The 67,714-nt window shown below is 43.2% G+C and overlaps 6 protein-coding genes across 7 annotated transcripts; 2 read left to right on the top strand and 4 right to left on the bottom strand.

Moving 5' to 3' along the window:
• The first annotated feature begins 7,085 nt into the window (after positions 1–7,085).
• On the top strand, positions 7,086–8,359 carry LOC138948555 (C-C chemokine receptor type 1-like). The gene is made up of 2 exons (XM_070320109.1): positions 7,086–7,867; positions 8,287–8,359. Exons 1-2 carry the CDS (start codon positions 7,086–7,088, stop codon positions 8,357–8,359), a joined length of 855 nt encoding a protein of 284 aa, XP_070176210.1.
• Positions 8,360–10,501: 2,142 nt separating this feature from the next.
• LOC138948556 (1-deoxyxylulose-5-phosphate synthase YajO-like) lies at positions 10,502–20,606 on the bottom strand. 2 transcript variants are annotated; one of them, XM_070320110.1, is made up of 9 exons: positions 20,372–20,606; positions 19,716–19,831; positions 18,860–19,002; positions 17,080–17,233; positions 16,640–16,813; positions 16,246–16,343; positions 14,799–14,974; positions 12,589–12,728; positions 10,502–11,452 (listed from the first exon to the last, which is right to left on the bottom strand). In XM_070320110.1, the coding sequence occupies exons 1-9, from the start codon at positions 20,448–20,450 to the stop codon at positions 11,342–11,344; spliced, it is 1,191 nt and encodes a 396-aa protein (XP_070176211.1). In that variant the 5' UTR covers positions 20,451–20,606; the 3' UTR covers positions 10,502–11,341. The 2 variants fall into 2 exon arrangements, with proteins under 2 accessions (XP_070176211.1, XP_070176212.1); XM_070320111.1 differs by having other exon boundaries at positions 19,716–19,828; positions 20,372–20,605.
• A 2,403-nt stretch (positions 20,607–23,009) lies between these two features.
• Positions 23,010–26,035, bottom strand: LOC138948070 (C1q-related factor-like). The gene is made up of 2 exons (XM_070319597.1): positions 25,579–26,035; positions 23,010–24,020 (listed from the first exon to the last, which is right to left on the bottom strand). Exons 1-2 carry the CDS (start codon positions 25,871–25,873, stop codon positions 23,629–23,631), a joined length of 687 nt encoding a protein of 228 aa, XP_070175698.1. The 5' UTR covers positions 25,874–26,035; the 3' UTR covers positions 23,010–23,628.
• A 4,092-nt stretch (positions 26,036–30,127) lies between these two features.
• Positions 30,128–35,510, bottom strand: LOC138948554 (ganglioside GM2 activator-like). Its single transcript, XM_070320108.1, has 5 exons — positions 35,376–35,510; positions 33,419–33,584; positions 32,872–33,036; positions 31,739–31,909; positions 30,128–31,259 (listed from the first exon to the last, which is right to left on the bottom strand). The coding sequence occupies exons 2-5, from the start codon at positions 33,563–33,565 to the stop codon at positions 31,122–31,124; spliced, it is 621 nt and encodes a 206-aa protein (XP_070176209.1). The 5' UTR covers positions 33,566–33,584; positions 35,376–35,510; the 3' UTR covers positions 30,128–31,121.
• A 2,144-nt stretch (positions 35,511–37,654) lies between these two features.
• LOC138948069 (complement C1q-like protein 3) lies at positions 37,655–40,127 on the bottom strand. The gene is made up of 2 exons (XM_070319596.1): positions 39,620–40,127; positions 37,655–39,111 (listed from the first exon to the last, which is right to left on the bottom strand). Exons 1-2 carry the CDS (start codon positions 39,909–39,911, stop codon positions 38,732–38,734), a joined length of 672 nt encoding a protein of 223 aa, XP_070175697.1. The 5' UTR covers positions 39,912–40,127; the 3' UTR covers positions 37,655–38,731.
• A 3,515-nt stretch (positions 40,128–43,642) lies between these two features.
• Positions 43,643–49,122, top strand: LOC138948068 (C1q-related factor-like). The gene is made up of 2 exons (XM_070319594.1): positions 43,643–44,680; positions 47,885–49,122. The coding sequence occupies exons 1-2, from the start codon at positions 44,386–44,388 to the stop codon at positions 48,274–48,276; spliced, it is 687 nt and encodes a 228-aa protein (XP_070175695.1). The 5' UTR covers positions 43,643–44,385; the 3' UTR covers positions 48,277–49,122.
• Positions 49,123–67,714: the final 18,592 nt, after the last annotated feature.

Here is a 67,714-nt window from a genome sequence, read left to right as displayed (position 1 = left end):
AAATACAGGTTAGTTAAAGTATCAACGACAAGCCCAATGTCTATAATTAACTTTATGAAGAATTAGACATCAACGTGGAAGCAGTAATGTCAAAGTTGAAAAGACGCTTGCTCTTGTCCGAAAAACTAATACTATACCATCTCATAAAGCAATCAGTTGTTGTTGTTGTTGTTGTTGTTGTTGTTGTTGTTGTTGTTGTTGTTGTTGTTGTTGTTGTTGTTGTTGTGAAGCGATATTAATTCAACAACAACATTCCCATAAAACGTATATACTTTTATGTACTTTGAAAATCTTACCATTTAACCTTGTTGTTGTTGTTGTTGTTGTTGTTGTTGTTGTTGTCGTTGTCGTTGTTGTTTTTGTTGTTGTTGTTGTTGCTGTGTTGTTGTTGTTGTCGTTGCTTCTGTGTTGTTGTTGTTGTTGTTGTTGTTGTTGTTTTGTTGTTGTTTTGTTGTTGTTGTTGTTGTTGTTGTTGTTTTGTTGTTGTTTTGTTGTTGTTGTTGTTGTTGTTGTTGTTGTTGTTGTTGTTGTTGTTGTTGTTGTTATTATTGTTTTGTTGTGGTTTTGTTGTTGTTGTTGTTGTTTTGCTGTCGTTGTTTTGTTGTTGTTTTGTTGTTGTTGTTTTGTTGTTGTTGTTGTTGTTGTTGTTGTTGTTTTGTTGTTGTTGTTGTTGTTGTTGTTGTTGTTGTTGTTTTGTTGGATTTTGTTGTTGTTTTGTTGTTGTTGTTGTTGTTGTTGTTGTTGTTGTTGTTGTTGTTGTTGTTGTTGTTGTTGTTGTTGTTGTTGTTGTTGTGAAGCGATATTAATTCAACAACAACATTCCCATAAAACGTATATACTTTTATGTACTTTGAAAATCTTACCATTTAACCTTCATTTTGTATCTGAATGTTGACTAGTTCATCTTCTTCGCTGACTCCATGACACAGGCAAAAGGATGAGATAATGATGGTACCTTTCCGTTTACAAATAACTGTATCGTCAAGATGAAGGTTAACAAACGTTCGAGACTAAAGGTGGCAGCTTTGGAGAGGACCCTGTACAGGACAGGTCGAACAGCTCATGCGCTGAAAACTATCTATTGGCAGATGAAAATGTACTGATGTTGTACATTTCGATTTAGGGGGCCTCAACGGCTCCAGTCATTTTATTAGTATTTTCATTGTCATTCTTTGATTATTGCATTATAAGAACAATCGAGTCTCTTTGTCAAAGTGGAAAGCTAGCAGCAACAAGAGTCGCGCTTTACCCATGTGAGTGCGGGTTTATTGCCTGGTGTAATCAGACGTCTGAACGTCTGTCAGAATGACGCGGATCGTTAACGTGTTTCAGCGATGGAATGGGGGGGGGGGGGGGTCAAGTAATTGCAGTGTGTAGTTTAACAGCTATGCGTTGCAAATCAGCATCATGCTTATTCGTGGGTTTAGATTGTCTAGTGTGTGCTTTGCCTTTAAAGAAACAAAACAAACTATCCGAAGCCAAGTTCCTCCTTATTTTTGTTTCGCGTGTGTTTTGTTTGGCTACCTTGAAGACGGGTAGATCGAGGTTCCAGTTAAAGATACGTTTTATACTTTGCTAAAAGTTCCATATATTACATATTGCATAGCTGTTAAACTACACACTGCAATTACTTGACCCCCCCCCGTTCTGTTCGGACACTCACTACCACTGCCCTTACAAAATAGCTGGACCACTGACACTGACCAATAAAAGCAGAAAACCTGAAGAGGCTAGCTAGATTCTGCTTGCCATTGGACCTACGATCAACAATGGCACTGTAAGACTCAGAACAATATTTAGCTGTTTTTGATGTCGATTTTGCTTTTTTGTTGTTTTGTTTCGTTGTTTGCTTAGTTCTTCTGCAGAATATCATTTTCAACGTCAACGAAAACTAGGCGCCAGTGAGCTGTCAAAAGCTGCGTTGAAACCCAAAGAGCTTCATGGCTGCTTTATCTCGTTTGGTATTGATTCAATACTGCGGGAGGTAGTTTGTGCGTTTTAGCCGTACTGGTGCCTGTTCAGAAAAAGTGAAAGAATGAGGATGACTCAGAGAGAAGAAAACAAATATAAACTGTCTTTTGGGTGCTCTGTGTGTGTGTGTGTGTGTGTGTGTGTGTGTGTGTGTGTGTGTGTGTGTGTGTGTGTGTGTGTGTGTGTGTGTGTGTATATATATACTAGATGATTACCCGCTTCGCCGGGTACCGGCTTCGCCGGGATGATCGCGAGACGGAGTATGAATACACGGCTTCGCCGGGAAGAAGTAGAGCCGGGTGAGTTGCGCACCGTACGCCGGCTTCGCCGGGTACCCGCGATTGACGCCACACGAAGGAAGGGAGATAAACGCGCAAAACACTGCAGAAGATAAGGAAGAGTTACTGGGAATAGATGTACAGCGGGAATATCAAAGGGACTCACTCGCCAGAGGCTCGTGAGTCCCTTGATATTCATCCGGTGGGTCTTGACTGAAATACAAGCCATATAAAAAAACCATTCGTGTTGTAACCTATACATATATATATATATGTGTGTGTGTGTGTGTGTGTGTGTGTGTTTGTATGTATCCCTCTGTTTGTCTGTGTGTGTGTATGTATGTGTGTGCGTGTGTGTGTGTGTGTGTGTGTGTGTGTGTGTGTGTGTGTGTGTGTGTGTGTGTGTGTGTGTGTGTGTGTGTGACTGTGTCTGTGATTGTGTCTGTGATTGTGATTGTGACTGTAACTCTTATTTGCCGTGTTGTAAGCCGGATGTGTGTCTGCGCGTGCGCGCGTAAAAATGGCATGACAGTAATTGACATTTTAAAAAGTTCAAATGTCGTCTTTGAAAACATTTATCGATACTGTACTACTAGTGGAATATACTAAGGATTTCCTGTCAGCATATAGCTTCAACTACGGCGGGGAACGACACACACACACGCACACGTACACGCACACGTATGCACACGCACACGCACACGCACACACACACACACACAATATACACACACACACACACACACTACACACACACACACACACACATTAAAACAAATTACATATTAATCGTATTCGTATTCACACACTCACACACACACACACACACACACACACACACACACACACACACACACACACATACACACACACACACACACACACACACACACACACACACACACACACACACACACACACACACACACACACACGCACACGTATACGACTTATTTCTCGCACACAAATCTTTTTTGTAACATTCCGACACATTTTGAAGAATGCAAAAAACGATTTTATGACAAATCTACCTATCGTGTCGTGGTACCGTACCGCCTTAAAAGATGATTGCAATCAATCTATCACCATCTTTGCCCAAGTGACTTATAAAACTGTCATAACCATTTACAAAAAAAGAATTACCATTCATTACAGGAAAACTTTAAAGGAGAGAAACATTCAGTCACTCTCATAAGCAGGGGTGAGTTTGCACAGGTGGTCTTACACACTCAGTTTTTAGACTTATCACACACAGTTAAAAGTAATTCATCTACGAGTAGTCACACACTTAGCTCAGTTCGTTAAAGGAACACTCCTCGTGAAAAAAAAGGTCTGCTGATCGTCTGAGATCTGGCCAGACGTTTACTTGGATCAAGACCATTTCCCTCCACTTGGTCACATGCCAACAATCAACAGCCTGTGTACTCCCTATGCACAGGGGCATTTTGTATTGAATGAATGTTGTGTAACTAGTGGCTTTAAAAAAAACAAATTCAACTCACCGCGTCAAACAGTCAGGACGGTGGCATTTTGTATTGAATGAATGTTGTGTAACTAGTGGCTTTAAAAAAACCAAATTCAACTCACCGCGTCAAACAGTCAGGACGGTGGCATTTTGTATTGAATGAATGTTGTGTAACTAGTGGCTTTAAAAAAAACAAATTCAACTCACCGCGTCAAACAGTCAGGACGGTGGCATTTTGTATTGAATGAATGTTGTGTAACTAGTGGCTTTAAAAAAACCAAATTCAACTCACCGCGTCAAACAGTCAGGACGGTGGCATTTTGTATTGAATGAATGTTGTGTAACTAGTGGCTTTAAAAAAAACAAATTCAACTCACCGCGTCAAACAGTCAGGACGGTGGCATTTTGTATTGAATGAATGTTGTGTAACTAGTGGCTTTAAAAAAACCAAATTCAACTCACCGCGTCAAACAGTCAGGACGGTGGCCTTACTCCATGTTAAAACCTAGCCATACCTGCATGAGGCCACAAAAAAAATAGGTGTGGTTAAGGTAACATAGCCACAAAAAATAGGGTAGGAAGGTAGGCAATCATTTTTGTTTTCTTTTTACTTTTTTTTCTAATGTGTACAAATTAAACCTACTTGACAGGGAAATAAGTGTGCGACTCGAGCGCTTTCGCTTTCATTGCGTTTTCTGCACTCGGTTTTTTTAAATTTTTTTTAAATTTTTTTTTTTACAAATGTAATAAAAAGTTATAGGGTCGGCCCCTAAAAATAGGGTAGGTCGGGTTACCGTAACCACACCTATTTTTTTTTAGGCCTGAGACGGTAAGCCCAACTGATTTTAGTACAGGGTGACCCAAAAAAACGAGTACCCAAACAAAACGTCATAAATTGAACAAAAATAAAGCAATCTTCTTCAAATTTATTTACACACACAAGTAGCCTCTGCATAATTTGCACAAAAAAATGTAGCGTTCTAGCTTGTCTTTCAGGAAAGTTATGCTCATTCTACAGAACATGCTCCAAATGGCCTCCGCGTCGATTCAGGCAAACTTGAACTCGCCGCGCAAAGTTATCAATCACCCGCACACACTCCTGTTGCGAGATTCCGCGAATGGTTGTTGTGATGGCTCACTTGAGTTCTGCGATTGTCTGTGGGTTGTTCCTGTAGACGTTGTCTTTCAGGAACCCCCAAAGATAGAAATCTGGGGGATTTAAATCCGGGGGAGGCCATTTGGAGCATGTTCTGTAGAATGAGCATAACTTTCCTGAAAGACAAGCTAGAACGCTAACATTTTTGTTGAAATCATGCAGAGGCTACTTGTGTGTGTAAATAAATTTTATGAAGATTGCTTTATTTTTGTTCAATTTATGACGTTTTGTTTGGGTACTCTTTTTTGGGGGGTCACCCTGTATGTAGCCAAGCGGAGGGGTGGTCTTTTCCCATGTCAACTCCTAGCCAGATCTGGGACGGTTAGCCGAACTTGGAGTTTTCACGAAAAGGAGTGTGCCTGTGACACCCAGTCTTTTTTTTTTTTTTTTTTTTTTAACACCCAGTCTTACATAGAGAACACTGCATGGCTTGCTGTGTCGTACCAGATTTACACGAGTTTTTTTTTTTTTTGTTATCCTACATACTGTACTTACGTGTATTTTACAGAAAATGTCCTGCATTCGAGGCAGCTAAATTGAAGACGCTTGTTTTGGAACCTCGATCTCTTCTAAAGCCTCGTGCAATCTATTACGTCAAAGTAAAGAAACGTCACTCTGAAAGTGTGGCGTGACGTGTTAGTTCTAAAAAATTCATCGAGGGTATTTAGCGAGCGCAATTTTTTCTTCTTCTATTAATGACGTTTGTCTCGGTGACTTTGGCATCATAAGCAGTGGAAAAACAGGTCCCTGCCAAACTTGCTTGACATGACCTCATTTACATGATAATTATACACACGTGTGATTTGAACGATTATTATCTCACGAGTGTCTCTCTCACGTATGTAGGATACATTATGATACCATCTTCTTTGTGTGATGGTTCAGTTCAATCACCACATATCTGTCGGGGTCCTGATTTGGCCTAAATGGTCCGCTGGACTCAAAAAGCAAAAAGCAACAGTTAACATATCTGTCGCAGCGTTTACATGTCAATTAATAGGAACATCCTTTCACTTCCACACATACTAAACATCTACACCCCGGATGTTTTTTCTGCAGATTTAGAAGTTGTTATACATTAATGTTGTAGATAACACTACTGTCAATCTGTAAAATGAAGTAATTCTGAGAAGAAAAAAATCCCACTCTGCGCAAGCACAGACAGACATTTGATGTTTGGTGTATGTTTAAGTGGAAGGATACTCTTACCTATATGTGACCCTCCACCACGAAATGAGTCGCATGTCACCTCGCGCGGTTCTGCGCTAGGCTTAATATAAGTCCGGGGAGTGTCTGGTAACAGTGTGAGGGTCACCATAGTCACAGGCTTGTAACTAAACAGTTTTCGCTCTTTTCTAAAACGGTTTTCACCACTGGATAGAGCATAAAAACCTACATAGGAAAATGTAAAAATATGAAAATCATGCAAAGGTGACATGCGACTCATTTCGAGGTGGAGGGTCACATATACAAGTTTGGACAAAGTATAGCTTACACGGGAAGAACAATACAGGGGAACCTGTCTATATAACGACCATCCAAGGGACCTACCAGAAGTGGTCGCTTTGGAAAAGTGAGTTATATAGACACACGAGTCACGGTGGAATCGTTTTGGGCGGTCGTTGTTGACAGGTGGTCGTTATCGAGAGGTGGTCGCCAGAGCAGGTTCGACTGTACTTGATTCAACCATTACCCACTTTTGATTCTACTGTTTGGGAACAGCTGATAGTTTTCCTTTTGAATTTCGTTTGTAGACGCATAACCTTCAACAGCCAACGGGATTCAACGTGCAGTAAATTGTGCAGAAGTGTCCAAGCTTCAAGAAATAGAACATTTCACGTTCAAACATTGGGGATCACCAACGCAAAAAAAACCCACAACTACATCTATTACCATCATCGAACTCAACTTTATGTGGCAGCTGTTGTAGACTCATTACATTACAAAGGCAACTCAATTCGACGCTCCTAGCATCTTACCGAATATTTCAATCTTCAAAATTAAAATGACATTCAACATTGAAGTCACTATGAACACGGACCTAGAAATCTCAACAGCGGCTAGTGGCCAACACAATATGACATGGCAGCCGAATGCATATCAGATACCAACGCCATTATTCGACCTCAACTCTCATCCTCTGATGCAAGCCAGGCTCTGGATGCAGCGTGTTTTCCTTCTTTTCATCATCGTCCTGGGATTGTTCGGGAACAGCATGATCATAGTCATCGTCCGTCGACTGAAAGCCACCAAGAGCACCATGGACCGCTACCTGACGATGGTGGCTGTATCGGACACGGTGTTTCTACTGACCGGTCCCTTCGTGACGTGGAGCGACGTGGTGATTGGATACTCACTGAAGGACAGCTACGTCTGGTCGTGCAAGCTTATCGCGTGGTTGTTCAACACTGCGGGGACAGTGTCTGCCTGGTCTTTGGTTGCTATGACGACTCAAAGAGTTGTGTCTGTGGTGCTGCCTCATCGTGTCAACGTTCTGTGTACCGGCAGAAGGTCTTGGCAGATCATTGCAAGCATCGTCGTGATTGCCTCCCTTTTCCACGCTCACATGCTGTACGGTATGGGCCTGATGACGTCAAGGGACGCAATCCAAACAACGTGCACGATTGTCTACCCTGACTATGCGCGTTTCGTCTTAGACATCTGGATCTACCTAGACATTTGCACTTTCTCTTTTCTCCCTTTCGTTTGCCTGATAGTCGGAAACACCGTTTTGGTCTACAAGCTTCGCATGTCTCTCAGAGAGTCCAGTCTTCAGTTGGGAACAGGGAGCACCAAGCAAGCAAACCGATCCAGCGAAGCCTTTTCCATATCGATCACAGTCATCGTAGTGTCCATGTCTTTCATCGTGCTAACTCTGCCTGTGGTTGTGAACAACACGATGTCTGTCTTATACCGCATGGCGGGACCCGCAGACGTACCAGACGTCGATGAGTACGCTATGAGCTACTTTCGTCAGAACCTTTTCCTCAGTATCGGGTACCTGAATTACGCCTTGAACTTTTATCTGTATTGCCTCACAGGGGCTAGGTTTAGGAACGAATTTTTGAAAATGATTTTGGTTAGGAGGTAGGTCTGGCACTGTGAACAGCACGTAAACAACTTCCTTGATCTCTAAATAGGCGAGCGGACACTACACAAAATACACATCGGAGCACGTCATTTGTTTGTTTGTTTTCTTACTGTGTAGTCTAGATCGCTTGGCTCAGTGGCACTGTTTTAACTGGTGCACTACTTCTAAAGCCACACTCCAGAGTTATATCTGAAGTTCATCTATACACTTCTGGCAATATGTGTATGTATGCGTGGTACCATGACGGTCTGGAAAGCGCCAATGTCCTAGTACCTCCGTCTTTAGCTCTCCTGGTTAACTCGTTATTCCAGTTTCCTTCTGGTAGATTTGCTGACCAGGACAGACGGGCATCGTCTGCCCTGGTGTGTTTCTCCGGGGTGTCCTTCCCCCGTAGCTAGAGCTTTTTTGGTGGCTCTTAATCGCCATGATGAGTCTAGTATTGGACATGTAAGGCATTTTCTAGAAGTAGTCTACCTCGTCCTGGTAGGAGATCGCCAGTTGGTTCGGGACTGCTATTGGTAGCTCAACTATTTGCAGCTAATATCTATGTTTAAAGGCCGTTCACCATCCCACACCTGAGACCCACTGGGTTGAGGATGGTCGACCCGCTACTGAATTGGACTTTTCCCAGATCGTTACTCTTCAAAAGTTAAGGACCGGCCAGTTGAGCAGCTTGTCCACTGTATGCGGCCAGGGCTCTGTTGTAGCACATGCACCACGAGTTGTTTGTTTTCCTGGCATGATTTGCGCCAATTTCATAGGATTTTAAAAAAAACACCTCCTTTCTCCCTAAAATATCACCTGTCCATGTGTTTAACCTACGTATTTCCAGTCTTAATCTTCTGTCTGACGACTGGAACCCATCGCATAAAGCCACCAGATATTCACAATATTCCCAATTGGTCAGACAGAACGTTGCCTTAGTGACACAGGTGTGTTCTCTGCATTCTGAGATCGTGGATGTAGCGTACGTGACCACCATCAAAATCACTCGAAGAAAAAAGTGTATGATAGGAATTTAGAAAAAAACATATCCCCCAAGTGCGTCACTGCGCGTTGACGTAACATAAGTCTTTGAGGCGTGATCTGTTTGTACGTCTTTCGTCCCATAAACAAAAAGTATATGGTCCGCTGGGGAACCTGAGAGCAAAGTAAATGTAAACTGCCCCTCTTTAGAAAGTATGCTTACAAGAACAGGCGCTAAACAGGTCTGGTCGGCTGGATTGTAACACCTGCAAGAATACATGCTTTCAATGTCAGTATTTGACAGCGTGATTCCGGAATTGTGCTGCGCTTTATACGCATGTCAGAAATGCCCGCCATTTCCGGAATTATGCTGCGTCCGCAACCATGAAGCAAGCCAACGAACTTGGGAGTAATTTCGCGACATTGTGTTGATCGTGGTGAAGTGAAATATGCATTTTGTTCAATATTTGTCCATTCTGACGGGTTGAAGTGTCTTGGTCTTCTGACACAAGAACGAACTGACGGTGACTGCTTCTTTCGTTGGAAAGCATCTTGTTCTAGATTCGCGCAGTTCATTATTCGGAATTTCCTTTACTGAAAATTTCGATAACGCACAGCGAAATTCAAGAATAAGGTATACCAAAAATACACACGGAAAATTAATCCTTGGCAGCCGCATTCACTTGATGCGTTTATCAATTCACTTCATGTTAAAATTGTACAACTGTGGTTCCTTGTGTGTTGACGTGTGTGTGTGATATATTTTGCCTAGTTGGCTTGTGCGTGTTGTAGAGACTCCGATGTCTTGAGTGTTTCTTCAACTCATAGCTTTCCCCGTCAAGTGTCCATGTGCATATACTTTTGTTTGAGACAGCATTGCCCTTTTTGTTTGTGAAATGATACCACAGTGAGTTTTCAAAATAAATCGAACACTTTTCATTTCCTTGCATTTTATTTCATGTTATCCACACAAAGCCGGCGAGGCATTTTCACCAACAACACAGAACATGACTAATACATACGGCTCTCAAATCAATGTACGTGTAAAGAAGCAATCTTTGTTTGATAGAAATCACAAAACCGAGAGACTGCTAACGTTCCCAAATCCAGATTAAAAAATTTTTTTTAAAAATTAAAAATTTAAATTTAAAAAAACACACACAACAAAACAAGAAAGGTTTGTTATTACAAAGTTTGATAATTGACAAAATCAGATATACACAAGTACTTTATAGTTGACAGATAGACAACGAAATATGAATAAAAGGAATTTAAAAAAAATTGCTCAGAATGCTTTGGATGCAATATCTGGTAAGGGTCCTCTCTATTATAAGTTATTTCTAATATGCTGACTGTTAGCAAATGATAACAGACATGACGAGAAAATGGATATTATTTTTGAAACCTGGTTTTTATCATCTGCTAACAGTCAGCATATTAGAAATACAGATTTTATTACCGTCTACCTGTGCTGCGACTTCTGTCTTGTGTGTGGCGCACGTTATATGTCAAAGCAGCACCGCCCTGATATGGCCCTTCGTGGTCGGCTGGGCGTGAAGCAAACAAACAAACAAACCGTCTATTTCGACCAAAACAAATGTTCATGCGACCCCTCGAATTGGACAGAACTGCCGCAATGGGAACTGGATCGCTCCTATCTGATTATCCCTGTCAGTTAAATCATTCTCATGACCTGGGTCAGCCAATCACTCACCTGACGTGATGAATATTAACAGGGGAAATGCGTTCACACAATAATCTCACAAGATAAACCAGGTTTAAACATGCATTTCAGTCGCTTTGATTGTTCTTGTCCAACAGAGAGCGACAGATTTAGAATCGACGCCAGACAGAAAGGAAATGACGTACAGATATATATATTTGACGTAACAACTGAGTAACGCCCTTTCACCTTATTCTTCAGAACGTTGACAATGACAAGTGAGCGGGTCTGCATTGCACACTCAGAGGGTGGGTTGTGCCTTGCCGTTATAAAGCACCCACGACAAAACTGGCTTTCCGGTATTTTTTAGAGAAAGAATGTATTATCTGACAGCATTTGAAAAGTCATTCTTTAGAATACATCACTCTGATATTGTTAATTCACATTTTACTCTGTCTTCTTTATTTTTGAGTGTGATAAACACACAAGGTCACGGCCAGACTGTTATAACATTTAGCGGGTCACCTAGAATCAGTCCTGATTGGTTAAAAAGTTGTATGGTGCACTCGATTGGTAATATATATAACAAAATCTAGGATAAGAAAAGCCAAACAAAGAATTTCAGGTGGTCGCCTACATTTTCGACCTGTTCCCAGGCCTTCCTCAGGGGCTTGTTTATAAAGCAAAAGCAAACAAAAATGTATTGTTCAGAGACCATCTCCTTGTAGCGGTCATAGACGGACTCTGGTGTTCACACAAGTCCACTGGGGTTCCAAGGGTTCTGGCGTGAAGTGTTCATTCTCCACACAATGTCGTAAGGGTAAGGGACGTCCGGTTTGGATACCGTGTCCAGCTTCATCATCTGAACAGAAACAAAAAATAAAGTTGTGGGTATATTGCTTGCTGATCGGTATTTTTGTCGTGTTCTCATTTTCATTACTTTATTGTCCTATCGTAGGGAAGTTCGGGTCGCTTCCACCCAGTGGAAAGCTAGCAGCAACAGGGTCGCGCTTCCCAGGTGTGTGCGTGTTTAGACTTAATCTGCCGACTGCACTTAAGGCAGAATGATCGATGTTTTTGTACGTGCCACAGTGGTGACACGGGGGTGGCACATGGATACAGTCTCTGAGTCATAAAGTTGACCCATTTCCGTCCCGGTTGGGAGTCGAACCCGAGACCCTCGGATCAGAAGTCTAGTGCTCTACCAACTGCACTGTGCTACCGGGCCCCCGTATAGCCATATTTTTCTTCGATGTTTATAACATCATTCCCTCATTGTCAATAAGAAGCGACCATTTCAGTGTTTCTTTGTCCGGAGGTCCTGCAGCTTATACCAACCGATGTAAAAGTTAATCTGTTCTCACCTCTGTTATTGTCGACCATGAGGTAACTCCAGCACAACAATACATGTGAATTACTTGCATGTCCTTGTCTTTAGAGCAATACATACTACAAAAAACCGGCACGGTTGGCCTAGTGGTAAGGCGTCCGCCCCGTGATCGGGAGGTCGTGGGTTCGAACCCCGGCCGGGTCATACATACCTAAGACTTTAAAATTGGCAATCTAGTGGCTGCTCCGCCTGGCGTCTGGCATTATGGGGTTAGTGCTAGGACTGGTTGGTCCGGTGTCAGAATAATGTGACTGGGTGAGACATGAAGCCTGTGCTGCGACTTCTGTCTTGTGTGTGGCGCACGTTATATGTCAAAGCAGCACCGCCCTGATATGGCCCTTCGTGGTCGGCTGGGCGTTAAGCAAACAAACAAACTACCAAAAACGTCATCAACGTTACTGTCCGTGCGTACTTTATAATAACATATATCTATGTTAAACAATATAGAAAAGCTCTTTCTTATCACATGCACCGGTCATCATTTTAAATGCCATGACCCCCAGAGCTGTTGCTTTAAAATTAAACGGAATAAAATAAAGACAGAAAATCACTCCAAAATGCATCTCAAACACACCAATTAACATAATGCAAACAATGTATACAGTCACCTCCTCCTCGGTGAGTGTCCAACCATTAGCAGCGCCCATGTTGTCATCCAGTTGGTTCAGCTTGTTGGCTCCGATGATGACGGAAGACACTACAGGTTTCTGCAGCAACCACCGTATTGAGACCTGGGCCATTGTCTTCCCTGCAAACAAAGCACAAGATGGCCATGATGAGGAAAGACCCCACAGGTGTATGTGGCAACCAGAAATCTGTAGGTATGCTGCCTGAAATTAGGCTAACTACACCCGACTGTTCGGGCAGAAAATGTAATGACTGCGGGATTGCTCGAAGAAGGACAATTGACAAATTCCGACAATAACTCCGTCGCGTGTGTATGGGTGGTGGGTGATCTTTTCTTGCAAAACCGCCGACAAACAAAGGATGGAAAAATCACTAGCGAGAGGTCTGTCGGAAACATGTGCTCAGGTTTGTCGTAGGTCTTGCAAGAAAAGGTCACTCTTCCACTGCACCTACAAACCCGAAGGAGTTATTTCCCTAAATCGTCCATTGTCATCCGACCCCTGTCCGAACACCCATCGTACCCCGATCCCCCCTCACCTTCCTCCCTCCTCCTAGGCCCCCTCCCTCATGTTCACTTTGACAACATACCTCTATCACAAAACAAGAAAGGTAAGTTGTTCGAACGTAGTTATTGACACAATTACGTTACAATCACAAATATATTGACCCAACGGTCTTTTAAGTGAACAGACAAACAAATATTCACAAAAAACTTATCTTGATGGAATCAGTTTTCGCCCACTCGCCAGGAAGCCAAGCGAATGAATGATTGTATGACGAAATGAATGACGTAGAAAGAATGACGTCAGCGTCGAAAGAATACAAAATAAGTATAAGATTCCATCAGGATAAGTTTGTTGTGAATATTTGTTTGTCTGTTCACTTTAAAGACCGTTGGGTCAATATAGTTGTGACTGTAACGTAGGGGAAGGGCTCCTAATATGGACCACTTTGTGTTTCATGCTGATAACTAGTTGGTTTTCTTGCGAAGAAGTTTCATTTTGTGTTCGATAGTCCTTCTCTCTTAGGTTAACCCGTTAGGCCTAATTAGAGTGAAATAGCTTTGATAGACATTCAGCAAAAATTAAATACAGAAAACCCCACAAAGGGTCCATTTTAGGAGCCTGGGCGCCTAATATGAACCAGTGAAGCGGCCTTCACGAATCACTGTAAAAAGCCCCCTATACTTCAAAATAACATGATACAACTTAGTGTACAAGTTAGACTTATTCAAATATGCTTTAGATTGATCTGTTTCGGGTTGATGAGAGCATTATTTGAAGCACACCAGGAAACTAAAGAAGCTTATCAAAAACAGAGTGAAAATAAGTGAAATTATCAACTTCCACGAAAAGTAGACTTTTTGTTAAAACAAATTTAAATATCGAGGGCTAGTTAAAGATTATTTCCAGCAAGCTCCTTCGATTTGTTGAAGGTGGTCCATATTAGGGGACTCGCACATACTTTGAGATTTTGCTATTTTTTTTGTTTGCAGCAGAAACTCGGGGTCAACACTGCTAAAATGTAACAAATACGGTTTTAGCTGTCATATATAGCAATTTTTGTGTGATTAAAGCTTTGGCTGTGGACAGAAACGAGTCTGTTTTAGGCGGCAAATTTAGAGTGAACGCCGCCAAAAGTAAAAAAAAAGAGAAAAAGCCTAACGTTTTTGAGATTTCTGTTTCTGCAACTATTTTGACATGTGCAAGTTATCCAGAGAGGGTGAATACAGCGAAAAAACCTTTTATGAGCGCTCTAGCGCCGTTAGTTTGTCAGAACACAAGGTGGTCCATATTAGGAGCCGGTCCATATTAGGAGCCCTTCCCCTAATAGTGTCAATAACAACGTTCCAACAACTTACCGTTCTTGTTTTTTGAATCTGAATTTTGGAACGTTGGCAGTCTCTTTGTTTTTGGATTTGTTTATTTGTGACCCTCCACCACGAAATAAGTCGCATGTCATCTCGCGCTGTTCTGCGCTAGGCTTAATATAAGTCCGGGGAGTGTCTGGGAACAGTGTGAGGGTTACCTTAGTCACAGGCTTATAACTCAAACAGTTTTCGCTCTTTTCTAAAATGGTTTTCACCACTGGATAGAGCATAAAAAACTCTTTAAGAAAATGTACAAATATGAAAATCATGCAAAGGTGACATGCGACTCGTTTCGTGCTGGAGGGTCACATTTTAATATACCTCTAGCCTCAGCGATTTCTCTCAGTGCGTCCAGGATGGCCCAGTTTCTTTCAGTGTCCAGCTTGGACCATTGAGGATGGGAATTAGGCATCTTCTTGTCTGGGTCTTCGGCACAGAAGGCAAGTCGCCCTTCTGTCGGGCGTTGGCCTTTTTGAAATTTTCCTGTCAGAAATCCGCTGCAAAGTATACAACATGATAACATTGTATCAGAATGAAGACACATGGATCATAAATTACAATTGTGCACCACACAAAAAAAAGACTTTTAGTTTTTAGTTTATTTGTCAAAATCTTACCGACAATATTAAAACATAACAAATGATGGTCGGAAATAACTCTGTCGGTATGTTTCTAGCGTGTTAAAGAGTTGTATCCCTTGAAGGATAGGCAAGCTGTGCTTCATGTTCTGTAGTGGGAATAATCAGTGCAGGCGTGCCCTTGGCATAACAGTAAATAACGATTTCCTATCTGAAAAATCCGTGTTTTTCTCTTTCGGAGATCAATAATCCTTGCAGCGTCAACGACGGGCAATTCCTGCTGATATATATAAAGTTTAGTTTTGTATTGCCCTGAAGATGCCCCCCGTGGCGGCGAAAATTCGGCATAATCAAAACCTATATAAAGCTTAGCTGGTCTCACATTCAGGTACCACAACTCTTCCACAGTCGTACAGTAATTTATGGAATTCACAAATTAATTGAAAAACAAAAACACGAAGGTAGAAATAAGATATTTGTGAAGAAAGAGTGTATACCCCAGTTCACTACTAAAATGATTGAAAGGAATAAGACAAGGCGAAAACAAGAAACAGAAAAAAAAATCAGGTGTTTTGAGAATATACGACTTAGCAACCACAAAGTTGTCATTTGAAAATTGGGGTTTACAATGAAATGGGTCCTACGATAATAGACAAAGTCCAGAATTCATTCTGTCGCGTGTGTATGGGTTGTGTAAGAGTTGTGTCTCTTGAAAACATTGAGACATACCTTACGAGGTAACATTATAGACCAATCACTTGCGAGCGGCGTCTCTCCACACGTGCTCGGTTGCCAAGAGCAACAACTCTTTCATAACCCCTATGACCCTGACCCGAGTTATATCCGATCATCGTCTATTCTTATCCCTACAAGAACTCACGCTTTGTTCTCAGTTGCCAAGAGCAACAACTCTTCATAACCCCTATGACCCTGACCCGAATTATATCCGAACATCGTCTATTCTTATCCCTACACGAACTCACGCTTTGTGCTCGGTTGCCAAGAGCAACAACTCTTTCATAACCCCTATGACCCTGACCCGAGTTATATCCGATCATCGTCTATTCTTATCCCTACAAGAACTCACGCTTTGTTCTCAGTTGCCAAGAGCAACAACTCTTCATAACCCCTATGACCCTGACCCGAATTATATCCGAACATCGTCTATTCTTATCCCTACAAGAACTCACGCTTTGAGTGGACTGAAGGGCAGCACCCCGACACCATTCAGCTTGCAGACCTGGAAGGGCTCCAGTTCCGAGGATCTCTCCAATACGCTGTACTGTTGCTGTGGGAGAAAAAAATGTCGTGTCTCAAATGTGACCTTGTCTGATTCACAAAATGAGCAGGCTATAGTCTAATTGATAAAAAGGAATGTCAACATGCTACTGAATTTGTTAAATAGGCATCGTTTTGTTTGGATTGGGAAATGGTTGTCCAAATTAACGAATAAGGCGGATTCATTTGTCAATGATTCATTAATGTGTATGTCTTTTTATTTGGCAAGTGGGCAATCAAATGAATGTGAGAAGAAAGGGAACAAAAAAAGAACATCAGAAAAAAACGAAAAAAACACCACTATACCTGCAAAGAAATAAACGGAATAAGGTTCAATTCTTTGGAAAGGTCCACTATTTTCTGCAGCTGCCAGCCTGTGAGGTTACTGGCACCTAGGTACCTGACCTTGCCGCTTCTAACAAGGTCATTCAAGGTCATCAGCGTCTCTTCAAGAGGTGTGCCCGAATCCCACATATGAATCTGAAGCAAGAAGCAACATATTTATTTACTTTTATTTATTTACCTTTACTTTCTTTATAGAACAAAACATCAAACAAATACAAACAAATACAAACAAACAAATTCTCCAAAAACAAAAACGAAATAAAAAAAAAACGTGTTCACGTCAGTAGTGGTACGCGTAGCTTATACGATACTGACGCGTACTGTACAATTTTGTTTTAAAAAAAACTTGCCTAAAAGGCTAACAATCTGGAATGAACTGGGGTGGGGGGGATAAAAATGACCTGCAGAAGATCGACGTAGTCGGTTTGAAGTCGTCTCAAGCTGTCCTCGATGGATTTAGTCAGATGACGTCGACTCAATCCTACGTCGTTGGGGTTAGAAACATCCATGTGGATTCTGGCTTTCGTCGCGATGACAAATCGATCTCTCTCCTGACTGCAACAAACCGCAAGGCAGAGAGTCCTGACATTTTAATATTGAAGCAACAACACCCAACTGAGCCATACCTGTAACGTAAATTGCAGCATTAGGGTGTACTAAAACAATAAGATAACGACCATTAAAAAACCACAATCAATACGACTTGTGTAACAACTCATATTTCAAGACCAATTCAGTTTAGTTGCTGTCTTGAAGATCTCCAACGTGCAACACAGACGACAGCCCTTGTGGAACAGGCACGCAGACCCAAGAACATGTCCGCCAGACATGCCCAACCTTTACAATGCCCCCCCAAAAAAATAGTCTGTTTACGGTAACCCGACCGACCCTATTTTTTTCGCGCGACCCTAGACTCTTGTTTGGGCATTTGGAAAATAAAAAGGAAAAAAAAATCTTGGGTTTTTTTGCAAAATAACGTAAAAATATGGTTTTTGGAGAAAAAAAAATGCCCGACCTACCGACCCTATTTTTTTGGCCTATGTTACCGTAAACAGACCTTTTTTTTGGGGGGGGGGGCCTAATCTCTGGCAAGAGGTGGTGGACCTGAAGGAGAAACTGTGGGGCCCAGCGGAAACCTGAGGCAAACTGCAGACTTTTTTTTTTTTTTTTTTTTTTTTTTTGACCTCAGTTGCATGCAGGCTGCTTCAACCCTTCCTTGTTTTCTTCTCTCTTTTTTCTTTCCTTTTTTTTTTTTTTTTTTTTTTCTTCTTTTTTTTCTGCAGACTTCATCACATCAACAACCTTGGCACTCTAGCATGGCGACGGGAACGCAGAAGAAGAAGGGGTTTGCTCAAACACTACCACCCTCGTCTCAATTCCCCGTCTATGTTAATAAAAATAGTCAAAACTTGACTAAATGTAAAAAGAGATAGGTATAGCAGCCTTGTGATACAGATCTTACAGAAAATGTACAATAATGGTAATGAGATTGGGGAAACAACAGCTTACTGAGCCGAGTCCATTAACTGTTCATAATTACAATATTTCTGTAATACGTGTGGTTGTGCTGGCTATTCCAAAAACCTGTTGGTCGACGTACTCATGCATGCTTCGATTTTTCTATGATTCCATTTTCCAAGAACTGATACTTGCTAATTTGTACTTGATTTTATAGAACGGTAGCAGTATATCTGTTGATTTTTTTTGTTAGCCCTCTTACGATTATATGCCTCCTGGGGCAGACATCTTAACAGAATAAAACTTGCATCATAAGGGTAAAAGCGGTGTCATAGTATCAGAAGAAAGACACAAACAAGTGTCAAAATTAATTTCAATACAGGGCAAAACCCCTTTTCCCCAAGCCCCCCCCCCCCCTACACCCTCCCCCCCCCCCCCCCCCACACACACACACCCCGAGTCCCATCCCAGTTCCCTTTTTTTAAAGGTTTCCAAGCGTGTCTGTCCATAGCATTAGTAGATCTACCTCAATGTTGTAAGACGTCCTCCTTTTTTTTTCCTCCATAATTTTCCTCTGAGAAAGAACACACAATTAGTAGGTTGATGGGGCATGAAAAACCAACAACCAACCCTAGCTTTTTGGATCAAGTTCCAGAAGAAAGCGTACCGCTGTATCACATTTTCAATCTGAACAAATTGTCCCGAACACTTTCACGCCTTTACCTGGTGAGCCAGTTTCCCACGATGGTCTCGGACTTGCCCCTTCCATAGATGTTGGCGGTGTCGATAAAGTTTCCACCCCATTCCACAAATCTGTTGATCACGGCGTGACTGCCCGCTTCGTCCAGCTGTCCCGGGGTACCCAGCTGAAAGCATCAGTCGGTCAGTGACTCGGGCAATGAATAAAATATTGGTGGATTCAATGGAGAAAACATTCTTTTTGGGGGGGCAACATGATTTAAAACGAACAATGAGAGAAACCATGACGCTTGTTTCTTCTTTTTTGTATGTAGTTTTGGGGTGGTTGAATAATCGTATCATGCCAACACACCAACACGGAAACCTTCCGATATCATAGCATTATCGGTCGACTGCATTCTACACTACCCATCATACAAAAAGTAGGCAGATACATGTAGCTGCAGATCTTTGTGATGCGGCCAGTTATGTTAAAACCAAGTATATTGCCAAAATGTTCATTCATTCCATTACCGTAAGAAATAAAGAGTTTGGTTTTCATGAATCAGTGTTTGTGCTGTGGACCGGAGACCTATGCTAGGACACCCTCAAGGTGAAGGAGAAGCGAGCCTGCTTCCCTGCATTCGCTTGACTGAATGGTGAATCACGCTTCAGCGTTCTTGTTTTTTAATCTCGCCGTATTCAAAAACCAGTCAGGTTGTAGATTTTTTTGGCTGGGCTTACGTGTCTAAGTAAAAGTGTTTGTGTTTTTTTCACACATAAAAGCCTCGACATATCTTAGATGGTCCGTACGATCTCTGACACAGGAAGGATCGATACATTGTATGTTTAATTATGAAGCGCTTCAGAAAAGATTACAAGGTACAAGCTAAGGACTTACGTTGTGTTCTCCGAATGTCATGGCCCCGAGACAGATGTTTGAGACGCGTAGTCCTGACCTTCCCAGGAAATTCATGCTACACTTTTTCTCTTCCGGGATGTCCGCCATTTTGGCTGCTGTGTGAAAGGCACGAACATTGGATACATGGATACAAATGCATGTGGTGACACCTGTCTGGCTAGTTCCTGGCTAACGGACTAGCTGGCTATCTATGTGTCTATCTATCTGTCCCCCTTGCACACACACACACACACACACACACACACACACACACACACACACACACACACACACACGTGCGCGCGCATGCACACACTCTATCTGTCCCCCTTGCACACACACACACACACACACACACACACACACACACACACACACACACGTGCGCGCGCATGCACACACACACACTCACTCACAAATACACACACACACACAAATACACGACCCCACACAAACATTAACAACCCTACCATACACACTCCACAGTCGCGCACACACACACACACACACACACACACCACCACCACCACCACCACCACCACCACCCGTTACACACACTCCCCTCCTCCCCACCCCTCCCCACCCCTCCCCACCCCACCCCACCCCACCCCCGACATACACTGACACACAAGTTACACTTTCACAACGAAACTTACCAAAGGTATACGCCCGATCAGTGTGTAAGTGTCTCAGCAAAACGTAGGAACATGCAGACAATGTCCAAGGTTTTCTCATACCGGCAGAGAAACGTTGACTATGATTAGGGGGAGATTATACCTGCGCAGAGTCAGCGGCACAGACGACGCACTGCAGATTATCCCAGCCCGCTACACGTTGCGTGAAAGGAAAACAGGCCAAGTACTCGTCATAATCCCTATCGCAGCATCACCAATATGCAGTGCGTCGTCTGTGCCGCTGACTCTGCGCAGGTATATATGCTGCCCTTTAGCAGGCGAGTCAACTAGTCCCACACAGCGACAGCCAGCGAGTGATAACGCATAGCTTTATCAGTCATTGCTGTTTTCAACACAGCGTGTCAACGCTTGTTACTGGGTTATACATAGTTATGTATACTGTGTGTAACTGGTGATGTCTCCTCACCCTTGACCTAATGCTGTTTGGTCGTTATTTGAATCAGCTTGGTTTAAAATGTGTTTACAGCCACAATCCTTCCCGTAAAATCTGTTCAGCTCATCATCTCAGATATATAGAGTCAGTATATGTTGGATACGACCATCCCTCCACTTACAAACATACCACAAAATAACATCTTTGGTTGTCTATGTGTAGAGTGATAGTTAAATCAATCAGTTTCATAAAAAATAAAAAATAAAAAATCGTTAACTCCCATTTTGCACAGAACAAAATCTTGATTTGTGGTAAGTGCCCAAGTGGAGGGATGGCCTTATCTTATCTTAAATGCAAAAGTCTGGCCAGATCTATGATGGTGAGTAGAATTCTCCTCACGGGATGAAAATTACCTTCAAGCTTCGAGGTTTATAACTGGGTTAAAATGTGTGTTTTGGGCGATATCTCTCTACCGCTCAACACGGCTGAACTGCACGAAAAAGTTAACTGAGTTCCCGGCTGACCGCGAAGTCGGATTGGTTGAATTCACAAGCAAGCCTCACTTTCAATCCATTCGACTCCGTAGCTGGCTTCCCACCCGGTTGGTGACTTTCTCGGGCCCACCAGCCGTGGTATTTTAGTTTAGTTTAGTTGTTATTTGAGAAAGCTTGTTCTAAAAATGTTGCTCTCGGATGATATTCATACTTGCTTGATATATATCAATGATCAAACAAACTTGTAGAACGTGTGCGGCAGGAGCCCGAGCAGTTTACACAACCTTCTTCTTTTTCTTCTTCGTTCATGGGCTTAGACTCCCACGTTCACTTATGTTTTAAGCACGATTGGATTTTTACGTGTATGACCGTTTTTACCCCGCAATTCAGGCAGCATACGCCCATTTCAGGGGAGGCATGCTGGGTATTTTCGTGTTTCTATAACCCACCGAACTCTGACATGGATTACAGGATCTTTTCCGTGCGCATTTGGTCTTGTGCTTGCGTATACACACGAAGGGGGTTAAGTCACTAGCAGGTCTGCACATAAGTTGATCTGGGAAAAAATCTCCCCTCTTAACCCACCAGGCAGCAGCGACCGGGATTCGAACTGATGACCTCCCGATTAGGAGGCCGACGTCTTACCACCACGCCATTGCGCCCGTCAGTTTACACAACCAAGCACATAAGGAATGTAAACAATCAATTTCGAAAAAGATAAGGCAAATTCAAATCCACTAGGGCATAGCAATACAACCGACACAAGAGATCTGAAACAGATAGGGTTGAAAGCAACACCGCAGGAACAAAAATCAACAGAGCAATCAACCCAACAAGCACAGGAAAATTGGACGGAATATCACTAAAACAAACAAGAAATTCCTACGAGGTAGGAAAAACACCCCCATCAAAGGGAAATAACCTTCTCAGTTGGTGGCAGTGACTGAGTGAGAATGGTTATTTCCCTTTGACCATTAAGATGTCCCTCTATAAGTCCTTGTATAATTTTAATCCACCAATAACTCCCTAACCGTGTGTTTGACTGGTCCCAATTTTTGTAAGGACCGTCTCAGGAATGTATAGAACCTGTTCACCAAGTTTGGTGACGATCGGTCCGTTCATTCTTGAGATCTATATGCGAACACAAACAAACAAACAAACAAACACATCGAGCGAAACCTATACACACCCCTATACCGGGGGTGTAATAACGCCAGATGCACAGCGTACAACACAACTACAAAATTAACCAAAACGGTTTCCACAACCAAAACGATACGACACTGTACAAACTTAAGTCGAAACATCTGGTACATTTATAACCAAAACCACGAGGGCACAGCAACAACACCGAGACCACAGAACATAATAGGGATAAAAGCAACACTGCAGGAATAAAACTCAACCAACAAGGTCCTAATAAATCAACCAACGAGGTGCAGACTACCACAAAACCTGGACAAAACCTGGACAATTGGACAGGAAAGTTATAAAAGGCTTCACTAACCACATCTGGATTTTTACAAGCAGGTGACTTCATTGTTTTTGACGTTGTTTTTTGTCCCCCCCCCCCCCCCCCCCCATAATCACAGAGCATTCAGTCGGCATGCAGAGCGTGGCCAGAGAAAACGGGGCATTCAAGATCCCCTGGAAGACTTCTTAAGGAAACTGCAGAGTGTTCACATGGAAAGGTTGTTTGATTGATAAATTGTAAAAAAGAAAAAAGGATCAAAACGTTTGAAGACACAGATTTAATTGCTTTTTGGTAAGAAGGTAGTCGACAGAGACGGTCCTTTCATCATCCGTTGTCAGCGTGCAGACGGTAGCCAATGAAGACGATTATATCACGACCCCCTGACGGACTAAAGTTCACATTGAAAAGGTTCAGGAAAGTCAAGGCTATAGACTTAAAATACTTTGTCTAATGGTAGTTAGTGCAGACGGTGTAGCACAAGTCGCTGACAGATTAAATTTCAAGTTGAAAACGGCCCAACAAGTTCGAAGACACAGACCTAATTGGTTCGTCCACAGAAGGTAGTCAACGAAGACGGTAAACACAATGCCATGGCTCGTTGAATCAGGTAGCAGAATGTAGCCAGAGAAGGCGGTGTCACATGACAGATGTCCCTTGACAGATTCTAATTCACATTGAAAAGGTTTCAGAAAATAAAAAAATAAAGCAATAAAAATTGTCGCTAAAGAAGGTCGCCAACGGAGACGGTCCACCTTACTATTGAATCAGCGAGCAGACGACGTCCCTTGACATTAAAAAGGGTTCAGAAACTTTATCAAATACTTCCTCGAATTTTGAAAATAAGGTAGTCAACGGAGACGGTCCACCTATGACTCACTCAATCAGCGAGCAGAAGGTAGCCAGTGAAGACGGTATAATACGAGCCCCTGACAGCGTTCCCGCCCTGTTGCCTCACCCACACCTGCTCCCCATACACCAGGTGTGACGTCACCTGGGTCGACCCCTGGTCCTCGTGGTCCTTGCAGTAAACAAAGTCCAGAGTCGTTCCGTTTTGGACGATGGCCAGAATGGTGCCTCCGTGTCCGTTCACCCCCATCTGTGTGAGAAAGAAGGAGTAGGTCCCGGCCACTGGAGCCGTGAAAGTGCCATTCTGTGGGTCGTATCCATCGCCTGTATTGAGGACAATGTCGTCGAAGAGCATCGGAGACGTGGAATGGAGGGGGATTCCGTTGAGCGCATCGTCGAATGTGAAGCGAACTGTGAAGGCCACTGTGATTTAAGAACAGAAACAAACAAGGTTGTAACAAATTGTGAACTGAAGAAAGTGTCAAAATAACGTGGATTTAAAGGGAGGTAAACTGTTTTCTCCGAAAATAGGATCGTCTGTATTGTCCCTAATGATTCCCATCCAAACGTTCTTTGGGAGCGAAGGGTAATAAAAGTATGGACCCACTGGATTTCAGAAAGAAAGAAACCAACAAAAAAGCAAACAAAAAACCAAACAAATACATATTCAAATAAACAAATTTAATCAACACACACACACACACACACACACACACACACACACACACACGCACACACGCACGCTCACACGCACGCACACACACACACGCACACACACACACACACACACTCACTCACTCTCACACACACACACACACAAAACCCCAGCGCGCAAAAACACTTGGTACTTGACCATGGTTTCAAGGAACCTTATTGTGTCAATCGTCTTGCAAATCACCCCAGATCCTCCTAGGATTTTAAAGAGGATTTTAAAGGGAATAAGAACATCATAAGACTTTGACGTACACATCTTCACATCCTAACATCTCTTATTCACAAATAAAACAGGTACACGAAAGCCTGAAAGAGATATGGTTCAGGTACAGATATAAGTACTTAAGGCCAAAATACACAATCGGTTTCGCACGTACGTTTGAGGCGGACGGGTCAGACCTGATCGTCTCAGAGGAACGGAACGCTTGCCACACCATGCTCCTGAGACGTACGAGGTGAAGGTCGGTTTACCCCACATTTGACGCAAAAGTCTACTGCATGGACAGCAGGAACAGGTCTCGATGTTGCTGGTTTTTGTATTATTTACTTCCATGGTTCCATAGATTCGAACTCGTCGCCAAGATTCAGGTTGATGAGATATTTCGATTCCGAATCGGCAAGTTTTCATGCTGAACTGACCGCCATTTGCAAAGTGGGTGTCGACTGAAAGACGTGCGCTCATTGGCTGAAGGATGCTTGCCATCCGTTCGGAATAGATCCAGCTGTATTTCGAACGAACGGGCCGAGGCGGATGCTGTCAAGCGTGTGGGACGTACGGCTCGGATGCCACACGATCGGTTTGTGGTCAGTTTCGGGCGGTCGGTCTCAAACGTACGGGCGAAACCGATCGTGTATATTTGCCTTTTAGAGACAGAGTGGACACTTTACCACACCAAACCACCCAGACAGATGACCAACAAAACCGACAGCTGATGTAGTAATATATTAGCTTGTTTGTCAGCTAAACTGCATATGAAATCGACAAATGAAACACAAACGAGATAACGTATACACTCTGAACAGAAGTGTTCCACTTTTGAACACATTGACTGTAAACAAGTTTGAACACTTTGTGCCATAGTAGATATAGCTCTACTAGGCAAACATAATAAACACATAGTGTTCACACGAGTTCATTTTTACGCTATGCGTGCTCTTTTTGCTAGTAGAACTTTGCACTGTGTCACAAAGTGTCCAAAACTTGTTACATAAATGTGTTTAAAGGTGAAACTTTTCTGTTTAGAGTGCAGGTAAAACAAAACCTCACCTGCTGTAGAAAGAGTCGCCACTCTGGTCTGCAGGGCAGTGATGTTATTCTGTGCCGCCGTCACTTTGCTGAGGAGATCTGCTTCTGCTGCCGCTGCCCTGTTCTTCTCCGCTTGCAGCTCCGCCTGCAGGGACTGTGTCAGCACCGCCTGTTGGTCTACCACAACTTGTAGTGACTCCAGACTGACGTCATCAACGGCTCGTGCATTGACGTCTGCGTCGCTGTTCGTGCAAATGGAAAGCGGCACGGCGAACAAAATGAAGAAAGTAAACGTTTTTGAACGTGAAGAAAACATTGTCACAGTAGAAGGGTTGGGAAAACGCTGTTGAAATGCTATGTGAGGCTAGATGTAAAATATACCATCAGAAATAAACGTGGGAATGTAGACCTTAATAGTGCACACATCTTCTCACCCTAAAGTATCAGTCTACTGACATGCGGTAGACAGTGGATGATTAGTGGGCCACATAACTGTCATGTTTAATGATAACAAGTTTACTCGTTATCCAAAAGTGGGTTTTCGAAAAGAAGAAAGAGATAGCGGGAGTTATTTAGAGCGACTGTGTGTGATAACTCGCTGGGTTTGTTACACCCCCGGTATAGGGGTACGTGTGTATAGGATTCGGTCGATGTGTTTGTTTGTTTGTGTGTTTGTGTTCGCATATAGATCTCAAGAATGAACGGACCGATCGTCACCAAACTTGGTGAACAGGTTCTATACATTCCTGAGACGGTCCTTACAAAAATTGGGACCAGTCAAACACACGGTTAGGGAGTTATTGGTGTATTAAGATTCTACAAGGACTTATAGAGGGACATATTAATGGTCAAAGGGAAATAACCTTCTCAGTTGGTGGCAGTGAGAATGGTAAGGACGGGGGTGTTTTTCCTACCTCGGAGGAATTTCTTGTTTGTTTTTATCACGTAGCCTGCGTAAGTCGAGTCTTCTTGTTGTTTGTGTTCTTTCTTTGTCTTGTTCGTGTTTCTTGTTTGTATCAACATGTATTTAGGCCAAAAAAAAAATAGGTCTGTTTACGGTAACATAGGCCAAAAAAATAGGGTCGGTAGGTCGGGATTTTTTTTTTTTTTTTTTTTTTTCCAAAAAACCATATTTTTACGTTATTTTGCCAAAAAAACAAGGATTTTTTTTTTTTTTTTTTTTTTTTTCCCCAAATGCCAAAAAAAAGTCTAGGGTCGCGCGAAAAAACTAGGGTCGGTCGGGTTACCGTAAACAGACCTATTTTTTTTTTTGGCCTTATGTATCTTCACCCCAGGTTTTAAACCCAGAATCTTGTTTATATAATGTTAGAGCTGCCAACTGTTACGCATGCTACGTTTTAAGAGTAATTGCTACGCTGTAATTGCTACACTCAAAAAAATAATAAACATTCAACAGTTCCCTCTTTCTTGTGATTCCTGACTCTCTCTTCGTGTAACAGTCAGAATATGGGTCATACAACATTTTCCACACTGAAAGGTGACGCTGCAGGCACTCTCCACTTGGCATTATCATGTTCATGCTTTCTAACCAACTATTTAAAAATGAATATTCTTGCGCAATATAGCATAAATGCTGATGTGCAAATATATTTGTGACCCTCCACCACGGAATGAGTCACATGTAACCTTTGCATGATTTTCATATTTTTACATTTTCCTAAAGAGTTTTTTATGCTCTATCCTGTGGTGAAACCCGTTTTAGAAAAGACCAAAAACTGTTTGAGTTATAAGCCTGTGACTAAGGTGACCCTCACACTGTTACCAGACACTCGCCGGACTTACATTAAGCCTTACGCAGAACCGCGCGAGGTGACATGCGACTCGTTTCGAGGTGGAGGGTCACATTTGAGCAAATGCTACACTTAAACACTAACTGCTACGTTGACAAACCAAAATAATTAACATTGTTTCACTTGAGGCTTCAGGGCGGGGATGTGGTTCAAGTGCTAGTCTTTCGGATGAGACGAAAAACCGAGGTCCCTTCGTGTACACTACATTGGGGTGTGCACGTTAAAGATCCCACGATTGACAAAAGGGTCTTTCCTGGCAAAATTGTATAGGCATAGATAAAAAATGTCCACCAAAATACCCGTGTGACTTGGAATAATAGGCCGTGAAAAGTAGGATATGCGCCGAAATGGCTGCGATCTGCTGGTCGATGTGAATGCGTGATGTATTGTGTAAAAAATTCCATTTCACACGGCATAAATAGATCCCTGCGCCTTGAGTCCGAGTCTGGAGATACGCACGCGATATAAGACTTTATCCCTGCGCCTTGAATATGTGCGCGATATAACTTGCATAAAATAAAAATTAAAAAAATAAATAAATCCCTGCGCTTAGAACTGTACCCACGGAATACGCGCGATATAAGCCTCATATTGAGTCGGTAGCGCGCTGGATTTGTATCCAGTTGGCCGCTGTCAGCGTGAGTTCGTCCCCACGTTCGGCGAGACATTTATTTCTCAGAGTCAACTTTGTGTGCAGACTCTCCTCGGTGTCCGAACACCCCCGTGTGTACACGCAAGCACAAGACCAAGTGCGCACGAAAAAGATCCTGTAATCCATGTCAGAGTTCGGTGGGTTATAGAAACACGAAAATACCCAGCATGCTTCCTCCGAAAGCGGCGTATGGCTGCCTAAATGGCGGGGTAAAAACGGTCATACACGTAAAAGCCGTGGGAGTTTCAGCCCATGAACAAACAAACAAAAACACACAAAAAACTAAACTATGTCAATGAGAAAGAATACCACTAGAAATAATGCCAGAGGCAAAGCCAACCACACAAGTAGGACAAGAGCCCAAAAGGTTTACACAAAATAATACTGTTAGGGTCGTTCGATTTTTTGCTTGGATGTCAGAGGACATGTTGGGGGGCTGTTCGTGTGTTTTTTGCGTCTCTGGCTGAAGCCGTGAAAATGAGCTAAAGGGGCCTACTTTAGAGGCCTGTAGAATGGTCCATAGGCGTCTGAGAGTGCCATACATTTTTCTACAGTTGACCATTACCCTAGAAAGCGTGAAAACAATTCGGTAAGTATCGTGTCTTATTTTGCTTGGATGTCCGTGGACCTGTTGGACGGCTGTTTGTTTGTTTTTGTCGTCTCTCATTTCAGGAAGGGAACTAATCATGTCCGCGTACGGATTGCACACAATAGCGGTTACTCCCCTTTACACCTTTCTCGCGCTCGGCTGCTTCGGAGTTTTGATCGACACACGATTTTACACCATGGAAAAAGGATATTATGAAATTGTTTCTCCAGACAACTCAGTGAAATTTGCACCCTACATTTCTTGATAACTGAGATGTGTACCGACCATTAATTTTCAGGTGCAAATCCGTTTTGTATTCAAGTGTGTAGCGCGAACACAAAAATGTGTATACTTGATCACCGACCGCTCACACACACAACACACACACACCACACACACACAACACACACACCACACACACACCTCACACACACCACACACACACCACACATATACCAAACACACACACCACACACACACACACACACACACACACCACACACACACCACACACACACACCACACGCACACCACACATACACACACCACACACCACACACACACACACACACCACACACACACACACGCACGCCATTCTGATTAGCATCGCTCCACGGCTATTGCCAGTTGTCTCTCTGACCGGACGCAACAGTCCTACGCGAATCTATCAAAACAAGAATACAGAGTTATCTCCCATGTTTTTCGCGAGCCCTAATCTAAATTTGAGATCAGTGTTCGCGAGACGAAAATGACAGTGATCTCCGTTCTGTTCTTCACAGTTATGATAAAGACATCGTTCTAAGGTCAAAACAAGTCGAAATTTTGGGATTGCTGCCGGAAGGAGACCGTAATAATTATATGGTTTCATCACTGTCAACTGGTTACAGAAAAAATCGTCTGCTCCAGTGAGCGCCGAAACCAAACGGTTGATTATCACGTGACACTTTTGCCATATTTAGAGTTGTTTGCACAGTAAATACAGCCGCGAAAAATAGCTCGCTTGAAACTGTCTTACATATCAATTCCTTTGTAATTTAAAAATTACACAACACCATGAAAAATCATTATCGACGATCGCGAATCTGCTTACATCCATAACACATTACGAACAGATCTAAATAATATGTAAAAGAAAAAATCGATTTCCTCGCCAGACAAGGACAGGGAGAGAATGAGCCGAACTCTTTTTGACCTGAGTTCAGGATGCACGCACGCACGCAGGAGAAATTTGAAAATACATGTAATCATCGAGACGAAATTAAAGAATAAACGAATAAGTTAAGCGTAGCTTAGCAAGCAGAAAAGACAAAGAACTAAACCAACACATTTTTGTCTTTATTTTCATTATTTGAACGACTTCTTTGATCAAATTCTTTGTTCAGAATTTGTTTACATTTTCGAACGAACACTTGCAGCAGGAGAAAAGATTCTCTTTGGTCTCTAAAGTTGACAATTGTTAACTTTAACAGACAGGCAAAGTGACGAAGTCAGTAGAGACTTGAAGTCTGAAAATGACAATTGGTTTAAACAAAATTTTATTCAGAATTTCTTCGCATGAACAGTTCGAAACACACAGCTAGGACACGCACTCAAGCAAATGCTTATATCACGTGACCAGAACAATACTAAATTACACACATTTTCGTAATGGTGGACATAACAACAATAAACCAGAAGAACAAATTAAAGGAGATGACAATTAAGGGAGGCTAACCCAGTTTATAAGACTCAAGACTCAAGACTCAAAGATTTTAATGTCCTTGTAAAAACAAGGAAAATTGCCTGGCAGTGTCAGGCGGTTTAAAACATAAATAACATCTCAATCACTAACAGTTTAACATTCCCCTAAAAAGATCCATAACATTCTTTGCAATCACTCCTGGATACAGACCCATAAACGGAGCTTGCTCAGGGAATACAAGAATTCCAGAAATAATTCCGCCAAGTTTGTATGTGGTGTGAAAGAGTGTATGGAGTGTATACTCTTGGAAAATATGAGGCACGCTTTCCCGCGTTACAGTATATCACAATCACTATCTGGGGCACGGATCACGTGTGGTGCAGCTCTCGCTAGTGATTGGTGAAAAATATAGGTATAAATGATAATAATAACTGGACATATGTAAGTGCCTAACCTATGGCTCTAGGCCCTTTACAAAAGAACATATACAGAATAGAACAAATAAATGTACACCCTTCATAAAACAATAACATACGCACAAAAATCACCACATGTACTGTTCACACAATAATTATTCATATATGCAGATGTCTATCATAATAGATATTATGATAGGCTTCTGATATATGCTATCCACACTATAATTATATGCACACATTAGATGTCAGGTCCAACAATAATCCAGTTGCGCACACAACGCAGCCAGACTGGTTTGGTATGTGTGCACCAGAAGAGTCGGTGTCTTTTCATGTAAAGGCCTGAACCGACTATACCGTGATTTACATAGTGGTGCACTCGAGAAAGAGGGAATATTTAAGTGTGTCCCTTTTTCACTGCAAAGTAAAGTCCACTTCGTAGCAGCCCACTGGAGCAGTAGCGCCTTCCAAGTCAAACTTAACCGAGTAGCCCCCCGGTGGAATGATTGCCAGGTTTAATTTGATAGAAATACCGGGTAGTGTGTAGTTACCCTGGAGGAAAAAAAGATGTCATTATTAGCAGCGGCAGCAGCAGCGGGAACATTTTCATCATCAACATTATCGTCGTCGTCGTCGACGTCATCATCATCGTCATCATCATCATCATCATCATCATCATCTTTTTCGTCATCACCATCGTCATCGTGAGGAAGCAGAGGCAATTCAAAATGGTAAATTCACAAATAAAATAACCCCCCCTCCCCCTTACACCCCCCCACCCCTACAACTACATTTGTTTACACGTCACCACCGATCCCCCTCTATCCTTTGTTTTCATACACACGTACAAACATGCACGCACACAAACACAACCACACACGCACACACACACACACACACACACACACACAGATACACACACACACACGTACGCACGCACACACACACACACACACACACACGCACACACACACACACACACACACACATGACCTCTACCGATCACACCAGACACACACACACAAACTTACGATGGGAATGGGACATTTGCAGGGGACCTTGTTCTGAATGAACGGGGGCGGACAGGAACTGCTCTTGCTGAGAATTTGACAGAAGTCATCGTAGGTGCACGATCCGAAGCCATCGACACACGGCACGGGGATCCAGGCTCCGAACACATCCTTTTTCATTAAGAGAGAAGCCTGGACAAATAAATCATAATCTGCAGCCAATCTTAAACAAATGAGTCAGAGCGCTATTTTCAGATCGGAAAAAAAGGGAAATAAATCCTCTAAGTTTAAAAAGTACGACATGATATAGAGTAAATGAGAATTATGCGGAACCAGGCACCTGCGAGAATAACACGCATTTACAAATGAACAAGCGATGTTCATCCTCAATAGGCATGTAACTTCCATTTTACAGTTCACACACACACACATACACACAAACACACACACACATACACACTAACACACACACACATACACACACATTGCAGTGTTAGTAAATTAATGAATAAGTGAGACGAAGAAATACAAGGCAAGAGTTGGAGGAGAAATGGAGGGGGGGGGGGGAGGTGCAAAATGATGAGAATGACGACAACTGACGACAGCTGATCTCTTTAACACAGTGATATTTCTCGTATTTTGGCTGTCCTTTCGTTTACCTCAAGCATCAGGGCCGGACCAAATGAGTTGTAAGGGGGGGGGGGGTTCCTCCTTTTTTGGGGGGGCAAATCAGCGAAGTGGCGAAGCCACAAGCGCGCGCCCGCAAAGCAGGCGCGCGAACTAGGGGGGTCCGGGGGCATGCTCCCCCGGAACATTTTTGAAAAACGGTTAAAATCTGTGCAATCTGGTGCATTCTGGGCCTTGTTTTGAGGGTTAAGAGCAGCATTGTTTTGGTGCTAAAACTAGTAAAAAAACAACAACACTCAAAGCAAGGTACATGCTTTTTCCAGGGGTGGGGTTCCGGAACCCCTGGAACCCCCCCCTGGGTCCGGCCCTGAGCATAGGTGATACAGAGAGAGAGCGTTATGAAAAGGGAGGCAGGTGCTTGCGCGGGTGCATGTATGATGTGCTTGAGTGAACATCGACATAGAAACGGGCGATTAAAAAGTGCTTCATCCTGCAGAAATAAGTACCACAAAAGTATTGTCAATTACCTTGACAGGGGAGACAACTGCTGCTCTCGCCTGCGCGCTGAAGGTGACGGTTATGGTTCCTGATGAGGGTACGGGGTCTGGAGAAACGGTGAGTTGGTTCACAAGAAGTTCTTCCTTTGTGGGATCACCACAGTTCTTGAAGGAGTAGGATCCCAACCGGCTTGGCTGCGAGTGTCAAACTAATATGCTTATTTAAATGTAAAGCTTGTGTAAAACATGTTACTACACTGCGCACACGTGTGGTGACACACATACACTGGCAAGATCGTGCAGAAGTCGTCTTCTATGCGTGTATGCGCACACTCACGTACGCATGTGCACGCGTGCGCACGCACAGCTTGAACACACACACACACACACACACACACGCACACACACACACACACACACACACACACACACACACACACACACACATACACGCACACATACACACGTACACACACACACACACACAGACGCACGCACACACACACACACACACACACACACACACACACACACACACACACACACACACACACACGTACTATACACAGTACGACACCTTTTGATTGTGATAGGGTTTAGCCATGAGGAAATTGAATAGAAGCCGGCTGTCTTCCCTTTGTCTGGGTTCTCGGTTGCTCACATGTACCCGGACATCATCGGCGAAAACCAAGCCAAGCATCACGAGAGAAGTTACCAGCTTCATGGTACTTAAGTCATGTAGGCTGAAAAATACTACTGGTTATAGTTTTGACTATAAACGAAGGGTGTCTGTTTGTTTATCTGTTTGTATTTCTCCCCGTCTGTCTGTCTGTCTGTCTGTCTGTCTGAATGTATGTATATGTCACTGACTCTGTGCAATAAAACATAATTCTCACAGCGTAAGTATATGTGGACCTCAAAAAGAATCTTCCGGGTGGGGGGGGGGGGGTGGTATCTAATCAAATGAAGGTCAAATCGATGTAATTATATATACAGATTTTCACTTGCTGTCAAAGCACGAACAGTGTGCACATAATACTTCAATCAACAAAGTCCACGGAGGTTAACTCCCTTCTTCAATCCGACGACTGGTAGCTGGGTTAGTATTACCTCCCACGCCCACTATCTGAACCTGCTTTGGCCTTCACACCTTGCCTGCACAGATCGCCGTGTTCGTGATAGGGGCATGTTGTTTCATTGCATTATTTTGTCAGTATGTCATTTTACAAACACAAAGTGGTTGCACATTTCGTGGATGGAACCCTGTTGTAGCACGTGCATTACTGGTTTTTGCCCTGGCTTGTCTTGCACCGAGTTCATAGGACTTTGAAAACTGACCCCTTTTTCAGTAAAGAAAGCACTTTTTCCGCCAGTTTAGCATGACACTGTAACACTGCCTTCCAAAAACGTTCCTAGAGCAAGATTCACTGCCCTTTTGTTAAAACATAAAAGTGACGTTTCAATCAAATTGTCAAACCCTTGATTTTTGGCGAATATTTCAAAGATGGTGTACATTCCATGACCGGTCCTTAACTTTTTTTGAAGAGTATATGTGTATGCCAAACACAAGCCACTGGCGTGTCTCCAAGTGTGGTGACCGGTCTGTGCGTGCAAAGCGACCACACCGGTGTAACACGAAAAAGTTACTCCCACGAGATTTTTATTCCGGAGTTAAAATTTCGTACGAAACTTTTACTCCCTTTACAAAAACATTACTCCCCCATAACACGAGAAAATTACTCCCCACGACAGGTGTGTTTCGAGTCAACATTTCGGTCGAAAATGTTACTCCCCTGACGAATAAATAACAAATAAATGATTCCACCCTAACACGAGCTATTTAACTGCCCATGCCAGGTGTACGAAACGTTTACTCCCCTGTCCCCTGTTAGTCTTGGTGATGGAAGGGGTGGAGGGAGGGTAGCGCGACATTTGTTTGCGCGAGATCACATAATTATTGGCATTATCCCTTCGCCCGCATCCCAATTTCGGGTACGAGATTTTTACTGGAAGTAAAAGAAATGGGGAGTAAACATTTTGTGGAAGGAGTAATTTTTTCGTGCCTTGGGGAGTTCTTTTCTCGAACGAAAGGCGTACTCGGAGTAAGAATTTCGTACGAAATTTTTACTCCGGAGTAAATTTTTCGTGGAGTAAAAATGTTGTGTTACACCGGCAGTAAATACTGACCCGTTGTATATACTTGCAGGAATATGGGTGGACCAATCATAAATCAGATTGGAGCTTACTTTTCATATTTATGTCAGTCGATCGTCCGACTTCACCGTCAAATAATGTGGTTGGTTTGCCCTGGTATTTCAGTGGGAAGAAGCTCTTTCGTAACCCCTTAAAAAGTCATTTCCAAAATGTGTTGATAACAACCATACAATTCTGTTGCCATTAACTATCAAACACCATTACAACGATACAGCATGCAAGGCATCAAAATAAACTCTGAAGCAACAACCAAAACATGCACCATTGCAAAACATATAACGTGTTACGCGAAAGATAATAAACCACATAGCAAAACTCACCTGCACGATATAACGGGTGCCAAAAGAGGAGTAGCTGGTATGCGTTGATTTATCAGCGGTGAGGGCTCGATGCTGGTGTGATACACATTTACATATAAGATTATATTGACCTACATTTAAAGATACCTTCCTTCCCGTAAAGACTACTTTTCGTTTTTAAATAATCACGGACATGAAATTGATAAGGCCCCCAAAAAAAATAGGTCTGTTTACGGTAACATAGGCCCAAAAAATAGGGTCGGTAGGTCGGGATTTTTTTTTTTTTTTTTTTTTCCAAAAAATCATTTTTACGTTATTTTGCCAAAAAAACCAAGATTTTTTTTTTTTTTTTTTTTTTTTTTTTTTTTTTTTTTTTCCCCAAATGCCAAAAAAAAGTCTAGGGTCGCGCGAAAAAACTAGGGTCGGTCGGGTTACCGTAAACAGACCTATTTTTTTTTTGGCCTAAATGTTTTGTTACGCCCTCACATTGTGAAGCGATCAGGGGCATGTTCCCGGCTGTTACCCCGACTTTAGAATAGATACCTAGTTATACGCGTGTTTAGGTTAAACCATGCAGTCGCCTGCACTTCGTTCGTTTGTTCGTCCGTTCGTCCGTCCGTTCGTTCGTCCGTTTGTTCGTTTGTTTATTTATTTATATTTATACGGGAGATTTATATAGCGCTTGACGCTCTTTAAGCGCTTTACATATTAATTTTGTTCGTTCGTTCGTTCGTTTGCTTGTTTGTTTGTTTGTTTGTTTCTTTCTTTCTTTCTTTCTTTTGGTGGAGGTTTGGATGGGTGGGGCGTGATGGTGGGTGGGGCGTGATGGTGGGTGGGGCGTGGTGGTGGGTGGGGCGTGATGTTGGGTGGGACGTGGTGGTGGGTGGGGCGTGGTGGTGGGTGGGGCGTGGTGGTGGGTGGGGCGTCATGGTGGGTGGGGCGTGGTGGTGGGTGGGGCGTGGTGGTGGGTGGGGCGTGATGGTGGGTGGGACGTGGTGGTGGGTGGGGCGTGATGGTGGGTGGGGCGTGATGGTGGGTGGGGCGTGGTGGTGGGTGGGGGTCGGGGATGGGCGAATGTATCCCAGTGGAGAGTCTTGACAAATCTGTGGCAGTGTGCATGGTCGTCAAAACTATATGAGGAACGTATCTTTAATCATTGTCACTATTTATATATGTATCTTTCATTTTAAAATCCTTGAACAACTAGCACACCGGGCCGAGTATATGACCTTTCAGCGAGGTGTGTTATCTAGCTCTTACACAAGATCAAACGGGAACAGATGATAGTATTGCTGTGGAGATAGAGGTGTGTGTGTGTGTGTGTGTGTGTGTGTGTGTGTGTGTGTGTGTGTGTGTGTGTGTGTGTGTGTGTGTGTGTTTGTGTGTGTGTGCGTGCGTGAGTGTGTGTGTGTGTGAGTGCGTGCGTGTGTGTGTGTGTGTTCGTGCGTGCGTGTATGCGTGTGTGCGTGCGTGTGTGTGTGCGTGTGTGCGTGCGTGTGTGTGTGTGTGTGTGTGTGTGTGTACGTGTGTATGTGTGCGTGTGTGTGTGTGTGTGTGTGTGTTTTTGTGTGTTGGTGTGTGTGCGTGTGCTGCTGGCTGCCTGTTGATTGTTCGTAGCCGTCGTTGTCACTGTCGTAGCTAGTCTACGCCGGTTGTCACAAGGCTGTTGGGTTGTGGTTGGGTTAGGGTTTTTTTTGGGGGGGGGGTACTAGTCTTAGTGTAAAGATGTTCTTATCATCATTTAAAAGCCTGGACTGATCTGTGGTGATCTACAAGATGTTTTACATGGGAAGGATGTGATAATTAACGTCGTGTTGACATATATGATAGACTGATAAACTGTTATTCGATTGCGAACTGAAGTGACCTACAATTGTGTTTTCAAATGTTGGTATAGATGTTCTATCACTGCTGTCTGTATCACTCTCGTACATGTTACTACATATCTGAGGCTTAGATTCACATGTCCGGGAGATTGTGTGTGTGACGGGGATAGTTTAAAGGGGGGTATACAATTCTGCTTCTGTCTGTTTGCCTTTCTGTTTCACTGTGAGTGTGTGTGTGTGTGTGGGGTGTGTGGGTGTGGGTGTGTGTGTGTGTGTGTGTGCGTGCGTGTGTGCGTGTGTGCGTGCATGCTTGCGTGCGTGCGTGCGTGCGTGTGTGTGCGTCTAGCTGTCTGTCAATCTGTCTGTCCAGATGTGTGTTTCACGTTTTAAGCACAAAGGCAAAATGTCTCCAGTGTGCAGAGAAAGTAAAAATCACACACACAAAAAGCAATATCAACTTGCAACAACACAAAATGAATCTCTGAAGTAACTTGTATATATTGTGTTAACAATCACATAAATAAATCCCTGCGCCTTGAATATGTGCGCGATGTAAATTGCATAAAATAAAATAAAATAAATAAAAATTAAAAAATAAATCCCTGCGCTTAGAACTGTACCCACGGAGTACGCGCGATATAAGCCTCATATTGATTGATTGATTGATTGATTGATTGATTGATTGATTGAAATACTTCATTGCTCCGTCTGGTGAGGGTAGTCAGCAGAGACGGTCCAGTAGAAATCCCAAACATACTTCGTTCAGTTAGCGTGCAGAAGGCGGCCAGCAGAGACGGTGTTATAATTATACATTGTGCAATGATACCCTGACATATTTCTGTTATCATTAAAAAAAGGATCAGAAAATTTGAAGATAGAACCTTCATTACCTGTCTAGAAAAGGTAGTCAGGCATAGTGTTAACAGTGGCAAGAAGAGACTTTAATTCAAATTCTACCGGCACGGTGGTCTAGTGATAAGGCGTCCGCCCCGTGATCGGGAGGTCTTGGGTTCGAACCCCGGCCGGGTCATACCTAAGGCTTTAAAATTGGCAATCTAGTGGCTGCTCCGTCTGGCGTCTGGCATTATGGGGTTAGTGCTAGGACTGGTTGGTCCGGTGTCAGAATAATGTGACTGGGTGAGACATGAAGCCTGTGCTGCGACTTCTGTCTTGTGTGTGGCGCACGTTATATGTCAAAGCAGCACCGCCCTGATATGGCCCTTCGTGGTCGGCTGGGCGTTAAGCAAACAAACAAACAAACAAACAAACAAACAATTTAAATTCTTACCATACATTGAACTCACATCAAAGTCTTTGCATTTATTTCATTTGTCTATCTATCCTCTTATAATGACCCTTGGGTCGATGTACTTGTGAATGTCTTGTTTTGTCAAAAATAAACGTTCCATTGACTAAAACTTCTTGTTTTGTTAGTCTAGATTTTGGAACGTTGATAGTCTGTATTTGGATTTTTGTCTGGGAACGGTTGTTATTGGAGGCGGTTCAATCGGATAAAAACAAAAAAAACAAAAAACAGACATCCTGCTTGGTTCAGTCAGCGTGCAGAAGGCAGCCAGTGAAGATGGTGGACCACGACCCCCGTATAGCCACCCCTCCCTGATGCACCACCGACACCTGCTCCCCCCTCCCCAGATGTGACGTCACCAGGGTCGACGCCTGTTCCTCGTATTCCGCGGAGAAAACCGAGTCCACAATGGCGCTCTGTTTGACGATGGCCATCAGCACTTCGCCGTGTCTGTTGGCGGTCATCTGATTGAGGAAGAAGGCGTAGGTCCCGGCCAGTGGAGCTGTGAACATCCCCGTCTGGGGATCGTACCCGTTGCCTGCGTTGAGGAGGATCTTGTCAAAGCGCAGCGGGGTGTGGGTAGTGTTGATGTCATCGTACGTGGAGAAGCGGACTGTGAAGGCCACTGTCATTCAAAAAACGAGAAAAAAAACGGTTGAACACATCACGTACCATTGTAATTTACAGATACAAAAAAGTAAACGTACGACATTTGGTGAATCAGAAGTGAATATAAAACAGTAACTTGCACCTACACCTCTGCATGAGTGTGGATCAAGGGACTGTATGAGAAGAAAGTCAACGAGGAAAATCAGCAAAATGACTAGCCAACAAACAAACGCTCAGGATACAGCTGCTTCGATATCTCCCCCCCCCCCCCCCTCCTACCCCCACCCTCTTCTTCATGCACCAACTGAAAGAAAGAAAGGAAAGAAGAAAGAAAGAAATCACTCACCACCAAATCGAAAAATGATTTGGTGTAACCCTAAAGACATGGTACAGGCAAGAAAAGAAAGAAAGAAGACGAAAGAAAGAAAGCAAGCAGTCTTTCACTCGTCTTGATATCGAAAAAAAGGAAATTGATCAAAGCCCAAACCGACGGTACAGCCAAAGAAAGAAAGAAAGAACCTCACCCGGTGTGGAGAGAGCAGCCACTCTGCCGAGCAGGGTGATGATCTCATTCTGTGATGCCGTCAGTTGGCTGAGGAGACTGGCTTCTGCTGCCGCTGCCCTGTTCTTCTCCGCTTGCAGCTCCGCCTGCAGGGACTGTGTCAGTACCACCTGCTGGTCTACCACAGCCTGTAGTGACGTCACCGTGACGTTACTGGCGCGTGCATTGTCGTCTGCTTTGCTGTTCGTGAAGGCGAGAATCAGAGACGTTGAGAAAATGAAGAAAAAGAGAGTGTTTAAATTCTGAGAACACATTGTTACTGCTGCTATGCGATCTTATGTGATCGGTTAGGTTTGAGCAAGCGGCAGAGAGCTATCTAGTTGTTGGCAACGTGAATTGCATTTAGTGATACGAGGCTTTCTACTTTGCTAATCGAGACGATGATACTTGATTAGAAGAACAAGATAACAAGAAGGGCACACGGCGACAGTGTGTGTGAACCTATTTCCTTATCACGTAGCTAGTGCAAAAAGCACCCGTTGCAGCAAGTCCAGGAGGTAATGTGTCTTTATAGTCAATATAAAGTTTAACAAAATATAATATAGCTATTCTGATGAACACGTGGGGGAATTCGGGGGCTGTGATTGGATGGTCTCTTCCGATCATCAAAGCATAATGCGGCGGAAGTCGGCCATTTTACTCAACATCCAAAAGCATATTGTCGATAACAAAGACGCATGGTTCCGGTTTCTTCCACGTGTATAAAGTACACGCATACCTCGCCAGGTTTGTTTCTGTGACTAGTCGACAGACGATGCCATTTGCTTTGTGTGTGTTTTTGTTGTTGCTTACTGTACATGACATACATTAGGGGAAGGGCTCCTAATATGGACCACTTTTTGTTTCATGCTAATAACTAGCTTGTTTTCTTGCGAAGAAGTTTCATTTTGTGTTTGGTAGTCCTTCTCTCTTAAGTGAACCGTTAGGCCTAATTAGAGTGAAATAGCTTTGATAGACATTCATCAAAAATTAAATACAGAAAAAATCCCAAAGGGTCCATATTAGGCGCCCAGGCTCCTAATATGGACCAGTGAAGCGGCCTTCACGAATCACTGTCAAAAGCCCCCTATACTTCAAAATAACTTGATACAACTTATTGTGCATGTCAGACTAATTCAAATATGCTTTAGATTTATCTGTTTCGGGTTGATGAAAGCATTATTTGAAGCACACCAGGAAACTAAAGAAGCATATCAAAAACAGAGTGAAAATAAGTGAAATTATCAACTTCCGCAAAAAGAAGACAATTTGATATATTTTTTGAAAGCTCGAGGGCTAGTTATAGGTTATTTTCAGCAAGCTTCTTAATGAATTAATGAAAATAGCCTTTAGCTTTTATTTTCTTCGATTTGTTGAAGGTGGTCCATATTAGCATGATACGTCATGACGTCATATGATTCCTAGCATATTGACGTAATGCTAAACATCCAGTTATCTCGAGTTTTCTCCGTAATACATGTCCGTGGGTTTTTCAATGTTCGGTTATTTCCGTGGCTTCATGCGGAAAGGGAACCGTCGTCTGCAATCAGCGACATGGAGCATTCTGGTACTCGTCGGCATTATACTTGTCTCGTCTAAATATCGGGCCCTATTGCTACGCTGAAAACACAATAGCTGGTAATGTATCGATTGAACACTGGATTTCCCTTCTTTGAGCCATGTGACGTCAGAGGTCGACAAAAATTCATATTTAGGCGGCCAGCCGAGACTATAAAAGAGTGCATGTTTGTGTGAGTTCAATCATAAAAGAAATTCTAACCTGAATCGATCGATACATAAACGTTATTTGCAGTTTTGACCAAAATATGACAATTTACACAGATCTAGACATTCACAGATCTAGACATTCACTGTTCACCTCGGAACACTGACTGTCTTGATCTGTGTAAAATGTTATAGTTTGGTCAAAACTACAAATAACGTTTATGTATCGATCGATTCAGGTTAGAATTCCTTTTAGTTTAGTACGACGACAGACTCGCGTCGTGCACATCACGCATTTAGACAACACCCACTCTGTACATGAAAGAGACAGGCAGAAAAACAGGCCCACAGTCATACGCAGACAGGCAGGCAGACAGAGGGACAGACAAATGCACGCACAGACAGACAGACACACACACACACACACACACACGCACACGCATATTCACACACACACACACACACACACACACACACACACACACACACACACACACACACACACACACACGCACGCACACACGCACACACGCACATACACACACTCACTTTATCGTGCTTCTGAGTATTGTGTGGCATTTGATTCGACTTCAGTTTATTGTGCTTCGCAAGGTTCGTCTGACTTATGAGACGACCTCTATCGAACGTGCTTCAAGTTTCGTCAGGGCTCATGCTGCGACCTGAACATCAGGTGCTTTTGGGCTTTTGTGTGACCTTGGAAACGACCTCTATTTGTCGTTCTTCCTAATCTCGTATGACATTTGATACGACCTGAATATATCGTGCTTCCGTGTGACGAAGTGAAGGAATTGCGATTTATCTGGCAATATTCCAATAGAGATGGAAGCACTCTCAGTCAACACTTCGACTTCACACCTGCCAACCCGTGGGAAGCCTCAAGTGAAACAATGTTAATTATTTTGGTTTGTCAACGTAGCAGTTAGTGTTTAAGTGTAGCATTTGCTCAAATGTGACCCTCCACTTCGAAATGAGTCGCATGTCACCTCGCACGGTTCTGCGTAAGGTTTAATGTAAGTCCGGGGAGTGTCTGGTAACAGTGTGAGGGTCACCTTACATCACAGGCTTATAACTCAAACAGTTTTTGCTCTTTTCTAAAACGGGTTTCACCACAGGATAGAGCATAAAAAACTCTTTAGGAAAATGTAAAAATATGAAAATCATGCAAAGGTGACATGTGTCTCATTGAGGGTCACAAATATTTTTGCACATCCGCATTTATGCTATATTGCGCAAGAATATTTATTTTTAAACAGTTGGTTAGAAAGCATGAACATGATAATGCCAAGTGGGGTGTGCCTGCAGCGTCACTTTTCAGTGTGGACAATGTTGTATGACCCATATTCTGACTGCTGACCGGCAGGGACTGGGTGGCCGAGTGGTAACGCACTTGCGCTCGGAAGCGAGAGGTTGCGTGTTCAGGCCTGGGTCAGGCCGCAATTTTCTCCCCCCTTTCCTAACCTAGGTGGTGGGTTCAAGTGCTAGTCTTTCGGATGAGACCAAAAACCGAGGTCCCTTCGTGTACACTACATTGGGGTGTGCACGTTAAAGATCCCACGATTGACAAAAGGGTCTTTCCTGGCAAAATTGTATAGGCATAGATAAAAGTGTCCATCAAATACCCGTGGGACTTGGAATAAAGTAAAAAAATTCCATCTCACACGGCATTAAGTCTCAGGAAACATGAATACACGCATGCAGGAAAAAAATATGGGTAGCGCCGTATGTATGGCAGCTCGCTTTCCCCGGGGAGAAAGCAGCCCGAATTTCCATGAGGGTAACCTCACTGGACTGTAAATCTTATCCAATCCTTGGCCTAGTGGTAAGGCGTCCGCCCCGTGATCGGGAGGTCGTGGGTTCGAACCCCGGCCGGGTCATACCTAAGACTTTAAAATTGGCAATCTAGTGGCTGCTCCGCCTGGCGTCTGGCATTATGGGGTTAGTGCTAGGACTGGTTGGTCCGGTGTCAGAATAATGTGACTGGGTGAGACATGAAGCCTGTGCTGCGACTTCTGTCTTGTGTGTGGCGCACGTTATATGTCAAAGCAGCACCGCCCTGATATGGCCCTTCGTGGTCGGCTGGGCGTTAAGCAAACAAACAAACAAACAAACAAACAAACATTCTGACTGCTACACGAAGAGAGAGTCAGGAATCACAAGAAAGAATGTTGAATGTTTATTATTTGTTTGAGTGTAGCAATTACAGCGTAGCAATTACTCTTAAAACGTAGCATGCGTAACAGTTGGCAGCTCTGACATTTTATAAACAGGATTCTGGGTTTAAAACCTGGGGTGAAGATACATAAATACATGTTGATACGAACAAGAAACACGAACAAGACAAAGAAAAAACACAAAGAACAAGAAATTCCTCCGATAGGAACTACACCCCCGTCAAAGGGAAATAACCTTCTCAGTTGGTGGCAGTGAGAATGGTTATTTCCCTTTGACCAACGGGGGTGTCCGTCTATACCAGGCCTTGTATAATTTTAATCCACCAATAACTCCCTAACCGTGTGTTTGACTGGTCCCAATTTTTGTAAGGACCGTCTCAGGAATGTATAGAACCTGTTCACCAAGTTTGGTGACGATCGGTCCGTTCATTCTTGAGATCTACTTGCGAACACAAACACATCGAGTGAAACCTATACACACCCCTATACCGGGGGTGTAACAAGAAGACTCGACTACCGCAGGCTACGTGATAAAAACAAACAAACCCACTGAGTTATCACCCACAGTCGCTCTAAATAACTCCCACTATCTCTTTCTTCTTTTCGAAAACCCACTTTTGGACAACGAGTAAACTTGTTATCATTAAAAATGACAGTTATGTGGCCCACTAATCATCCACTGTCTACCGCATATCAGTAGACTGATACTTTAGGGTGAGAAGATGTGTGCACGATGAAGGTCTACATTCCCACGTTTATTTCTGATGGTATATTTTACATCTAGCCTCACATAGCATTTCAACAGCGTGTTCCCAACCCTTCTACTGTGACAATGTTTTCTTCACGTTCAAAAACGTTTACTTTCTTCATTTTGTTCGCCGTGCCGCTTTCCATTTGCACGAACAGCGACGCAGACGTCAATGCACGAGCCGTTGATGACGTCAGTCTGGAGTCACTACAAGTTGTGGTAGACCAACAGGCGGTGCTGACACAGTCCCTGCAGGCGGAGCTGCAAGCGGAGAAGAACAGGGCAGCGGCAGCAGAAGCAGATCTCCTCAGCAAAGTGACGGCGGCACAGAATAACATCACTGCCCTGCAGACCAGAGTGGCGACTCTTTCTACAGCAGGTGAGGTTTTGTTTTACCTGCACTCTAAACAGAAAAGTTTCACCTTTAAACACATTTATGTAACAAGTTTTGGACACTTTGTGACACAGTGCAAAGTTCTACTAGCAAAAAGAGCACGCATAGCGTAAAAATGAACTCGTGTGAACACTATGTGTTTATTATGTTTGCCTAGTAGAGCTTTATAAGAGCTATGGCACAAAGTGTTCACATTTGTTTACAGTCAATGTGTTCAAAAGTGGAACACTTCTGTTCAGAGTGTATACGTTATCTCGTTTGTGTTTCATTTGTCGATTTCATATGTGACGGTCCACCACGAAACCAGTCTTAAGTCGCAGCAGACGAAAGCGAGCTAGTTCGAGGAAAAGGCACTGAGGGTCTATCTGGGTGAAATTCACTTTTTTGCAGAAACGTGTTCTGTAGACCCCAAATTACATGACAACCAAACAAATATGCCAAAATCAATCGCTAAATAGTTAAATTATTGGATTTAAATGCAATACATTCATCAAAAAAGTCCAGCATGACATCAAAATGCCTCACTTTGACCGATAATTTGCTTAGTGTATCCCTGACAGGGCCCCAACAAGTTTGGTACCGTCGGAAAGATTATTGCATCAGCTTTCGCGCCCTGCTGCGCAGTGGTTCAAAATACCCGTCCACTTCCTCCAAATAAGGAAACCGGGACGTAAACAAATTTTAAGATTGAACCAATCAGCTTTGTCTGCCTTCCAAAAAGGACTAGCAACGGCCTCCTCATTGGTCAAATCAGTCCAGGGGGAAGTAACACAGTATGATTTCCGTTCGCTGAACGAAACCAAAACAATGACTGACGTACGCCGATTGACAGCGCTTCTCAACTGCGATTCGCTTGAAAATAACCACGAACTCCAAGATTTGTTGTTGGATTTCTTTGCCGAAGACGTTGCTGGATTCAGTGACTCCGATTCTCATGCCGAAATATGTGACGCTTGCTGAATATGCGGACGAAGAGGAGACAGACCGTCCGCTCGTCAGTGTCAAAAACACCGTTGGCGTTTCTAATGGCACTGCATCAACAGCAAGAACACACGTAGTTGAGGCGAGTTGTAGAGGAGATGTGATGGAGGTGCATGCTGCAGTTCGTTAATTGCAACAGGGCTGTGATGTGCTCGAGAGAACTCGCCTTCGTTGCTGCAAAGCCAATGGAACTGGCTGCAAACAGATTAAAGTTCCCGACGCTGCACCCAGAAATACTCGTCGTGGATGTATCACCCAGTTTGATCCGGAGGAAATTGTAGCTCTACAGCTCTCAGTGCAAGACATGTGACATGTATAAAGGTGAGGTTGGAGGTGGTGTCAACATTGATGTGCAAGAGCTTTTGTGGTGAACAGACTGTCACAGTGGAGGAGTTCCTGTGTTTGGGATCTACATTATGATCTGTACGTATTCCTATTCGATGCCAACAAAGTGATTGATACAAGTAAGTTGATTTTGCTCAAGTGTTTGTCAAACTAATGGACAAAAACGTAGGTGAGATGCATGTAACCTCTTTATTCCTGATAATGACAGTGAAAATGTTTGCTGATGTGTATGACCTGTATTTGACCGTTTTCCTCCACATGTATGATGTAAACAAAGCCTTCAAAAATGGTGATAATTGTTCTTTTAACCCTTCGTTTTGCATTTAAATGATGCATGAAAGATCAAAGTACACTTGTGCAACATTTGGAAGGGTGAGGTTAATTTTCAACCCCCGTTGCTAAGGAAAATGTGAAGCTGGTGCCTTCCAAAACTTTCAAGCCCGATTTCTCAAAATGGCCGCCGGTCAACTTCTTTCATAAAAATGGCCGTAATATCGTTATTTATTAACCTAGAGCTTTAATTTTTTTTCTAAACATCCAGGAAAGACTAACAATTTCAAAATAATAACTAACTCAAATCATCCAAATTTCGACTTAAGACTGATTTTGTGATGGACTGTCACATATGCAGTTTAGCTGACAAACAAGCTAATATATTACTACATCAGATGTCGGTTTTGTTGGTCGTCTGTCTGGGTGGCTTGGTGTGGTAAAGTGTCCACTCTGTCTCTAAAAGGTCAATATACACGATCGGTTTCGCCCGTACGTTTGAGACCGACCGACCGAAACTGACCACAAACCGATCGTGTGGCATCCGAACCGTACGTCCCACACGCTTGACAGCATCCGCCTCGGCCCGTCCGTTCGAAATACAGCTGGATCTATTCCGAACGGATGGCAAGCATCCTTCAGCCAATGAGCGCACGTCTTTCAGTCGACACCCACTTTGCAAATGGCGGTCAGTTCAGCATGAAAACTTGCCGATTCGGAATCGAAATATCTCATCAACCTGAATCTTGGCGACGAGTTGGAATCTATGGAACCATGGAAGTAAAAACTACAAAAACCAGCAACATCGAGACCTGTTCCTGCTGTCCATGCAGCAGACTTTCGCGTCAAATGTGGGGTAAACCGACCTTCACCTCGTACGTCTCAGGAGCATGGTGTGGCAAGCGTTCCGTTCCTCTGAGACGATCAGGTCTGACCCGCCCGCCTCAAACGTACGTGCGAAACCGATCGTGTATTTTGGCCTTAAGCAAATGTACTTATATCTGTACCTGAACCATCTCTTTCAGGCTTTCGTGTACCTGTTTTATTTGTGAATAAGAGATGTTAGGATGTGAAGATGTGTACGTCAAAGTCTTATGTTGTTCTTATTCCCTTTAAAATCCTAGGAGGATCTGGGGTGATTTGCAAGACGATTGACACATTAAGGTTCCTTGAAACCATGGTTCACCACACCAAGTACCAAGTGTTTTTGCGCGCTGGGGTTTTGTGTGTTTGTGTGTGTGTGTGTATGTCGGTGTGGGTGTGTGTGTGGGTGTGTGTGCGTGCGTGTGTGCGTGTGTGTGTGTGTGTGTGTGTGTGTGTGTGTGTGTGTGTGTGTGTGTGTGTTGATTACATTTGTTTATTTGAATATGTATTTGTTTGGTTTTTTGTTTGCTTTTTTGTTGGTTTCTTTCTTTCTGAAATCCAGTGGGTCCATACTTTTATTAGCCTTCGCTCCCATAGAACTTTTGCATAGGAATCATTAGGAACAATACAGACGGTCCTATCTTCCTCACTTTAAATCCACGTTATTTTGACACTTTCTTCAGTTCACAATTTGTTACAACCTTGTTTGTTTCTGTTCTTAAATCACAGTGGCCTTCACAGTTCGCTTCACATTCGACGATGCGCTCAACGGAATCCCCCTCCATTCCACGTCTCCGATGCTCTTCGACGACATTGTCCTCAATACAGGCGATGGATACGACCCACAGAATGGCACTTTCACGGCTCCAGTGGCCGGGACCTACTCCTTCTTTCTCACACAGATGGGGGTGAACGGACACGGAGGCACCATTCTGGCCATCGTCCAAAACGGAACGACTCTGGACTTTGTTTACTGCAAGGACCACGAGGACCAGGGGTCGACCCAGGTGACGTCACACCTGGTGTATGGGGAGCAGGTGTGGGTGAGGCACCAGGGCGGGAACGCTGTCAGGGGCTCGTATTATACCGTCTTCACTGGCTACCTTCTGCTCGCTGATTGAGTGAGTCATAGGTGGACCGTCTCCGTTGACTACCTTATTTTCACAATTCGAGGAAGTATTTTTTAAAGTTTCTGAACCCTTTTTAATGTCAAGGGACGTCGTCTGCTCGCTGATTCAATAGTAATAGGTGGACCGTCTCCGTTGGCGACCTTCTTTAGCAACAATTTTTATGGCTTTATTTTCTTATTTTCTGAAACCTTTTCAATGTGAATTAGAATCTGTCAAGGGACATCTGTCAAGTGACACCGTCTTCTGTGGCTACATTCTGCTACCTGATTCAACGAGCCATGACATTGTGTTTACCGTCTTCGTTGACTACCTTCTCTGGACGAACCAATTAGGTCTGTGTCTTCGAACTTGTCGAGCCGTTTTCAACTTGAAATTTAATCTGTCAGCGACTCGTGCTACACCGTCTGCACTAACTACCAGTAGACAAAGTATTTTAAGCCTATAGCCTTGACTTTCCTCAACCTTTTCAATGTGAACTTTAGTCCGTCAGGGGGTCGTGATACAACCGTCTTCATTGGCTACCGTCTGCACGCTGACAACAAATGATGAAAGGACCGTCTCTGTCGACTACCTTCTTACCAAAAAGCAATTAAATCTGTGTCTTCAAACGTTTTGAACCTTTTTTCTTTTTTTACAATTTATCAATCAAACAACCTTTCCATGTGAACACTCTGCAGTTTCCTTAAGAAGTCTTCCAGGGGATCTTGAATGCCCCGTTTTCTCTGGCCACGCTCTGCATGCCGACTGAATGCTCTGTGATTATGGGGGGGGGAGGGGGACAAAAAACAACGTCGAAAACAATAAAGTCACCTGCTTGTAAAAAGCCAGATGTGGTTAGTGAAACCTTTTGAGTTATATCGAAAGCAAGCCAATCCGTCTTTCTGTCACACACACACACACACACACACTCACACACACACACACACACACACACACACATATATACACACACACACACACGCACGCATGCACGCACACACACACACACACACACATTAAAACACACACACACACACACTCACACACACACACACACTCACACACACACACACACTCACACACACACACACACTCACACACACACACACACACACACACACACACACACACTCACACACACACACACTCACACACACACACACACACACACTCACACACACACACACTCACACACACACACACACACTCACACACACACACACACACACTCACACACACACACACACTCACACACACACACACACACTCACACACACTCACACACACACACACACACACACACACACACACACACACACACACACACTCACACACACACACACACACACAGCTAATGGCAGAACACAGAGAACATTTTCAAGATACAACATCAAGCTATAATGCCATGGTCAGGGGACATAATATTCCAGAAGTAAGCTCTAGCTAATGGCAGAACACAGAGAACATTTTCAAGATACAACATCAAGCTATAATGCCATGGTCAGGGGACATAATATTCCAGATGTAAGCTCTAGCTAATGTGCAGAACACAGAGAACATTGTCAAGATACAACATCAAGCTATAATGCCATGGTCAGGGGACATAATGTTCCAGATGTAAGCTCTAGCTAGTGTGCAGAACACAGAGAACATTTTCAAGATACAACATCAAGCTATAATGCCATGGTCAGAGGACATAATGTTCCAGATGTAAGCTCTAGCAATTCAAGTCAAGTCAATATTTATTTCAAAAAACCCCTAGGGTTACATGAATAAAATAAATAAAAATTGCAATAAACACGACAAAAAAGATATATGTGTCCCTCCACCACGGAATGAGTCGCATGTCACCTTTGCATGATTTTTATATTTTTACATTTTCCTAAAGAGTTTGTTATGCTCTATCCAGTGGTGAAAACCGTTTTAGAAAAGAGCGAAAACTGTTTGAGTTATAAGCCTGTGACTAAGGTGACCCTCACACTGTTACCTGACACTCCCCGGACTTGTATTAAGCCTAGCGCAGAACCGCGCGAGGTGACATGCGACTCATTTCGTGGTGGAGGGTCACATATGTAACACTTCTAAGTAACCGAAAATGCTATTGTGCAGAACATAGACAAACTTTTCAAGTGGCAACCTCTAGCTTAGCCCTTTCAGCACTGCAGCCTTGCAGACTGGGGCACTTCCCATAGCCTGGAGGTTTTTCAGCCTGCAGCCTTGCAGACTGGGGCACTTCCCATAGCCTGGAGGTTTTTCAGCCTGCAGCCTTGCAGACTGGGGCACTTCCCATAACCTGGAGGTTTTTCAGCCTGCAGCCTTGCAGACTGGGGCACTTCCCATAGCCTGGAGGTTTTTCAGCCTGCAGCCTTGCAGACTGGGGCACTTGCCATAGCCTGGAGGTTTTTCAGCCTGCAGCCTTGCAGACTGGGGCACTTTCCATAGCCTGGAGGTTTTTCAGCCTGCAGCCTTGCAGACTGGGGCACTTCCCATAGCCTGGAGGTTTTTCAGCCTGCAGCCTTGCAGACTGGGGCACTTCCCATAGCCTGGAGGTTTTTCAGCCTGCAGCCTTGCAGACTGGGGCACTTCCCATAGCCTGGAGGTTTTTCAGCCTGCAGCCTTGCAGACTGGGGCACTTCCCATAGCCTGGAGGTTTTTCAGCCTGCAGCCTTGCAGACTGGGGCACTTCCCATAGCCTGGAGGTTTTTCAGCCTGCAGCAGTGATTCTTCCACAAACAATCAATCACACTCAAAATCAGATGAAATTTTTGCGCGTTTTTTGAAAAGAACAAAGGAAGGGAAGTTCTGCATCGGTACAGTCCCCTTGTTCATCAATATTCATGCTCATGAACCAAAACTAGTTGCTGTTTGATTGGAGTGCTGATGCCAGTAGATTCTACGGGCGCAGGCGCTAGTGGCAGTTTGTGTGCCCCTGTAGATTCTACCGGCACAGGGTGGAATGAGACCTTCATAAGTAACTAATCCAATAGTTTCAAGTGGCAAGCTCAAGCTAATGTTCAGAAATCAGAGAACATGTCCGACAGTGTTTGCGTCCCAAGGCCGACAGCACTGCCAGTCAACAGATGTACGTGTCACGTGTCTCCAGTACAACCATTGATTGGAATAGCCTGCCGGAGGGCGTGGCTGAAGTCCAGTCGGTGCCCGTCGTAATTCCAGTCGTGGTGCTCCTGTGCAGGCTTTTATCAGTTCGATATCATCTGTATCACAATGTGGATGGGGGGTAATGCATACGTCGAACACATCAGTGGTAAAGTTTATGACTCCGTATTACAATACAGGCGTCTGAAATAGTTTTGCCAAACACCAGGGCTAGAAACTTGCGTGTGTAACCCATGTTGCAATTTGCTAATTGCATGGTTTGCTATTTCAGTGTAACTTTGTCCTTTCACTTTTTTCCATACACTTTTTCACGCGTTTATAAAACATGGTCTTCAAGCAGTACTGTGTGTGTGTGTGTGTGTGTGTGTGTGTGTGTGTGTGTGTGTGTGTGTGTGTGTGTGTGTGTGTGTGTGTGTGTGTGTGTTTGTGTGTGTGTTTGTGTGTGTGTGTTTGTGTGCGTGCGTGCGTTTGCGTGCGTGTGTGTGTGTTTGTGTGTGTGCGTGTGCGAGCGTGCTTGCTTGAGTGTATGTGTGTGTGCGTGTGTGTATTCCTGTCTGCCGCTACGTGCGTGCGTGCGTGCTTACGTGCGTGCGTGCGTATGTATGTGTGTGTGTGTGTGTGTGTGTGTGTGTGTGTGTGTGTGTGTGTGTGTGTGTGTGTGTCACGGTGTGTGTTTGCGAGTGTGCCTGCTTGAGTGTATGTGCTTGCGTGCGTACGCGCGCATGTGTGTGTATGTGTGTGTGTGTGTGTGTGTGTGTGTGTGTGTGTGTGTGCGTGCGTGCGTACGTGTGTGCGTGCGTGTGTGTGTGTCTGTGAGCACGCTCACAACTTTCCCATTGAAAATCACGGTAATCATGAGACAGGGCGTGACGAACGGACTTTGAACCAAACGCATTGAGAAACAATTCTCTAGCACAATCAATCTGATCAAACTCGCATGTCATCAACATGTCAAAACAAACACTGTGGCCAGGGATACTCGCCAACAGAAAACCCAAAGCAAGAAATTGCATACAAATGATCATTTTGTCCATTACTTCGTAAATGACAGGAAGTGGTCTATTGTATGAAAAGGAAACCGATCGTGAGCCAGTCCCCTGCCCTGTTGTATACAGAAACAAGTAGAACTACTTTTGGTAATACTCTGCACCATCGCGGTAACACACACACACACACACACACACACACACACACACACACACACACACACACACGCACACACTGACACATACTGACACACACACACTAACACACACACACACACTGACACACACACACACACATACACACACACACTGACACACACACACACACACACTGACACACACACACACGCACACACACACTGACACACACACACACACACACACACACTGACACACACACACACACACAGACAAACACAGACACATACATACACACACACACACACACACACACACACACATACACAGACACACACACACAGTACAAGCACATTTAGGCCACGTAAAAGCCGTGACAGATCATGGTTGATGTCTTGAAGAACTTTGTTTTTAAGAAAGTTGAACTTTGTAAAAATGTACATAAATGGGCAGTATGTTTGACAAACAAAGAGAAAGTAATCAATTTTGAGACAATTCAATAATGAGTTATCTGCCCCTTAAAATGAATTCACAGTTTCTTTCAGTGCCTAAAGTTTCAGAAAAAAACAGTCGACAATGTATTGTACTGAGCTGTGTTGGCTATTGATGATGTCCTGACCCCACGCACCCACGTTCATCCTTATACAACAGATGTTCACAACATTGAGTTTTCATCATCATGAAATTCATAATTTACGATATTTTCTTAAGTATGTAGTTAAAGGATAATTATATTTTCGACCAATACGTTACAGTAATTCTGTCGTGGGAAAGGCACCGCATACCAGCGGAGGAAAACAGCAAGCAAAATGAACTGAACAGTGTTCTCAATTATAATTATTTAAGTGCGTAGATGTGCCAAATAAATAGACATTCATGAGAAAAATAATCCGATGATGGGTCACTGACAAACGTCTTTCGTACACCAGTGACACACAGGGAAAAACGGGATATTTTACAAACCTGAAGGAATTGTAGTGAGATATGTTTTCTTTCAAATTAAGCAGAAAAAAACCTTTTTATTCTTGATAATGACAGTGTCTATTATTTGACAATGAGAAGTGGATGATGTCAACAAGAAGGGCAGACGCCGGATTCGCCTTCACAGTACTAATATACACCATTCCCACATTTCGCCTAATCTTTACGATGTTTCTAGGTCGTAATTGGGAACCTCCACTGTGGAGCAATGATCTCATATTTGATGAAGGTCATCCAAACTGTAATAACAAAGACCATTAAAGGCGCATTCTCTTTGAGTGGTTAAGCGACAAACATGCATTAGAACAATCTGTTTGTTTGTTTGTCTGTTTGCTTAACGCCCAGCCGACCACGAAGGGCCATATCAGGGCGGTGCTGCTTTGACATATAACGTGCGCCACACACAAGACAGAAGTCGCAGCACAGGCTTCATGTCTCACCCAGTCACATTATTCTGACACCGGACCAACCAGTCCTAGCACTAACCCCATAATGCCAGACGCCAGGCGGAGCAGCCACTAGATTGCCAATTTTAAAGTCTTTGGTATGACCCGGCCGGGGTTCGAACCCACGACCTCCCGATCACGGGGCGGACGCCTTACCACTAGGCCAACCGTGCCGGTATTAGAACAGTCAAATGTACTGAAAGAAAAGTCTTTTTACATTTAGTCAAGTTTTGACTAAATGTTTTAACGTAGAGGGGGGAATCGAGACGAGGATCGTGGTGTATGTGTGTGTGTGTGTGTGTCTCTGTTTGGGTGTAGAGCGATTCAGAGTAAACTACTGGACCGATCTTTATTAAATTTTACATGAGAGTTCCTGGGTATGATATCCCCAAATGTGGGTTTTTTTCGGTTTTTTGATAAATGTCTTTGATGACGTCATATCCGGCTTTTTGTAAAAGTTGAGGCGGCACTGTCACCCTCATTTTTCAATAAAATTGATTGAAATTTTGGTCAAGCAATCTTCGACGAAGGCCGGACTTTGGTATTGCATTTCAGCTTGGAGGCTTAAAAATTAATTTGATGACTTTGGTCATTAAAAATCGGAAAATTGTAATTAACAGTATTTTTTTTCAAAACGAACCAAAATTACGTTCATCTTATTCTTCATCATTTTTTGATTCCAAAAACATATAAATATGCGATATTCGGATTAAAAACAAGCTATGAAAATAACAAATATAAAAATTATTATTAATATAAAATGTCCGAAATCGATTTAAAAACAATTTCATCTTATTCCTTTGTCGGTTCCTGATTCCAAAAACATATAGATATGATATGTTTGGATTAAAAACATGCTCAGAAAGTTAAAACGAAGAGAGGTACAGAAAAGCGTGCACAGCGCAACCACTACCGCGCAAACAGGCTCGTCAATTTTACTGCCTTTTGCACGAGCGGCGGACTACGGTTATTGTGAAAAAAATGCAGTGCGTTCAGTTTCATTCTGTGAGTTCCACAGCTTGACTAAATGTAGTAATATCGCCTTACGCGACTTGTTTTGTTTTTTTAACGTGGCATGCGTGTTTAGTACCTTCTTCACTTAACATGAAAATAATTTTAAAACCGGAGGCTTCCGTGTGAACGGAGAAAGGAAAATTTATTATTTTGTCTCAAAGAGCACATTCATAAGTCTATCTTGTCGTGCTCCTTTATTAAAGCATACATTATATAACTTTTGAAACCTGTATCGTAATAAAAATACTGTTTGAACCAAAGGGAACAAACTTGCAGTTGTCCCGCATAGCCATATCGGCTGAAAGAAAATAAAAACAAAACAAAACAAAAACCAATAAAAACAAACAGTGTTTATCTGTTACTTGGCTCCGGTGTGACCTTGGCAGTGGAACGAGGTCAAACAAACTAAATCACTGCGTGAGGCTTCAAAATGGCAAAGTTGCGATGCTTCATCTGCCAAACATCTAAGAAACTACTTGAGGTTTTTGTATTACTCAAACATAACCCCAGTGCAACCTTGAAATTTGATGAAGGTCATCCGAACTTTGTCAAATGAACAAGGATCAGAAAAATATACAAGTGCGTGAAATTTAAGTCTAGCTGCAAACACTCATGAGAAAAATACACACACTTTTGTGCGAATTTTTACACATTTAAATTGCTTAATGTGATACTCACACGCGACCCAGGTAAGTCAAATCTACAATATCATAACCTATAACGCAGCTGAATTTTAGAGTTTCAGCTAAAAACAAAAAAACAAAATCACGATGACTCAAAATGGATGCTTGCGTAGTCTTTAAGTCTTTAAAAGCGTAGTCTTTCCTGTGTAGCACTAAGAAAGAAACAGCGTGAAATTCAAACAAACATTCACTTTGTGAGTTCCCTCAATGACACCATGCCCGAACCTCCCCCCGTGTACACTACATTGGGTGTGCACGTTAAAGATCCCACGATTGACAAAAGGGTCTTTCCTGGCAAAATTGCTTAGGCACAGTTAATAATTGTCTACCTATACCCGTGTGACTTGGAATAATAGGCCGCGAAAGGTAAATATGCGCCGAAATGGCTGCAATCTACTGGCCGTATAAAATTTCATCTCACACGGCATCCCTGCAGAGCGCCTAGAACTGTACCCACGGAATATGCGCGATATAAGACTCATTGATTGATATTTAGCCTACCCAGTGTGATGGTGAGAGAGCTTTGACATTGAAAACATTTCTTTTGACGGACAATGTAACTTCTTCTTCTTTTCGTTCATGTTTTTGCACAAGTGGGGTTTACGTGTATGACCGTTTCTACCACGCCATTCAGGCAGCCATACGCCGCTTTCAGGGGAGGCATACTGGGTATGTTTGTGTTTCTATAACCCACCGAACTCTGACATGAATTACAGGATCTTTTCCATGCGCACTTGGTGTTGTGCTTGCGTGTACACACGAAGGGGGATAAGGTCTGCAGGTCTGCACATAAGTTGACCGGAAAAATCTCCACCTTTAAACCAGCGGCAGCGTCACTGATTTGAACTCACCACCTTCCGATTAGGAGGCCGATATCTTATTCTGTAGACCACTACTCCCGTCGGAGAATGTTACTATAATTTACTACATAGAGTTGCTAAGCCTATACAAGCTTCATGTACCAAATCACTTTTGAAAGTGATCTAGCTAGTCCATACTTTATACTTGAATGAAATAAATAATTTAGTATTAGCTTAGTGAATTGATTTCTAAAACACCTAGCACCAAGTTCACGTGAAGATTCTTACCCAGTCTAATGTCTTCTACACGTTACATTTACCAAATTAATGAATGGGGACTGTCGAAAATATCCCATATGACAATTAGTACAGACAAGGTAAAAACAACTTTTTAAAAAGGCCTAAATATCTCAACTTTCAACGCTTGACGTATGAAAAATACATTTAATTCATTTAAGAGCGTGCTATCTAACGAAAAAAGTAATTTATTTACTACTGACGTCACGTCACCTGACGACTATTATCAGTACTTTGAAATTGATAACTCTCCAAGTGTTTGCAAATGCGAATTAACAGATTGGATCTGCTTACTACCAACGCTAAGAACGCACAGACGAAGACACACAACTTCATGAGTACTTTAAAACCGATAGCTTTAAACTGTTTCCGAACTTTGATTGATTAAATCACGAAGAGGATTGATATGTTACCCATTGCAGAAATACATATCCACAATTTATCAAAGACTTAAAACTCTTTAGCAACTGACAAATGTGACCCTCCACCACGGAATGAGTCGCATGTCACCTTTGCATGATTTTCATATTTTTACACTTTCAGAGTTTTTTATGCTCTATCCAGTGGTGAAAACCGTTTTAGAAAAGAGCGAAAACTGTTTGAGTTATAAGCCTGTGACTAAGGTGACCCTCACACTGTTCCCAGACACTCCCCGGACTTATATTAAGCCTAGCGCAGAACCGCTATGACATGCGACTCATTTCGTGGTGGAGGGTCACACACGGTATCATTGTGCGAGGAAATGGGAGACAACAGATTTACGTACACCAATCGTTCTCACACACACACACACACACACACACACACACACACATACACACAAACACACACACACACACATGCACACACACACACACACATGCACACACATACACACACACACACACACACATGCACACACACACACACACATGCACACAGACACACACACACACACACACACATGCACACACACACGCACACCAATCGTTCTCACACACACACACACACACACACACAGACACAAGCACACACAGACACATGCACACACAGACACATGCACACACAGACACATGCACACACAGACACATGCACACACAGACACATGCACACACAGACACACACACACCTAATACACACACACACACACACACACACACACACACACACACACACACACACACACACTCAAACACACACTGACACATGTATACGTTTGATTTGGGTTTGATTTCTCATTAGAACATTCCATTACATTACATTAGAACAACATTAATCATCAATTGAAGTAATAAGATCCTATATCACCCATACACGTACACACAAGTACACGAAATCACTTTTCTGATTGATAGCCACTCCGTACTGTTTCCCGCTTAGGAACAATACTAGGATCAGTTACCATAATTATGGGGATGGCAACTGTAAAACAAATTCACAAACCACCTGCATGTGTCATGATTACTGACAGCAATTTGTCTTATACAGGGTGACACGAAAAAAACAGATCCCACCAAAAGTTTAATATTTTCTGAAATAATCAGCCGATTCTTTTATTTTTTCAGGTGAGCCAAGCTGAAATGATGTTCTAACAGCCCACCAAGTTTGAGCTTCAAGATGTCATGGACAACGGAGCATAAGACATTTATAGTCGAGGCCTATTTTCGCCGGCGAACAGATTTGCTCGGGCTGCGCACAACAGACTCTCTGACTGAATCAATATTCCTCGGTGTCCTTGCTGATTTAGGTCGACCAGAGTGGGATCCCCTGTTAGGGTTTTTACTATTGAGGTTATTGACAGTCCCATGGTCTCTGAACTTATCCCTCCATCCATAGATAACTGATTTAACAGGAAAGTCTCTACGTCCAAACTGTCTTTTGAATTCCAGTTGAGCAGCGTGGATAGAATTCGACCGAAAATAGGCCTCGACTATAAATGTCTTATGCTCCGTTGTCCATGACATCTTGAAGCTCAAACTTGGTGGGCTGTTAGAACATCATTTCAGCTTGGCTCACCTGAAAAAATAAAAGAATCGGCTGATTATTTCAGAAAATATTAAACTTTTGGTGGGATCTGTTTTTTTCGTGTCACCCTGTATTTCGAATCAGTTAGTAGCAAATGACACTTTAAAACCCAGACACAATTTTGCCCAGGTCTCAACAGGACAGCAGTAGCTTTACTTTATGGGCCAAATGGGTGTCATTTTGAACGGTGTCCATCTGGGTGTAAGCTTCATTCACCTGGGAATGATTCTAGGAGCCGTGGCAGCGTTACCCAGCCTGACCGACTCTCCGGGACAGGCACGGCAAAATGTTTCTGTTAAAGCTGCTGTCCTGCCACCCATAGCACCGTCTGGAGCTCTCTTTAAGGTCGTAGAAACAAATTTAAAAACAGTCAGCATGGAACCTGGTACTGAAACTACGACTGTAAAGTACTCGTTGGTTTCCACTGCAATAGGAACGAGACGAAACACGCACTTGTCGACAGAATCGGCGTCGCGCTTGCTGACAGAGCCGATGCCCGCAATTTTAAGAGGCCTCGTCAACACTTCGTCACTTCCGCAGTTCTACATGGACATCAACGACTGTGCCCCAAACAGAATCCTGTTGTTTGAGGGCAGAGAGGGCGTGATCCGCGGTTTCCTCAACAAAGACACGTTTAACGGTACAGCTCGCGAGTGCTACTTCAACGTGACGGTACCGGAGGGACTATACCTCAAAGCTTACTCCAGAATTGTCCGAGAGCCCAGCGACGTGTGTGATGGTACCACAGCATTTGAAGCTAATGACAAATTTGTCTTCAACTTTCTGCAGTTTGGTGTCAGTCAATGGGATTGCTTTCGAACGAAGTCTTTCGGTGACTCTCCTTTAGTACTTGCGCCTGGAAACTCGCTGATTTTCTATGTGTATGACTTGGCTGGCCGTCCCAACAACTTCTGGTTGTACTTTACAGGCGTGCCCACAGACCTACGTGGCACCTTCAGCGTGGTTCACGAGACAGAAAACAGAGGTTACATAACTACGCACGGTTTTGAGGAAAATCTCTACTTTGCAATGGGGGTCAACGCAACACACACGATACGTCTACCAGAGGACCATGTCGTTATGATCAGCGTCAGATACCTATCCCTGGAGGAATCTTTGAAGTGCTCCAACTCGCTGGCACTGTTTTCTATGGACAGTCTCAGGCAGATGTGGAAAGCGTGCACAGTCAGGAAGGTAGATGCGCACGTGTACAACACCTCTCTTGTCCTCAACTTCACAGCAAGAGGGTGGGACAAGGGAAAAGGTGTCAAGGTTCTCTTCTCCTTCCACCCTTCCTCTCAGAGTCCCCTGAAACTAGACAGCGGGCTGTTTGACTGCAGCAGAAACTACTCCACTTTCCGACAGCACCTGGACTGCAACTGGAAACAGGAGTGCGAGAGTGGGGAGGACGAGGCTGACCACTGTCCATACTCCAGTCCGCTCTGCCCGGGGGCGGTTCGAGTACAGGTACAGTGGAACCCCCCTTTTTATTTATTGTATTTATTTATTTATTACTAGAGGAATACCCGCTTCGCCGGGATGAAATACTTAGAGCCGTACGCCGGCCTTGCCGGGTCCGAACAATGGACCCGCCAAGCTTAGGTCCCTCCCAGATTCGTGGAATGGGAACAGCACGAAAATGATTCAGTGGCCATAATGCCATTCCTGACCATATCGAGTCCCATCCTTGTCGACGAATGTAACCGTGTTAATCACCTTTGGAGGCGAACTCCACTCAAACAGGATTGAGCAATTTAGAGCTTATCTCTAAGCCCTTTTGAACTGTTATGGCTTTTCAAAGGAAGGCCAGTACATACAAATACACAAAAGCCGCCAGACCACATCACAAACAGAACTGAACAATCCACAGGTGTTGCCCACATAGAGAGAGAGAGACACACACACACACACACACACACACACACACACACACACACACACACACACACACACACACACACACAAACACAGAGAAGCCGTATATATAGAGAGATAGATGACAGTGTATTTTTCGCGTGGCTATAAATTGATTCGACCTTTGCACTTTTACAGTGAGGATAATGTACGGGTCCAATTTACGTTCTGGACACTGCGGTGACCTTCTAAAAATAGTAACAGAACGCCGGGAATATCCGAAGATGCCCCCTCATACTATAGTGCACCATACGAAGGAAGGGAGGTAAACGCTGAAAACATGGAGAAGATAAGGAAGAGTTACTGGGAATGGTGAAATGAACAGAAAACCCAAAATCGGTTCAGCGCTGCGCGCTGAGAGCACGTGTTGAAATATCTCATCGATGATATTGTGTCCGGGGTGTAGCTGAATACGGTGTCCAAATTTGAAAAAGATCCACCGAGAACTTTGGCGTTGTGATGTGGTGTAGCGGCTTTGGTGTGTCGGTATGGGGGCCCGGGTAGCTGAGGTGGAACCAAATTCGGTTCAGCGCTGCGCGCTGAGAGCACGTGTTGAAATATCTCATCGATCAGGTTGTGTCCGGGGTCTCTGTGAATAAGCCCACCAAATTTGAAGCAGATCCATCGAGAACTTTGGCCGTGCATCGCGAAGACACAGACACACAGACACACAGACACAAGTCGTATATATATATAGATGAGAGCTTATATCTGTCCCTCCACTACGAAATGAGTCGCATGTCACCTCGCGCGGTTCTGCGCTAGGCTTAATAATAGTCCGGGGAGTGTCTGGTAACAGTGTGAGGGTACCTTAGTCACAGGCTTATAACTCAAACAGTTTTCGCTCTTTTCTAAAACGGTTTTCACCACTGGATAGAGCATAAAAAAACTATTTAGGAAAATGTACAAATATGAAAATCATGCAAAGGTGACATGCGACTCATTCCGTTGTGGAGGGTCACATTTATAATGAAAGCTTATATATCGCGAACCACAATGAACTGTGCTCTCCGCGCTTTACATAACAATGTCTGCCGTGAGAGGTGGAATTGTGTACAGAATATATCACGCATTCACATCGGCCAGTAAATCTCAAGCCATTAATTACGGCGAATATTTACTGTTCGCGGCCTATTATTTCAAATCACACGGGTATCTTGGTGGACATTAATTTGTTATCTATACCTATACATTTTTGCCAGTATAAAGACCCTTTTGTCAATCGTGGGATCATTAACGTGCACACCCCAATGTAGTGTACGCGAAGGGACCTCGGTTTTTCGTCTCATTCGAAAGACCAGCACTTGAACCCACCACCTGGGCTAGGAGAGGGGGAAGAAAATTGCTTACGCCCCGACCCGGGGTCGAACCCGCAACCTCTCGCTTCCGAGGCAAGTGCACTTACCACTCGGCCACCCTTTTCTTGTTAAGGCCCCTCAATATAAGGCTCCCTCCCTTCCTTTTTTTAATTTATTTTTTTATTTTTAAAGCGGACAAACACTTAAGTCCTTTATGGCAAAAAACCGTAGGACTTTTCATATCAATTTTACTACTACTCCCTCTTTTTTAAGACCTTATATTTTCAGATTTTCGCTTCATAACCTCTGTCAATTCACCTCCATTTTAAGTCTCCCTCCTTTTTAAGACCTGATTTTCTCAGATTTGTGGAGGTCTTAAAACGGGGGTTCCACTGTAAAATAATAAACCATGCACATCTTTAGCTCCTATCTCTCAGCCGTTAGAACTACTGTCTATAAAAATTGACAACTGTGTTTGTGTGTGTGTGTGTGTGTGTGTGTGTGTGTGTGTGTGTGTGTGTGTGTGTGTGTGTGTGTGTGTGTGTGGTGTGTGTGTGTGTTTATCAACTCGGGTAATTGACTAGTCGACAGCGTTCATGAAAAGTTAAACATGTACTAAACAACTTTCAGAGCTTAGGATGAAAAATCAAATTTGACAAGCGTCAAACAATGGTCATAAAAGTCATATAAAACAAAAGTGTGTTTTTTATTGAAATGTCATGTTTAACACACAAAAACTTTTTTTGTTGAAAAGTCATGTTTAAGAAATGTCAGAACATGTCACGAAAACATGTATTTGACAAACGTCAGATTATTCTCATGAACAATCAAGCGTCAGAGCATGCTATGAAAAGTCATGTTTTATCAAATGACAGACCAGAGTAACACCCCCCGCGGGTTAGGGAGAAGGATTTACCCCTCCCTGGTCCCCCCGCGGGTTAGGGGGAAGAATTTACCCGATGCTGCCCAGCATGTCGTATGAGGCGACTAACAGATTCTGTTTCTCCTTTTACCCTTGTTAAGTGTTTCTTGTATAGAATATAGTCAATGTGTGTAAAGATTTTAGTCAAGCAGTATGTAAGAAATGTTAAGTCCTTTGTACTGGAAACTTGCATTCTCCCAGTAAGGTAATATATTGTACTACGTTGCAAGCCCCTGGAGCAATTTTTTTATTAGTGCTTTTGTGAACAAGAAACAATTAACAAGTGGCTCTATCCCATCTCCCACCCTTTGCCCGTCGCGATATAACCTTCGTGGTTGAAAACGACGTTAAACACCAAATAAAGAAAGAAAGAAAGACCAGAGTAACGAAACGTCTAGATTGAAATATTGCAAACTATGGTCACGGAAACTCATGTTTAACAAATTAAAAACAATGGCTATGAAAAGCCATATTTGACATATGTCAGTAACTGGTCATTAAAAATCATTTTAGGAGAGAACAGTCAAATGTGACAAACGTCGGATAATGTAATGAAGAAAAGTCAGTGTTCAGACTATTTTCTTTATTTTTGAACGCGCGAACTTTGTTTGACTGTGTGAGTGAAAAAGCAGATATCTGTATTTGCCAAAATAAGATTGTGCAGAAAGGAAGAAAAGGATGAACACAAGTACAAAACAGACTAAGAAAGAGAGACACCCCCCCCCCCCCACCCCTCCCACACTGCCCATACAAACACAAATCACACACAACAAAAGAACAAAAACAAAAACAAAAAGACATACATATACACACTGAGATAAATTCGACCATTCCTGTGAATTCGCATGCTTTTCAGAATAAGTGTATAAGGGATGCAGCGCCTATAGGCTGTTGATCTACTGGCCGATGTGAATGCGTGATATATTGTGTAAAAAATTCCATCTCACACGCCATTAATAGGTAGACATACGCCTTGAGTCGCCTTGTGTGGTGAGATACGTGCGCGATATAAATCCTCGTAAATAAATAAATAAGTAGAGGTTACACGCCGAGTCTCAGTGATTATTAAAAATAATGGTCGAAGTTAGCGGATCATGAAAAATGCGAGCTTTAGCGAGCTTTTTCATGACCGCGAACTGAGACCATTATTTTTTATAATCACTGAGACGAGGTGTGTAACCTCTTTATTCCTCCTTTCTTCAGTTATTCAAAGAAAAGAGGAGGTTTTTTGCGAAAGTTTGATCGAATCCTATTCACTCAACCAGTCAACCTGCGCAGGCGATCGATTAATGCGCGGTTGTATAGTTCCGTGCAAATCATTCCATTGTGTTAACACTTCTTGTCAGTTTTCCTATTTTGGACTAAAATCAAGTACACAGATAATCATGCTGTTATTCTGCTGTGGCGGCAAAGGCAGATATTGTGTGTTCTGTATATGTTTTGGTATCGCTCAGGATAATTCTTTCGTCAAATGGGACTAGCAGACGAACTTTTGCACCCGTGTTCCAACGTTAAAAACTGTAGGAAGTTCAGTTTTCTGGGGAAAATAATGTAGGAAACCGCTTTATGTTGTTTAAATTGATGAGATGTGTGCATTTGGTTGCGTGTGATCTGTTTATTAAATGAAATATTTTTGAAAACTGACCGTCGGATTGCAGTCTGTTGTCGAAGAAACTGAGTGAAAAGAAGGGGAACTACTCTTGTCGCTAGACAAAGTATGAGTTACTTGCCTTGCGGGAAATTGCTTGTGATGAACGTCACGTTTGAGCACGGCAAATGTAGATTCAGAAAACAACCGAACTCATGGATTTTATGTGAAGATTCATGTGTTCGGGCCTGTAGTTGTTAATTTAAATGCGGTATGTTTGTATTGTTTGCTCCAGAGATGTATACTTCGTACGTTAGAGCGTTCGGAACTTTTCAGTCGCAAAAAGTAGTACCGAAACAGATAACTTCTCAACCCATTGCACTATCGAGGATTCAGGCTGTTGCTGGGTCGTTATTTGTTTGGTTGCCTGGTCATTATCGAAAAATAACTACCCCTTCAAGTTGTGTCTGTGCACTTGTAAGACCGTAGGCTCGATATTTATTTGTGAACGTTTTGTTTTGTTTTGTCAAATTAAACGTTCCAACAACATACCTTACTTGGTTGTTTTTTTATTAGGATAAGTGTATCAGTTTCGAGACCTTCCGCGGAGATGCCATGGGGTCCTGGATGGCCGCGAGGGCAGCTTGCCAAAAGCTTGGCGGGGACCTGGCCTCCCTGGTCACTGCAGAGGAAGTGGAAAGGGTCAATTACTTGCTCAACGTGAGCCTCAAGGGCTCCAATGCCTACGTCGGCTTACAGCTGGGCGACATATCCACGCAGAACATGTACAGGTAGGTACAGGGGTACCTGCAATGTGTGGCGCCTCCGATGAGAGGACACCTCCCTTAAAAGGACGCTTTCTGTTGTCCATTTGTCTTTTATCTCTACCAAAGTATACCTGTCATGACAGGCCACCTGCAATGTAGGGACACTTTTGGCTGGTCCCAAGGCTGTCCTCTCATAGCAGGTACCTCTGTAACGACCGTTCACTGCTGTTCTTGGTCTGCATTTTGTTGCGAGTTAAAAATAGTCTAGGCAGAGGCTACCAACCACGTTTTCAGTGCTTGCGTAATTTGTTTCTCTCTGCGTCACGAATCCCTTTTGTAATGTTACTTCCTGTCTGTTTGTCTTAAAAGAAGCAATATCCAGAGGTACGTTGTACTACTACTACTACTACTACTACTACTACTACTACTACTACTACTACTACTACTACTACTACTACTACTACTACTACTACTAATAATAATAATAATAATTGTCAGTAAGTACTTGTGACTTGTTTTGACCTTAGAACGATGTCTTTATCATAACTGTGAAGAACAGAACGGAGATCACTGTCAAAGTCGGCCAATCTGCAATCATTTTCGTCTCGCGAACACTGCTCGCAAACAACATATGGGAGATAACTCTGTATTCTTGTTTTGATAGATTCGCGTAGGAATTTAGCGTCCGGTCAGAGAGATAACTGGCGATAACCGTTGAGCGATGATGATCAGAATGGCCCTGCATGACCACTCTGTTATGCCTGTCCAAATGGGCGTAGCAAAATGTGCGTTGTGAATCTTGTTTTTTTCTCTTTCGGTACTGACGCTGTTGGGGTCAATGTCGACCAAAAGAGTGGGATTCCCTGTAGGTGGAGTTCCTGGAGGGGGATTCTCTGTATACAGGGAATAGGCTACCTGTTGCACAGTTATGATAAAGACATCGTTCTAAGGTCAAAACAAGTCGAAATTTTGGGACTGCTGCCGGAAGGAGACCGTAATATATGGTTGCATCACTGTCAAAAAAATCGTCTGCTCCAGCGAGCGCCGTAACCAAACGGTTGATTATCACGTGACACTTATGCCATATTTAGAGTATACAGGGAATACCACAGGATTTAGTTACTGTAGCGTGTCGCTGATATCGCTGAAAGTCACGTGATGCTTGGCGACATCGGTAGAATTTGATGTTTTTCAATCTTTTTTCATATTTCTTAGAAATTCGAGTATGGTTTGCAAGTTTTATTGAAAAACTCCACCCTGTGGGATTCCCTGTATACAGGGAATCCCCCTCCAGGGACTCCACCTACAGGGAATCCCACTCTTTTGGTCGACATAGACCCCATCAGCGGTACTGACAATATCGTTATTGAAACTATCACAGTGCACTAAGAGATTTATAGAGCAAATCTCAAAAATGATTATTGAACTCACCGCTACGCGCTACGTTTAATAATTCATTTTCTCGATTTGCTCTTAGCGCACTGTGATGTCTCAATAACTTAAATAATAATGATAATAATAATAATAAATCACTATTCTGTTGCGCAAGTCCCGATTCACAGCTCCAAACGCTTTACTATCATCTGTCACAATATGTTATTTGTTAACTTTCTTCTTGTTTTGACAGGAAAACGTTTCGGTGGATTGACGGCACAGTAGCCTACGGTGTAAACTTCCTGCATCCAACCTACCGACACTCCCTTTACCAACGTCGTTGTCTGTACAAGCACATGGACTTCCCTAACGGTTATTTCATGAATGCATGCCACAACAACATCTATAAATCGTTCTTCTGTGAAAGAAAAATTTACCTGGCAAAACATGTGCCCAAAGTATCCGTGAAGTTTCCCGTTTTGGACGACAATTCTGACATTTTGTCTCACGCCCGTCTACGGCTCGTTCAATGCCCGGATGACCACGTGACACACGACTTCCTGTCATGTGACGTTAGCAGCCAATGCGGGGCCACACGCCGATCTTCACACTGTGTGACAGTGACAGAGGGTGTATCTAACATAAAGGAACAAGTTGCAAAAAAGGATGTCATTACTATTGAGATGTTTACTTGTCACACGGTGGGAGGCAATATCCCCTACACGCTTCTTTGTGACTTTCGACGGGACTGTGAAGACGGGTCTGATGAGAAATACTGCAAGCACAAACCCTACACCTCCGGTTTCAGGTATTTGTATCGATCTTGTCTTGACTAGATTATGGCGACGTAAGTACGCTACGCTACGGGTTTCAGGTATGTGTATCGATCTTGTCTTGACTAGATCATGGCGACGTAAGTACGCTACGCTACGGGTTTCAGGTATGTGTATCGATCTTGTCTTGACTAGATCATGGCGACGTAAGTACGCTACGCTACGGGTTTCAGGTATTTGTATCGATCTTGTCTTGACTAGATCATGGCGACGTAAGTACGCTACGCTACGGGTTTCAGGTATGTGTATCGATCTTGTCTTGACTAGATCATGGCGACGACGGGTTTC

This window comes from Littorina saxatilis, linkage group LG15 (assembly GCF_037325665.1).
Source record: "Littorina saxatilis isolate snail1 linkage group LG15, US_GU_Lsax_2.0, whole genome shotgun sequence".
NCBI classification, from domain to species: Eukaryota; Metazoa; Mollusca; class Gastropoda; order Littorinimorpha; family Littorinidae; genus Littorina; species Littorina saxatilis.
This window is presented reverse-complemented; position numbering and strand designations above follow the sequence as displayed.

Bases quoted from the DNA above. Each gene is read 5' to 3' on its own strand.
- LOC138948069 (XM_070319596.1), bottom strand. From the start codon at position 39,911: ATGTGTTCTCAGAATTTAAACACTCTCTTTTTCTTCATTTTCTCAACG. The intron at 39,112-39,619 runs GTGAGGTTCTTT...TTTGAATGACAG, and splicing joins GGCTGCTCTCTCCACACCGG to TGGCCTTCACAGTCCGCTTC.
- LOC138948068 (XM_070319594.1), top strand. From the start codon at position 44,386: ATGTTTTCTTCACGTTCAAAAACGTTTACTTTCTTCATTTTGTTCGCC. The intron at 44,681-47,884 runs GTGAGGTTTTGT...CTTAAATCACAG, and splicing joins GGCGACTCTTTCTACAGCAG to TGGCCTTCACAGTTCGCTTC.
- LOC138948554 (XM_070320108.1), bottom strand. From the start codon at position 33,565: ATGAAGCTGGTAACTTCTCTCGTGATGCTTGGCTTGGTTTTCGCCGAT. The intron at 31,910-32,871 runs GTAATTGACAAT...TTATTTGTCCAG, and splicing joins CAGTTGTCTCCCCTGTCAAG to GCTTCTCTCTTAATGAAAAA. The intron at 31,260-31,738 runs GTAAGTTTGTGT...TTTTTCCTCCAG, and splicing joins GCAAATGTCCCATTCCCATC to GGTAACTACACACTACCCGG.
- LOC138948555 (XM_070320109.1), top strand. From the start codon at position 7,086: ATGATCATAGTCATCGTCCGTCGACTGAAAGCCACCAAGAGCACCATG. The intron at 7,868-8,286 runs GTACCTGAATTA...TCCTTCTGGTAG, and splicing joins AACCTTTTCCTCAGTATCGG to ATTTGCTGACCAGGACAGAC.
- LOC138948556 (XM_070320110.1), bottom strand. From the start codon at position 20,450: ATGAGAAAACCTTGGACATTGTCTGCATGTTCCTACGTTTTGCTGAGA. The intron at 19,832-20,371 runs GTAAGTTTCGTT...CCTTTCACACAG, and splicing joins TGATCGGGCGTATACCTTTG to CAGCCAAAATGGCGGACATC. The intron at 12,729-14,798 runs GTATATTAAAAT...CTTTGTTTGCAG, and splicing joins AGAAATCGCTGAGGCTAGAG to GGAAGACAATGGCCCAGGTC.
- LOC138948070 (XM_070319597.1), bottom strand. From the start codon at position 25,873: ATGTTTTCTTCACGTTCAAAAACGTTTACTTTCTTCATTTTGTTCGCC. The intron at 24,021-25,578 runs GTGAGGTTTTGT...CTTAAATCACAG, and splicing joins GGCGACTCTTTCTACAGCAG to TGGCCTTCACAGTTCGCTTC.